The following is a 72,089-nucleotide window of genomic DNA, read 5'->3' as shown; positions in this document are numbered from 1 at the left end:
AAAGAGCCGATTGAGCGATAGTCTACTGTACACAGTGCCCGCTTCGTAATCCGGATGGATTTTTTGAATTTGTTCAACGTCTTGAAAATATAATACAAGGTTTTTTTTTCCCAAAAATTAGAATAAAAGTTTTAAATAAGTTTAAAAAGACAAAATTAGAGAATTCTATGCTATTGCACTTCATTTATTGAACAAAAAACATCACAGGATAATTCATTCTCATTGCTGAACACACATGCATACATAACCTCAAAATGATTTTAAAGGTAACCGTCAATAACTCGTCCGGATTACGGCGATCCGGATTAGAGAGCGGGCACTGTAGCGAAATGGCAAAGCATCTCGGCTTTGCAGAATGATCGAACTCACGAGATAGAGCTCGCTGTAAATTAATTTATATATGATCTTACTGATCTTATAAATAATATAATACACCTTCTAATGTTAAATCGGTAAGACCATATTATAACAAATCTAAGTAAATTGAATAAATAGTCGCACTGGCCGAGTTCACAAACCGGCCGACTACAGGGTACTTTACCTTAATAATAAAAATTACTTTCCTTTTTATCAAATTCGCTTCAGTTATCTAAATACATAATAATACATACAAATATGGCTTGTCCCGAAATAGCCACATTTACTTGTCCCGTAATACAAACATTGTCCAGAAATACACTACTTTTACTCTGTTACAATTTTTTACTATTTTCTATATAAAATGTTGCATTTTTCATTATTTTTCGATAAGAATCTTATTCTGGATAGAATAAGGAACATAAATATTTATATCAACAGAGGAAAAAATAATTTTTGAAGTCGTTAAGCTGTTTCAAACTTGAGTGTTCTAAAAAGTGTCCCGTAATACCACACATGACCCTATCCATTTCTATCTTTTATATACATACAATTTCTGTATAATATTGCGAAATTCTATTAAAAAATTTGTTTTATGCGCTCCAGGGACTTATTTTGATGTATTCTAATAAAATTTAAATAATATTGAGATGAAATATTAAATATCTAACAAAAATAATTTTAAATAAGTAACATTTTCTATCGCTATTTGATCAATTTCATTGAAAATCAACTGCAATAATGCCCAAAATGGCAAAAATCTATCTCCCTCGAGATAGCTTTTTGCTTCTGGAAAATTCCGAAAATTTTATTTGGGATGTTTTTGATCATGTAATATCTGAAAAAACTTGTAAAATCTACTATAAGTGACTATAGTGATCAAAAAAAAAGTTTATTTTGAAAGCAGATTTGAAAACGAATACTAGGGGAAAGTTCCCATGCTTGATACTGTAAAATGATTTCCAAGGTTTGTGATTATTTTCTGATTACCACACAAACCGAAGCGATTCTTCCACTATGATAAAAAAAAGTCTCACTTATTAGGTTCATAATTCCACCTCAAATAGTTCCTGAAAAATCTTAGATTTTCTTCAAGAAGAAAATGGAAATTCACTGGCGATTTTTATACAAGTTGGGTCCGGGGCCTTCCTGTATAATAATTGATTCGACAATTCGGAGGCTCATTTTCACTGTAAAAATTTCACCGGATACAAAAAATTGCACATCAATATTTAGACGAAACTCTAATCTATCTGCTTAAATCGTTTGTACGACTGGTTATTAGTTTTAAAATAACTTTTATGTAATTTTTTCTAAGCCATGTTTTTATGAGATTAGGGCACTAGCGAAAACCATTTTTTTTCACTTTGAGTCCATGAAAATGTCACTGTGCAACCTTAAAATTCAGGCAACAGGGTTGAAGGTTATGTCAATTGTCGATAAAATTAGAGATTTACAATAGGTGTAATTATGAAAGAATCACATCTAATGATAGAGTTGCTACATTTAAATTATCATTCATGAACCCTTTTTAAAATATAGGATGGACACAGGTAGAATTTATGAATTTTTCACCAACCACAAAAACAGTGTCCACCAAGTAAAAATATTTTTACATAAATATTAATACTGATGACTAGAGCTGGCCAAAATATGCAAAAAAAAATCTTCGAAATATGCGACATAAAAATGCACGAAAAATCATAAAATATGCAAGAAAAATATGCATTTATTTAATTTATTTTTTAGCCAAATAAGAGTGTTTTGTAGAACTTTGACATAAAAACCTTTTATCTATTGGAAATTTACTTTTTATTAGGATCTGACTCCAGTAATCATTTTACATATTTAATTTTTTAGAAAGAATTTTCGAGTTGCCTTATAGTAGTACCCTTTAAAAATGTACTATTTTATTGCTTAATGCAATATTTTTGAAAAATATACAAAATGACAACTGTAATAAACCGAACTCTCAGTATGGCAAGATAGCTATCAAGAAAACTTCAAACGCGTTTATCTCACAAATTGCTTTCTAGATTAAGATTTTGGATTTACTTAAATTAAACTTAGTATGTTTTTATTTTGAGCCAATAATAGATAAATATAAAACCAGTCAACGGATTGATTACGATTTAAAAAGAAATTAAACAATATCTGTTAATTTTGAAGTAGTTGAATACAACATTTAAAAACAACCAATCTTATTTCAGTATTTGAAATTTAAAAATATGTTCTCTTAATTTTTCACTTCCTTTGTAAAATGTGACAAATGATATTTTATATTTTATGACATTTTTATGATCCAAATCTTTCCAAAGTAATACTTAAAGCTATCTATAAGTGCTGCCTGGATTCCAGTACATTTGGGATTGATTTTAGAAATTGTACGATTGTTTATAAAAATTTTACAGAATAAAATCAAGAAACCTTCTGGATTGATTTTTGAAACTTAAGACTTAATTTTAGAAGCTTTACAGGATTAATTATATAAACTTTTTCGGTTAGTTTTGGACACAGAACCCTTAAGCTTATATTTTCACAGATCGTTTTTAGAAAACGCGCACACCTTAAGCATAAAGAAAAAGGTTAATATTATTATAACAAAAAATCCCAACTGCCTCAACATGAACGACATTAGTTGTGTGTAAAATACCACGCACAGCCCAATCACAAATCGGTTTAGATTGCGCTTAAAAACACGAACAGCCTAAACATAAAACGGTTCAGATTACGCTTAAAATCACGCACAGCTCTATCGTAAACGGATCAAAATTCGCTTAAAATCACGCACAGCTCAATGACAAAACGGTTAATGCGCTTAAAATTACGCAAAGTTCAATCATTAAACGGTTAATACGCTTAAAATCACGCACAGCTGAATGATAAAACAGTAAAAATTGCGCTTAAAATAGCACAAGCGTGATTTTAAGCGAATTGATCGTTTAATGATTGAACTGTGCGTGACTTTAAGCATATTAACATGGACCGTTTTACGTGTGTGCTGTTCGTGTTTTTAAGCACAATCTCAACCGTATAACGTAATGTGCTGTGCGTGATTTTAAGCGTAATTTTGAGCGTTTTATGTTTAGTCTGTGCATGTTTTTAAGCGCAATCTTAACCGTTTTACGTGTGTGCTGTGCGTGTTTTTAAGCATATTCTTAACCGATTTATAATTAAGCTGTGCGTATTTTCAAGCTCAATTTAAACCGTTTTATGAATGAGCTGTGCGTGTTTTTAAGCGATTTCCGAAAAACCGATCTAAGGATTTCTTATTCTTTTAGAATATGATATACAGACAATGTAATTGAACATCATTTCGTCCTTATACAATAACTTCAATTCATTCCTTCTATCAATTTTTTCAACGTCAAATGTTAAGGAAAAACATCTCAAATTATTTTACAAATATTATGTTTAAAAAAATGGAAATTAAAAAATCTTTAGTAAAATTAGCAATGAGTTCTATCTAGTAAAATCAAATATTAAGCAAGACTAGTAAGCTTTTCTAACTCCTTCAGCAGCTTTTTAAATAATTGGAAGGGTAAATGGTACTGTCCTTTCTGTGAGGTTCGAGCAGAAATAATTGAAAGAGTACGGGAAAGTGGTCTGCCTTTGAATGCGGCAGCCTTTGGACATTTATTTTTCTCCCTTATTTCCCAAACCAAAATTTCTATTTTATTAATCGAAGTTAATAGAAAATAATTAGTTGTATTGATTATAGTTTAGACTAGATTATAGGGTTTTTTCTTTGGAAAATAAGAGAAAAATTGAAATATTCAAAGGCTACTGCATTCAAAGAAAGGCCACTTTCCCCTAAAGAAAAGTTTACTTTTCAGTTGTTGAATATCAAAATTTTCTACATATACAGAAATTACGCTTTAGAAATAAAGTGCGTAAAACAGTACTTTTACATAATGCATTTTGCAGATGAACTAATACATTCTTAAGAAATATTTAAAGAAAAAAAAAAACGATTTTCGACCAAGAGTGTGGCCTTCGAATTTGTCAACATCAAGTAGTGTAAAGGGATATTTATATATAACTGGATTCCAAACTTTGAATGTTTTTTTTTACAGCTTTAGAAATTGTATTAGTTTTCATTTTGCAAGAAAAAAAAACATTTTTTTAAACAAAATTCGGAAATATGGAAAAAATATGCAAAAATGCAAATAAACATAAAATATGTCAAAATATGCATTTTTAAATAGGGTTTATTAGAACCATAAGAGACCAATTCGTGAAGATAAAGGGTCAAATATGGCCTGAGAATGCTTAATAAAAACATGCAAATACATATTTTGGCCAGGTCTACTGATGATCCCTCTATGTGCCTATGATAGTAGTTTTCCTGAACAGCGATATTAATTAAGAAAAAACTTATGAAATATCATGTATTGAAATTACAGTTTTGGACCCATTTTTAATTTTTGCTTCGTGAAACTAGGGAAAAAGAGCTGGGATCCTAATTTTTTTAAGGAAATGTGAGGCTTAGGACCAGCTATTAAAATATATTGCTGTAAGTCATAATTATTGATTAACGTAGGAAAAAAATAGTTGTTATCAAGCTTGGATCGTATCAAGCATGGTCACTTTCCCCTATTAGTGTTTCTGGATTGAATTAAATATTCATCAATAATATTTTAGAAGTGGTTTTAGTAATTGGGAAGGCAGATTCAAAACATATCCTTTTCACTAGATCCCATTATTAAAAAATGTAAAGAATATAATAATTTAGAGAAGGAACTTAAAGAATAGTAAGAGCTGTCGAAGTTCACTAATACTCAGAAAAAAAAAGATTTGTCAAAAGATTTGTAGATTTGGAGGTAAATTTGTAACCTTACAAACTTTGGAGTTAATAGTTTGTAGTTTTACAGCCGAGTTTGTAGTTGGGCACAATTACAAAATAAATTTGTTGAGCTACAAACTTTGGAGTTAAAAGTTTGTAACTCATTCATTTTACAAACAAAAGTTTGTTCAGCTACAAATTTTGGAGGTAAAGGGCTGTAACTATAAATATTTCATTTTTAATGTTTTTATTGGATTTGAACCGATAAGTAGTAGCATTGAAAACAGAATTAATTTTTTTTTAATATTAGTTATTATATACCTGTGATATTTCCCCTCAAGTGGATTCTTTTTTTTTTTACAATGAGCAAACATTCTTTTCTTTTTTGACAGATTTATTAACCAAAATATTTTATTTAATAAGGTTAATAAAAAAAGAATACAGTCGATTTAAAATGGGACTTTGCTGACTATTGACACGGGATTTCCATATATGTATATATCAAAATTCCCAAGATAACAAACACATGATATTCAAGTAAAATAAATATATTCATCTTTTATAAGAATAATTAACAAAAGTGTAATACATATTCTTTTTTTGACTAGTTACATATGTACATAACTATCTAATTAAACTAGGGATTTTTAAGCATGCTTTAACTGACTTTGAATTTTAATTGCTTTTTTAATTGTAAATAGAACCATTTACAAAATGGGATATATCTTTCAGGTGAATTATAAAGTAGGTTTCGATGTTGTCTGTTAGAATTTTCTAATTTCGATCAAAATTTGTAAGACCATGACGCTGGTGGAAGTCTTTTTCAATCTGAAAACATCAATTTATAAAGTCATTTTCTTCATAATTTTTTTTTTCAATTTTGCATCAAATTGGTTTCCACCTTTATGTCTGTATAGTGGCCAATTCCTTTGAGTTTCTGCGATATATCCTCTGCAATTTGGTTATTTGATCAACCAAGTTAGACTCCACGCTTGAAAGACTGTTTTTGAGAAATCTTCTTTATCGTAGATGAACAAATAATTTTTCAGCTCTCCTAAATTTGGAGGGTAATTTTCGCCTGACCTCTCTTGATTTTGTGTAACAACAAACTCTGCTTCTTCTTGCTGGCTCTGGATCTTAAACTTTGGAATTACGCGCCGAGTATTGTGGTACTTGTTAGTAAAGCTTATCACTTGAATTTCCTCACTTAAACTGTCCCATTGACTTGCAAGATAAGAACAATTTCCTTTCAGTGAAAAATTAGAAGATGAGATCTATTAGATCTTCACACCATTTGCAATCAAGAGCTTTCCGGTTGTAGAAGAATGTTCGCAGCAAGGAGCTCTCTCTACAATCTAGGATTTTCCAAGGTTGAAGAGATCGTGTCTCATCTGCTGCTTCCGAACTCGCATCTGCGACCTGGGACGTGGAAATTTCACGTGAAATTGAATTGGTCATCAAATCATGATTTGATTGCACTTGGGCTTGCCACCCCTTTCTAAAACGTCCTCGATCTCCGTCAGCTGGCAAGATCTTATCGATGACTCCACCCTATAGATAAATTAGAAGCATTACAGTAATACCTCTCACTGAAAACAACAAAATCAATGAGAAATTATTAGAGAAAGACAATATTTACAAAGTGAGGTTATGTTTTGGGAAAACAACTTCCGTACCGATTAAATGCGTGTACACTGCTTAACAATTCCACTCCACACACTTGGCATGAAGCACAGCATCACTTATTGTATTATTTTCACTCATAAAAATCATTTTTGCACTGTTTTTTAAAGAAAATTCAAAGAAATTTGCAATCGTGCGCACTATTACAAAAAAAAACAAGTTGCGGCCAGGCCATACTGTGAGACGTGAGAAGTACATGAAGTTGTATTTTGTGCGTTTACAATACGTACCTTGAAAATTACAATATTTAATTTTATGAGAATACAGTGTTACTTTAAATAAATTTTGAATTGTTTTGTCGTTTGTGTTCTCTAATTGTCCAATCCAAGGAATATAACATTTAAGCCTACATTTTTAGAAAAAAAAAATTGGGCAAATTCTGAAAGAAAAAAGGTACTCACAGTTGTAAACCCATCCAGTTCACCTTTTTTTTGGAATCCACTTCTCAAATATACATTTTGATTAAAAAATAACACAGGAATAGCCAGTTTTTTTAATGATGGAATATTAAAAATAAAAATTTAAATAATAAAATAATAATTAATTTATAATACCTACAGCTCTTTACAAATAAGTTTGTTCTGGAGCAAAAGATTTGTAAAAGAGGTGACCTACAAACCTTTAACTCCAAGGTTTGTAGCTGTACAAACCTATTTGTAATAATGCCGAAATACAAATACGGCTGTAAAACTACAAACCTTTTTACAAACTTTTGTATTGGAACCACATTCTACCTCCATTTGTAACTTTTTATATGGAAATTACAAAATTTGAACTCCTTTTCTACAAACTTTTTTTTTCTGAGTAGGAGTTATAGCCGGAAACCTTAGAAATTTAAATTTTCGGCTATAAAATATTACTTTGAAATAAAAGAAGAATATTCTTTTTATCGTTCAATTTATTGAAAATAGAGTTTTAAAATCTTTTACAGACGTCTTCCGCCAAATAACACGAAAAATCTATTTGCAGATCGTTATTTTAAATTATCAGGACTTTAGAACAATAAATCTAAAGCTACTTTGATGAATTATTCCAAAGATTTTGTCATAAATGAGTATAAAAGACAACACGTAATATTATATAATAGGGCCATTAATAAAATAAAGTACGGGAAATATCTTCTAAATACACATTCCGTTGTTTATATTCGGAAAAAACAAAATTTGAAATTCAAATCTTCTGAGCATTTTTGTGTTGCGCTTGAAGTCCACCAGAGGCGTATAGAGCAGATGGTAAAAACTTATTCAATATGGGAATTTCCATTCGGAATTCCCATCCGGAATGAAATACTTCGTGGGAATTCCGTCTGTTTGCACGGTTACGGATACTTAACCGATTGATTACCGATTGCGAGGGATGCAATCGGATTGGAAATTTCAAGACCTTTCCAAAAAAATCCAAATTTAACCAAATGGGTTGAAAAATAAGCCCACTAAAGTGATTTGAATTTTGACTTCCGAAAACCCAAGATGGCAACTTTTTAAGTAATAGGTATATTAAGACGAAATGTTCGCCTGGACCACCTCCGAAACATATTCAAAAATGGAAGAAATCGTAGGAGCCGTTTTCGAGAAAAACCGTTTTCGGCTCATCCAAAAGTCAATTTTGTAGTTGCTCTGTCTTTGAGTTCGGAGAAGAAAAGCTATTCAGTCCTTTACCCCAAAGTTTTCCCTCCCCCGCCCCCTTTTGTTTTTTTCTAGATAACTAATTAATTTATTTGCAGATCCTCACGTAGCTAAAATGATGCAGTCAACGTCCAAGAGGAGCAGTGACAAAGCACCATATCAACCATCGAAACGTATCAAAGGTCCACCTGTGTCCAAAAGTGAAGCTTAAAACTTAAACAGCAGCAAATGGATCTTATTAAAAAAAACAATTGGTCAAGTAGATTTTTGGGGCACTTTAGGGGCCTCTATTTTGACGATCAAATGCCTCCGGTACACCTTTTAGATCACAAATAATTTGTAAAAGTTTTAAGAGAGCAAAGGATGTGAATTTCGAACTCGTATGGACATTTTCGTGGATGTAGAAGGTGTGCAGGAGCCATTAGGTCTATCCCATTTAGATGGAATTTTGTGAAATTGTAAAAAAACGTGAACGAAAAGTTTTTACTTGACCTTATTAAAATCTAATTTCTCTATTTTTTTTTCTTTGTTCTAAAATTTCTTCTTTTCTAAAAACAACAAAAAAAAACAAAAACAAACAAAAAAACACATCTGAACAGAGAATTCGAGTGAAATATGAATAAATTGAATTAAAGTGAATTGAATTGACTCGGGTAATGTGAAGTAAATGCCCATGTTTATATTAAAAATTTTGTTTTTCTTCTCTTGGTAAAATGGATATCTATCTATATCCTAATATAGATCCTTCAGCTGGGGCTATCCTCTGTGGAGACTCGATTATTTGGTATCCACGAAAGAGGGTTCATCCAATTAGCCTGATCAAGAACTCCTGACCTTAGGCACTATGAGTCCCCGAACCCTGGCCGAACCCTCCCCCTCCTCTTTCACCCGAAAGAATCGAAAGATACTCAGGACACCCAAAATAAATATAAATACATTTCCCACAAGATTCACTTGGAAAGGACATCTGGAAGGCCAAGTAGAACTTCGCAGATCTTGGAGTTTATTGCTGAAAATTACACTTTGGATGTACTAAAAGACGTAATTAGACCTCTGGACCTCATTTGGAGCAGTAGTATGGTAACCTAGAGTCGAGATTAGTTTGTCTTGCAATTACAGGATCCATCCGGACAGCCTCTACCGTGGCGTTGTCCGGACGCAACCATTTTATGCAGATCAACCAGTGTCCTGAGTATTCCAATGATAACTCTGAGGCGTGTGCGAGACTTCACAAGGTTCTTTAGCGAACAAACAACCCTTTACAGTTTTTCAAGTATTTTCCATGATTTTCTTGTCCTGTATATTCCTTTTAGTGAATTCCGGTTCAATGCCAATAACCGGCTCTGGGCCAAAAAAAAATTGCACATACAGTAGATTCTCACTCAATCGGCTCTTTTTGAATCGGGCGTCAAATTGTTGTGTTACCAAATTAGGCACAACAATGTATGAGGTAATACAATAATTATTTTGCATATTGTATCCCAACCGGGCTCATCAGATCTGGGAATAATAAAGTACCGCACTCTAAAACCAAACCTGGAGCTGATTGCATCTTCTTTTCTTCTACAGTAGACTCTCTCTCAATCGTGAATATGGGGCAAAATGTCATCCGGTTTAGCGATAGAATTTAGCGTCAAAGCCTCTGTAAATTCAACAAAAAGTGCTCAATTATAGAGAATCACGATAAAATAGGAAGAACTACAGCGAATTTGAGCAAATTAGCTTCATAATTAAACGTGAAAACTGTCAACAAAATTTGACGCCCGATTGAAAAAGAGCCGATTGAGTGAGAGTCTACTGTACTCTCTCCCAAAAATCATCGCCTCATTTCCCATCAAAATTTTGTTGACAATTTCCACATTTAATTATGAAGGTAATTTGCTCAAATTCGCAGCAGTTCTTCCTATTTTATCGTGATTCTTTATATTTAAGCACTTTTTGTGGAATTTACAAAGGCTTTGACGCTAAATTCTATCGCTAAACCGGATGACATTTTGCCCCAAATGCCCAATTGAGAGAGAGTCTATTGTACACAGGTCTCTCCGATATCCGGTTGACAGCTACCAAATACTGACAGCTGACAATATCACTGACAGTATGCAACTTTTCCAGCATGAATAAAAAATGTTACTTTATCAAAGCTTTTGGTACTCAATTGTGGAACAAAATGGTACAAAAAAGCACCGCAAAGGAAATTCTCTTGTTTTTCGACAAAAAATAAATTGACACATCATCCGTTGAACAGAATCAAAAAGAACCTAAATGTCATTTTGTCCACACGTCAGCCGGATATCGGAGAGACTTGTGTACTAAAATCAGTACTAAAAGGTTCCTCTCCTCTGCTGTCAAAAAGTCGCGGGAAAAATTGTTACAGTACAGTGCTGTCTCGCTATACGCACAGTTTGGGTTTTTTTTTTGACAGTTCTCTCTCTGAATATGCACAACTTTTTTTGAAATTCCCAACAGGGGTCTCGGTAGCTCAATGGGCAAAGTGTTGGCTTTGTGACGCAGAGGCCCTCGGTTCGATCCTTGATCGAAGCGCGTCCGGTGAATAATTGGAAAACAGTTTTTCACCGTCCTTAAAAGCTACAAACTGAACGCAAAAATATCAAGAAGGAAGTATGATAAAAGATAAGGGAGCAAAAAAGGATTTGTGATGGAGCAAAAAGAAAAATGATAAGGAGAGATGAGTAAATAAGAGTGAGCGAAATGGCTATATGGACCTGATTGAGTCTGACAGCCAAAAAAAAACATAAAAAGAAGAGAGAGAGAGAGAAATTCCCAACGGTTTTTTTCTTCCTTTTAATAAATTATCATTTTTTTTATTGTTCTAGAATTTCCCGTGTTATTTTAAATATAATATGAGTCAGAAAAAATAAAATTAAGAAAATTAAAAACAAGAAAAATTAGTTACCGTCGTTGCGGGTGACTTTGCACTCGGGGGGTGACTTTGCACTCTGCTGTTCGTGAGAGTTTGAACAATTCTAGCACTTATTGATAGTCTTCGCCGATCCGGTCTACCATGTCAAAGTATATAGGGATATGTTAAGTACCAAGCAAGGTACAATGATCCTCAAAAGGATTCTTGTAGTTTCAGTAATAGTCAATGAAATGCTAATGTAGGAATTTTGTCAAAAAACGGCTCCGTGAAAAAGTTATCTGAAGGTGCAATTCCGAAATCGATTTCAGAATAGTAAATTGCCCAAATCCAATCTAAATTTACCTGGCTAGAATAATCCACTTCGATTTTGCTCATTATTTTTAGTAAATTCCTTTTTTTCACTATAGTCTTCCTAAGAACGCATGATTTATATTATAAAATTACATATAATGGACTTTCTTAAGCTTTATTATAGAAGTATTAGGCCAAAAATTATCCAATTATTTTATAACTTAATATAAAATGACCGAGATCTACAAGATGGTGTGGTCGCCATCTTGATTTGACGATTCTGTCCGCCATTTTGAATGACTGTCAAAACGAAAAACTTATCCGATTGAGCTGAAATTTTAGTATGTTCTGGCTGATGTCAAGACCTTTTCAGAACATATATAAAATCCGACCTAGGTCAAGCGATTGTCTGGATACTGGGGCTCTAAGTTCAAAATTTTGACATTTTCATTAATACAGAACTACGGAGAGCTTCTTTTATCGAAACCATCACAAAAAAGGCAGTATTATCGTTAGGCGATGAGATCTAAATAACAAACAAAAAGAAAAGTAATGTTTTTCTTTATAACAGCATATTATTTGAAGATCTGTAAAACTTTTGCAAAGATGAAAAAATAAAAAAAATAAATAAATGCACTTTTCATTAATTTTTTTTTAATTATGTCAGAGTAAATAAATATATAAAATAAAGCCTCAACCATTTCTAATGGTTACTGAGGCATTTCGTTTAGGTTTTAAAATTCAGGATTAGAAAATAAAGATCGCCAAAATATGAATATTTCAAATTTTTAAACTTTGAGCCTCTGTATCAAGGTAAATACTTGACGTAGACCGGAACATAGATACGTTCTGAAAAGGTCTTGATATCAGCTACAACATACTAAAATTTCAACCCAATCGAACCTGTTTTAGATTTTGACAGTTATTCAAAATGGCGGACAGAAACGTCAAATCAAGATGGCGATCATGTCATCTTGTAGATCTCGTGCATCTTACCCTTAGATGTGAAGATCTTCATTGTCGTTTATTATCAGAAATTGTTGATTTTTTAGTATTTATTAAAAAGTGCAAAGTCACCCGGATCTTATCCCAAGTGCAAGCCTTTTTTCTTGATTTTTTTAAACATAGTAAAATTTTTTAAAATTAATGCTAGTGGCACAAAATCCATTCATTAACAACTGAATACAAATAATTTTACTCAAAAACCCCCCTCCCTTCACTTTAACTATCCACTTTTAGAGGGCAAAGTTGAAAAACAGCGAAAAAACGTGCAAAGTCACCCGCAACGACGGTACCAAGAAAATAATTGTCTTTATTACTTTGTCAAAATGTAAACAAATTGATTTTGAATGCAACCGACACAAAAGCTGTGCATATAGAGAGTGTGCATATAGAGAGACAGCACTGTAGACTTTTTCAAATTCGGGCATATGGGACCGAAATGTCAACCGAATTAGACAGTACTGTCTGACACAGGGTAAGGATCCAGCGTTGAGCCAGAGGAACCAACCAGAGGAACCACTACTAAAGGAAAAAGTCGTTTTTGAATTCGAATCTGGCAACACTAATAAAAGTGGCTGAAGTTGCAGTTATTTTTTGATGTTTTTAGAATTTTTTCTTATTATTGAGGAATTCTTTTTACCAAATTTTGTTGAAAAAGGAATAATAAATATAAAAAAATGTGATAATTGTGATAAATTTGTGAGACTTGCAGGGTTTTTTGAGACCAAAAGACAGTTCGTTAACGAACACTGATAGAAAATTGCAAATTTTTTATGTTTCTTGTAAGTTTTTTATTCTTTTCTTCCTTTACAAATAAAAAGAAACTATTCTAGAATCCTTACATTGCAAAGGATGTAAAATTTTCTAATTCTTGATGGATAAAAAGGAATATCTTTCCAGTCAGTGACACTTAGGTGATGCAAAGGAATGAATTTTAGTGTCCGGAGGGCATCTTAATAGCCCACAAATTGTCTAGAAGTCTACCTAGAACTTCTGGGGCCTCCTCCAGAGCAAATAGAATGCCAGGATGACTAAAAAGAAGCCCTCAAGAGCCCCAAAACAGATGACAAATATGGTCTGCATGCTCTCTTTTCCAGGCCAATTTTCACACTAAAAAAAAAACACAAAAAAAAGCAATAAAGATCACAGAATTTTCCCACAAATCCTTTCACTGGTTACTTCTTTAATAATTTTTGATAAGTTTATTACGGAAATTTGCTTACCTTCGTACAAAATTACGTGAAAAATATTACAACAAATATCACAAAGGGCACCGTCCGCCATCTTCTATTTGACAACTGAACCGTATTGGGTGCATTTTTCGAGCAAAGCAAACACTTTTTCAAGGCAATTTTTAGAAGATTTTCCACGGAGAATTCAAAAAATAAATAGTTACAAATGCTTCCAAAACTCACCAATTTTCTTTTCCAATTTACAAATCATCGATTTTCCACGTGATTTTAATAATTTTCTACGAATAATGAAATGTTGCAAAAGTCGCTGCGTGATCCATATTTAGCCTATTTTTGCTATCAAATCACGCCTTTTAATCAATTCTGTGTCACTAAACTAATTCTAAAAATTATTTTCTTTATGTTTACACCAATTTTTAGTGAAATTTCATTAATTGAACTTCACAAATTGGCTTTAAAAAGCAATCTCGGCGACGTTTTTTTTCAAATCCTGGCGACTACCACTACAAAAGCAGAAAAACGACTTTTTCCTTATATGTTGGTTCCTCTGGTAAGCCACATACCTGACGCAATTATTAAAAGAAACGATCAGACGACAGATGGTGTCACTATCCCTCCGCTAAGAAATACATCTACTCCGTACGTAAAGAAAGGAAAAAGAAGTGCTCACGAGAGGATCAAGCGAGTGTCATAAGTTGTCATGTCCCGGAAATTTCCTGAGTTGTGTACAAGTAGTTAATTTTTTTTACCTCTTTGAATAAATTTGTTGCATAATCACGGCTGTTTTTGGTCCAAATTGAAATAGTTTTTTGTTCCTTTATGCAGCTTCCAAAATGGCGATTGTAACCGTTTAGAAGTTTTTTTTTGAGGTTATATTGCCCATGGCAGCGCCTCCAAACTTCAGTTGACACTACAAAAACTATACCAACAAAAAAACTGACTCCCTATTTGTGCGCGTGTGCCAGGAAATTGAGGCGCCAGCGCAAGTCAAACACACTGTCACTTCGGCGCTGGCTTTCGTTACTCTTTTTTTTTTGTCTGTGTTCCTTCCATCGAGTTGGCTTTGTGTTTTATTTGGGACGTCCGTGAAATCCTGCAAAGGCGCCATCTAGTTGGTGAATTTTGTGTGCACTTCACCTGGTGCAGTGGCCCACGTTGAAGGTGCAACACGACCTGTCAAATTGATTGGACATCCCCAATTTGCTGATAGCGCACACAGGCAGGTGAGTGTTTGTCAGGCTTGGGGGAGGGGGAATAGAGGCGCAGGTGTCTTGAATTGCGAGAGGGCGCATCAGTCGACGCGCCAGCGCAAAGTCAGAACGCCCTCGCGCGAATCTCTGTGGCGCGGTGTCTGTGTACGCGTGAAGTGTTGAGTGTCCTTTGACGCAGGAGGCTAGGCCCCATGAGCCTCACGGAATCAGTGTTGGGGGAATTAGTGAAGGATTTATCGGCATCCAGGTGGCGCCACTTACAGCATTGCCGTGGAAGAAAGAGAGAAGTGTGAGCCCAAAAAGGGAAATGGGAAAGCGCGAACGCATGCGCGAACGATGGTTGCTGACGCGCAAGACTTGGCGCTACATGACTGATGCCAGGCGTCTTCTGCCGATTCCCGTTGATACACAAGAATGTGAAAAACACTTCCAGGAAGCATGTCAGGCACAAACAAAATATCTTCTATGGCCAATTAAGTAGGCAAAACATAAAAAAGAAAAGAAAAATTTTTGGCGCCAAAATCAAAGCACACAGCAATAGAGATCGTTATGTCAATTCAAAAAAACAAATGTCAATTCCCTTATTTACTGTACACCCGGCTGACACCATTAGCTGAGTTCAGCGCTGAAAGCTGCTGATTACTGAGCTAAAATCTCAGCACGGTTGTATGAAATTAGTGCTGAGGCAACCCGTCAAATCATTATTCTACCTGCCGATTTTACTCTGAGGTTTTTTTGAATTTTAACGGTATATTCCAGTGTATTCAGAGAAAATCTGTAGATTTTCTGCTGAATTTCTGCAGAAAATCTACAGACTTTCGGTAGAATTTCTGCCGAGAAAATCGGCATAGTGTCCATTACTTCACAAAAATATTGTTGATTTATGTAGAAACTGTAGGAGTTATAAAGAAAATGGTATGCTCTGCTTAACAAGTATTACCGATTAAACATTTTAAATAAGTAAAAAGATGCGAGCAAAAATACTAATTTTTTAAAAATCGCCCATGGAATGATACAAAAACACGAAATTTAGGTCGATACTCTGCTTAAAGTTTTCACTTCACTTTTCTCTACTTGTAACACGGTGTCGCAGAATTCTTTATTTTATATAAACACCGTGATATCACAAAAAATAACTCTATTGAATTTTGCAAAGTTCAGTGAAAAATGTTTTCCATCTCTTCTGACACATCTTGTCTGGAAAGTCTGGAATGTAGAAAAAATCTACAGAAAATCGGCAGAATATCTACAGAAATTCGTCCAGAGATTCGTCAGAAAATCTGCCGAAATATTCTGACGAATTTTGTCCCAAGCCCAAATAAAATTCGTAAGAATATCTACAGAATTATCTGCAGATATTCTGTACAGGTGTAGATTTTCTCTACAGAAATCTTAAAGATATCTGCAGATATTATTTGACGGGAACTAAATTTGTGTCGTTTTTGGTCACAATTATTGTCAATTCCGCATCAAAATTCTCGTGAAAAATTTCAAAATTATTCAACTTACGCCCTCTATTGCAATAGAGGAAACTTAATTGAATGCCTTTTGAAAAATTTAAATTTCAAATTGTGATTTTCAGTTAGAAAGTTTTTGAGTGTAATGATGCAATAGTAGTCGATTCTTTGAAATGGTTTTTTCTACTGAAAACTATTGGGCAGGCCTGAGCTAAAAGAAAAGCCGAAGTGAATTTGGTGGTGCCTATTGGCATTCCTTGAAATGCGGCGAAAATTCACGTAGAGAAAATGAGAGGTTTTTTAATGTGATAATTGTTTAATTCCTTAGAGCTAAGTCAATTTCACACGAAAATCCTTTTATTAATTTAGTTGAATATAGTTATTTGGGTTAATTGTGAATAATTGTCGATATTAAAACAAAAACATTGGGATGAAATTTTAAGCTGGAAGACTCATATTCTTTTGAGCTGTCCCAAAATTCAGGAAAAGTTTGAGAAAAATCCTTTTGTACAACAATTATTTTGGTTAATAAGGAATGCAAAAGTACATATTACAAGAAGAGACACAACCTGCTAATAAGGATAAAATAGAGAAGAAAATATTTTGTCGCATTTCAGAGATTTTTTGCAACCGCAGCGCCGCCAGACGTTTGTAAAATGAGTTATTTGTGTCTCTATCTCTCTCTCACAGTTGCATTGCGCGCGATTTAAGAACTTTCCATTTGAAGTGATATTTGCATTTAATTTCTTTCTATTTCTGCAAGATTCAAGTAAAAGAATGTGTCGTGAACAACTATCCGTCTTCCGACAAAGATATCAAGAAGACAATTTCTTTCTATATGAGTTTTTATGTCTGCTAGGGTAAGTGTGCCAAATTTCGGCATAGTTGCATGTAAGCACCGAAGTCCTAAGTTTGAAATGCAATATTTTTAATTCATATTGATAATTTTTGTTACTTCCTTTTCGGGAGGGTTGTGTGGAACCTTCAAGACTAGTTTATCATTTTTGTTTTCTTTAAATCACTTCCTAAAATATTGAAAAATTAATAAAAATATGGACATTGCTTTGGGTAGTATTTCGGCCACTTTGTGTGAAATTTCGGCCACCTTTCTTCTGACCACATTTTGTGACGCAACGGATAGAAAATTTCAAAACGTCAAACGGAACAAGTTTAATATTTAATTTAATACGTTTATATGACCCACAAACCCTGAGATCTTCCGTGTAATTTGTCCTGAAGACCTGAAGAGTAGTATCTCAAATTTACGCGCAGATTCCCGTAGCAATTTGCACTTCCTGAACTCTTCCAATGACTTTTTCACATCATCTTTTTCATAGAAGCGATGGTTTTTTTCTCTGGACATTGTAGAATTCAGAAATTGAAAAAGAAAACATAAAATGAATAAGAAATTTAGGAAAGCAAAAGATGTGGCCGAAATAGGCAACACTACGCTCCCCGGAGAGACGCTCACAAAGTATCTCCTTTTTTTACGCGAAATACAGTATCCAGCTGGGAAATTTTACCCTAAATTTAAAGATTGATTCACTATTAACATAAACAGAAACAATCTTTAATGAAAACTAATCAATTTTCATGAAAAACACCGAAGGAAAACCTTCTGCACTTCACCACAAATCACAAGACTGCTAGAAACACAATCGATCTGTCACATATTTTGTGAGACTCTTTCCACACTGAGTTTTTACAACACAATTTAAATTCAAATTATACCTATAATTTAACTGTCTTTGTGTTAATACATCCTAAAATGAATAAATATTTGAAAGCAAAATGAATTCATTAACTATTCGAAGATTACATACATAATTTTAATTAATTTATTTGCATGGCCGAAATTACACTCAAAGTGGCCGAAATTAGAAGCTGGCCGAAATTTGGCACACTTACCCTATGTCTTTTTGGCTCAAAAATATTTATCATGGCACCGTGAATGAGCGGGATTAGTGTTACCAGTATGGCTATCTGTAATTTCCATTAAAATTATCAAAACAAAATTACAGGATATTAATATATCCTACTACTGTCCTGGAAACATTAGAAAATTAAAAGAAAAAAAAAGTATATATATATATACATAAATATTTAATATTTATGACTCAAGTCCTAAAATACTATTTTTGACACAACGACTAAAGTAGTGTAAATCCGAAATCTTCAATAATTAAAAATGTTTCTTTTTTTTTAAACTTTAATTCAACAATATATATATTTTTTTATTATGAACTTCTTTGTGTAAAAAATTTTTTTAACATAAAACGAATTGTTTTTTTCTTCTTTATAGAAAAGTGGCACTTTTATGATAAACTGGATTTTCGCATCTTTTAAGATCAAATATATCATGAATTCACAAACAAAATGCTTTTTTTTTACAATCATTTAAATATTTAATTTTTTTTTTCTAGACAATGATTTAAACAGAGAGATAAAAACTATTAAAAAAAACTGTTAATGCTCTTTGGTAGAATTTTGTATAATTTTTACAACTATACACATACACTCAGTTCCGGGATTATGCAAATTTTCGGGACTGAAGAAAACGTGCGAAATAATATTATGCATCATTTTGTTAAAAGTAACGTATAGCAAAACTTTAATCGTCCCAAATTATATACGTTAAATGTCATGAGTGTTTGTTTATGTATCATAAAAAAATTCTACACAGACTAAACTTTTTTTTATTATTTATCGGGTTTATTTGTAAATCTGGATATTTATGTTCATTGTTAATTACTGAAAACAGCTTATTTAAGATAAATCTTGAAATCAATTATTTTTTCTTAATATTGAGAATTAGATATATAAAAAAAATATGTGATTTCCATGAATTTGAGTAACTTGTCACCTGTAGCGAAGGTAGTTGTTCTACTGTGTTTGAATTATAAACACGTATCTAATAAAAATACAAAATTATATGAATTTCACTTATTTGTGAATTTCAATAAAATTAAAGAAACGAATATTATAAAAATGAACGGTTAGCGGATTTTTACACCATTTGAGTCGCACTGGAATATCAGAACTAACACACTAGTAATAAATATAATTTAAGATTAAAACAAAGTTGAACGAAAAAGCTTTGATTTGAATTAACAAATTGAATAATTGAATAAAATAAATGAGATTTAGAAAGTAGACATTTCAATTTTGTTTAATTAAAAAAATAGTTAAGTGATAATAAACTCCTTGTTTCTATGCGTATTTCATAATTCATATTTTCTTCTGAATACTATTTTTTATTTTGAATATTTTACCTTCGTGAAGAAAAAAAATAAATTTATCATAAGACTGACGTTTGCAGAATAATTCCGTATGAATAACTTTCCCAGATTAATATAAGAAATTTTGTCTGGATTTTCAGTATTACAGTGACGTATAATTTTGGCAATTTTGCCGCATAAGTGTAAAAGTGCCGGATCATTTTTTTTTTTAAATTTTTTAAATAACTGTATTTTTGGGTAATAAAAGTCCAACATTTCGAGTTCCACATATGTGCTCTATCCAGTGGAATAATATACAAACAATCTTTAAAATTTGTAAATGAAAATAAGAAAATATTATGAAATTTAGTTTTTATATGCCGTCTCCTGAAAAATGCTGAAATCTAACATCCGCCATTGTAATATTCAATGTGCGACATGTTCCGATTATTTATTATTTCCCTCTCAATTTTTCCATGCGAATTAAATATCTTAAAAGAATAACATTTAGAATTTTTTAGAATAACATTTTTTAGAAGAACATTTTAAAATAACAATTAGGGTAAGTGTGTCAAATTTCGGCATAGTTGCATGCAAGCACTAAGTTCTCAAGTTTTAAATGCAATATTATTAAAACAAATTGAATATTTTTATTACTTCTTCTTAAGGACTGTTACTTGGAACCTTGTAGAGAGTTTATCGTCTTTATTTACTCTAAAATTATTCTTAATACATTTTAAAATGAATAAAAATGTAGAGACATATCTTTGGTGGCCTATTTCGGCCACCTTCATTCTCATAGTTCCTTGCCCTTCGGGGATTCTTTCAATATCTTTTTCACGTCATCTCGTTTGTCGAAGCTACAATTTTTGTCATTCTTTTGCATTGTATAATCTCTAGATTATGTAAAAATTAAAAATTCATGAAAATTCGAAGAAGAAAAAATGTGGCCGAAATTGCAAGCTGGCCGGAATTTGGCACACTTACCCTCTTTCAAACCAATTTTTAAGCGACAAAATCTATTAAAAGTTAACAGGTTATGAGCAGGGTTGTGCTTTTACATAGTAAAAAATATTTTTTACATTTTACATGTAAAAAACATGTAAAAATGTAAAAAAAAATATGTAAAAATGTAAAAAATATGTAAAATGTAAAAAAAAGGAAGACTACACATTTTTAAATCTTTTAAATATTTCCTGTAAGCAATATCAATATTGATATTGTTTATAAGAAATATCAAAGAAACATTTTTGGGAAAACCATAAACTAAATTTTGTTTTGAAAACCCATAGATGTGAAGTAATTCAACGATTTCGTACGCACAAAATATACTCTCTGTGGTAAAGAAAAATGTTACTTTTTTCTAAATAAAAGGAATTTCGTCCTTCTTTTGCAGATAGATATTTCAGAATGTTTTCTATATTAAATCCTCAATATGTTGAATTTTTTGATCGTTAACGAAAAATCGAATTAAAATTAATAATATTAGTAAATATGTAAAGTAATGAGACATAAAAATATGATTTTTTTCACTATTCGTAAATAGGAAATGACATGATTTGATTAATCAATTTTTAAAATCTAATGGCTCCGGCACACCTTTTAGATCAGGAAAATTTCATGAAATCGAAATTCGAATTCCTTTCTTTCTCACATGCTTTGAATATCTCCATCTCATTCTCTCGCACTCTTCTTCTTCTTTTAAACATCACGCTAAATTCAATTTAGCTCAATCGAATTTGGTATGCGAAAGAATAAGATAGTCATATGCAAAATATGCGAAAAAGAAAGGTATGCGAATTTCGACTTCATGAAATTTTCCTGATCAAAAAGGTGTGCTGGAGCCATAAGAAAATCCTTTTTAATATTTTTTATAGTAATTATATAGATTATTTATAAGAGCCTTTAATATAATGGTACGTAAAAGAACCTGCTATTTGGTATCAATGCAAATGTAAATGCTATGCAAATATAATGCAATGATACCTATATTTTCTATATTTTTTTTATCACAATTTAACCAGAAATTAAAGTGTTTCACATAGAAGAGTTGATAAAGAATTATTTAGCTGTTTTTGTTTATAGAAAAAGCCAATAAAAACTCCAGAAGTGCAGGAAAAATTAAGGATTTTATGTTCTTAAAGGGGTGAAATACACTACGCAAAGTATAAAGTAAATTAATCTTCAGTAAAAACGATCATAATTGTGCATAAAACCCGCACAGCTTAAGTTAAAAAAGATTGTCACAGAACCGGCACTGGTTCAGCATAAAACGGTTAATATTATGTTCAAATCCTGCACAACTTAAGCTTCCCGTCAAATAATATCTGCAGATATCTTTAAGATTTCTGTAGAGAAAATCTACACCTCTACAGAATATCTGCAGATAATTCTGTAGATATTCTTACGAATTTTATTTGGGCTTGGGACAAAATTCGTCAGAATATTTCGGCAGATTTTCTGACGAATCTCTGGACGAATTTCTGTAGATATTCTGCCGATTTTCTGTAGATTTTTTCTACATTCCAGACTTTCCAGACAAGATGTGTCAGAAGAGATGGAAAACATTTTTCACTGAAGTTTGCAAAATTCAATAGAGTTATTTTTTTGTGATATCACGGTGTTTATATAAAATAAAGAATTCTGCGACGCCGTGTTACAAGTAGAGAAAAGTGAAGTGAAAACTTTAAGCAGAGTATCGACCTAAATTTCGTGTTTTTGTATCATTCCATGGGCGATTTTTAAGAAATTAGTATTTTTGCTCGCATCTTTTTACTTATTTAAAATGTTTAATCGGTAATGCTTTGTTAAGCAGAGCATATCATTTTCTTTATAACTCCTACAGTTTCTACATAAATCAACAATATTTTTGTGAAGTAATGGACACTATGCCGATTTTCTCGGCAGAAATTCTACCGAAAATCTGTAGATTTTCTGCAGAAATTCTGCCGAAAATCTACAGATTTTCTAGCAGAAATTCAGCAGAAAATCTACAGATTTTCTCTGAATACACTGGAATATACCGTTAAAATTCAAAAAACCTCAGAGTAAAATCGGCAGGTAGAATAATGATTTGACGGGTTAAAATGATTTCATTTGTATGTAATACACTCCATGAAATGGACAAATTACAAGTAAAAGGCGCACAGTTTCAGCACAAGACGATTAAAATTGAATATAAAATCGTCACAGCTTTCGAATTTTTAGCAATTTTGATCGTTTTATTCGGATTCTGTGCAGATTTTGTTAAAAATCGATACAATATCGTAATTTTTGTATGAATTTTTGTTTAATACTTTAGTTTCAGTTTAGTAACAAAACACGATGGTTTGAAGAACATTAAAAAAATATTTTTGTAAACATTCATTACTACAGAATCAGTGTTAGTAAGAAGAGACTGATCCTCTTCATGAACATTGTTTTCTGGAATGTGATGTCTTGGACAAGGTATATAGCAATATAAAAAAAAAATATTAAGAAGAAAAAAGGAAATAAATCTTAATTTGAAGGATTTTTCACAATATTGATGACTAACGGAAACCACAGAACAATTGGAAAACTCACTGAGCATGTTGGTTAAAAAATTATGCGTCATTTATATGGTTTGTTCAACCGGGTAGAGGAAAATTTGAACTACACAGTAAAAAAATTTACAACCACTATCGTTGGTAATTTTTGCACGAGCGCTATGGTTGTGAAGTTTGTGTATTGGAAATGTTGTGTATTGGCAAAATTGTGTATTGGCAAAATTGTGTATTGGCAAAATTGTGTATTGTCAATTTTATAAAATGGTTTCCTGTCTATAATTTTAATTGTAGAGCAATTTTGTTCGGTTTATGTGTATTATCTGTGAAAAGTCTCTGTAATAAACTAAAAAAAAAGAGAAAAAAGGAACAAAAAAAGAAAAATATGAAGAGAGGGTCTGAGAGTTGAACCCATAACCTTTGCGTTGATGGTCTCGTGTCTTCCGGCTGCGCCACGAACTTGCTTATTTCTCTTAAGCAAATGGCCAAGAGTTGCATCGTCAATTTTTCTAATTTACATGATGCTTCCTCTGTTTTCTATTATTACATAAATATTCCTCATTTTTTGCGACTGAGGCATATTATAAGAATCCAATGAATGATTCTAGAAGACAATTAGACAGTTAAAAATGCAAAATCTATCTGAAATCTTAGAAAAATTGCAATAGTAAACAATGGAATTTTGACAGTTCTCACACAAATTTTTCCAATACACAAATTTCATTACACAAACTTAATTTTACTAGCATTATGTTAGTATTGTACCACCACTATGATAGTAATTTTACAATTTACAACCATATTGCTTGTGAATTTACACAACTTTTCAAATACACAACTTTATTTCTCACACAATTTTTTACTGTGTATGGTTGCCTGTAAATTTCACCTTGCATTTTCGACGATAAGCTTTACGGTAAAAAAACCGCAAAATATGTTATTGATTACAGAGGAATCTTTGATTGAGTAAAAATAAAAAAAAATGAATTTGATATTTGATAGGTATCAATCAATTTTACATTTTTTTATATTTTAACTTTACATGTTAAAAATGTAGCACATGTTAAAGTTTTTTTTACTATGTAAAATATGATGTAAAATGTAAAATGTAAAAAATTAGCCCAACCCTGGTTATGAGCTCTCGCGCCAACGAGAAGTTTGCTGCATAATAAATTATCATTTTGTCGCTTTTATCCAGTTTTTGCAACACTTGCAATACTCGAAAACCTCAAAAAATATCAAGATATTATTAATATTTGATAAATAATTGCAATATTCGCAAAATTTATATTCTCTGGATTAAATCGTGAAATTTTCTTTGGTCTTTATACAGTAGACTCTTCGATATCCGGCACTTCGATATCCGGGTGACAGCTGCCAAACACTGGCGGTTGATATATTCAAAATTATTTTCACTAAACATGAAGTTTGTCCAGAGTGAATTAAAGTATTATTAACATTGTATCGAAGTTTTTAATACATAATTGTGATAAAAAATGAAACATAAGCACACCATGAAGAAAATTCTCTTTTTCTTTGTCAGACAGAAAATAAATTCACACTGCACAAAATAGAAAAACCGTTGATCATTCAAAAAACCTAAATGTCATTTTGTCCCCCAGTCAGCCGGATATCGAAGAGTCTACTGTAATAAAAGCCATTCAAATGTCCATTACAGCTGTCAAACTCAAGATAAAAAAAATGCTAGCATTTTACGCCTGTTTCATATTCAATTTCCACTTTTTAGTTTTTGATCCATTCTTTTTTTTTATTTTATAGAAGATTTATTAACTATTATTAACTATATTAGTTATTAACTAGTTATTACCAATTTGAAGACTATATACATATTTGCAGCCAAATAATAGCTTATCCTTATCTATTTTCGTGAAATCAGCCGGGATACTTTTGACAATCAAAATGATGACGTCACACGGTCGAGTTATGCGGCTCTTATCCTGACTGAATTGAAAAATGAGTGAGATTTTGCTTTTTTGTCAAGGAGTACCCGAAAAGCGAAAAAAAAACAACGAGTTTTGCAAAAAATCGAGTTGTTCGGGTCTTAGGGATCGAATTCATTTTCATTGCTGAACACACATGCGTACATAACCTCAAAAATATTTTAAATGTAACCGTTGATTACGCCGATCCGGATTAGAGAGTGGGAACTGTATTAATCAATTTCTACCCTCAATCCAGAAATATTTTTGAATTTTCTCCACGATCTCTACTTGCTTTTGTGCTTTACATTCCGAAAATATCGTTATTTGGATGCTTATAAAAAAAAGCGTGATTTCTTAAGGCGCAAAGTGAGTTTTCCGGGTGCAATTGGATGGGATAGGCTACCAGAGCGACTACAGCGTCAACTTAGTCTTCAGGTACTGCGAAAACGTTCTCAGGCAACACAAACGGAAGCCCAGGATTTCTCACCGGAACCCCAAAGTCCACCGACTCCGACTAAACCACGTCACGAGGATGTAAGTCAGTCCGTTGGTGAGACCATTAAGCGCTACCTTCGAATGGCCAGACGTAGGCCATCGGCAGCAAAGCGTTTCACCAGTTGCAACTATGATCGTGTAGTGACGCCCTCTCGTGCACAAGACACTGACAGGTGCCACATTTAATTAGATTAGATTTTTAGGTTATTTACTGTGTTTCCCGCAACTAACTTTTGAAATTCCTGCATTATTCGAATAATTAACAATTTGATTAGATTATGAATATGATAATCGGCTTCTTGAACCTCATTGGCAGCTCAATTGAGGAACACATGTCTTTTTTTTCTTGAAATTCTGATGAGATTCCTCTATAACTTAGGACCTATTCCTATGAAATACCGTTCACTTACATAAGTCTAATTTAATTAAAATCATTGGTATTCGTAAAGTTACGATTTAGTCAATTGAGAGAGCAATTTAAAAAAAAAAATGTTCCAATGAGCCTATGCCCAACTAGCATTTTCTTCTCTACAATGATTCTAAAAAATTCTCGAAGTACGACATATAGAACCACAATTTTCTGAAAGAATGCTTGTAGACTTAATGATGTAGTTGGCATTACTTATTGAATTGGTCGAAAATTGTTCAAAATCTGGTCAGATTACCAAAAACGTGCAAGTGCCTCCACCTCGTAATTAAGTAATGACGACGTAATTACGTGATGACAACTGTGGTCGTAATTCAATAATGCACTCTTAGAAAAAATAGAATACCACAACCCTAGATATGGTTATATGAACCATAAAAAATGGTTAATATAGGCCCATCCATTTTTTTTTGGCTTTGGTAACTATTTAAATAAGGTAAGGTATATCGGATGCAGTATCTATTACTCTTTTGGCAATGTTAAAATTTAAAATAACCGTCCCTGACGTAGCCATTTTGGGTGATTGCTCACATGCAATGTCACAGCTATTGTAATTGATCTCGAAACAGCAATTTGCTATTCTTTTTGCATATTTATGATAAATATGTTTTGAAAGCCATTAAAAAAAATATTCCATAAAGTTGTGGCATCTACACATCAACTTTTTAATTTTTTTTAATGCTTATAAAAATAAATAATAAAAAATATAATTGTCTAATAGTAAATATTATATTCAAAGAACCCTAAGTATTTTTCTAGATAAAATTTTTGAAATAAAATGAAACGTGCTAATATATTTTTTTACAAAAGGTAAATCCTTTTAAAATCACCCTTTATCAGATTCTTTGTCCATTTAGCCTATTATAAGATCTGTTTTTTTTTTTTTTTAAATTACGTGTCAAATGTTACAAAAAATCCTTTGGAAAACTTGAATATGATGTCAAATTTGAACCATCATTTTCTTTCAATTCCAAAAATACAGTGACCGGAAAAAGTGACCTAATATTTTGCTATTCTGTATAAGAAATTAAATATTTCAAGATTTAATTCCTATGTCACGTGCAACTTTTTTTGTTGTTGAAAGATCTATTCTAAAGCTACTAATTGTGTCCTATAAGGATTTTTCGAGAAAAGTTTACATTTTCTTTAAAGCTAATCCGGATATTTTGGCTCACTTTTGCCGGTACTGTTCAAACGCAACTTTTTGGTCATAAATTTTATTTGACGCTTAACTACCGTAAATTACGTTGGATTATAATGGCTCCCGGGTCATATGAGCTAGATTTGCATTATCACTTCGGGTACTTTTTCACTTATAACCCCAATAAAGAAAATTTTTAACAAAAAAGCTGCATATAGGGTAAAGTGTATAATTTGGAATCAGTGTTAAAAGTTGGACAATTCGCCGGTACAAGTTGGACATGGCTTTTTTCTTGATAAATACAGTGCAAAATTTGTTTCTAAGCACAAGAAACCAAATTATAAAACTAAAGCATTAAAAATATACAAATAAAAATGAAGTACTAAATTTATCAAGACGAAAAGCCCTGTCCAAATTGTACCATTGTCCAACTTATACCAGTGTCCAACTTGTACCACTTAACCCTATAGAGAAATTCAAATAAAAAATACATTTTGCTTTTTAAAATGTCTAGCAAATATGTATAATATATGCCATATGTATAAGCCGTAAATAGACTACACATCCGTGCACAACCTCTAAGTTTTATGACCATATTTTCCTAAATTTATATTTAAATAATTAAAGAATTTTCTCAAAATTCAATTTATTGATTGTGTGCATATGTATCTTCAATAATAATAATTGAATATTTATTGTTCTTTAATTTTGGATTTATTGAAAAAAAAAAAAGGTTCTACATGTAAAGTGTAATTTTTGTTCGGTATAAATGTAAGTGTTTTTATAACATAACAAAAATTTATCTTCATAAGATTAACCCATTCAGTCAATGTACCAGAAATACTTGAGATAGAATGATCATATTTTGGGATTAGTTTCCTACAGGTTAATAGATGACTTTTTTTGAAAAGATATAATTTTTATCCATTATGGGGGCGCAGGGAGCCGCCCTCAAACACGCGTCTTAACGGTCACTGAATTTAAATTCTGTTCATTAATTCATTACAAACTCTATTGCTTTAGATAGAGTAACTATCCAAGAAAACACATTGGCAACCAGAATTCAAATCAGGAAAGAGGATGAAGGTCAATTTTAACAAATTCGACGGGATGTCGCATTTTCCGTCCGCCATTTTGAGCAAAATTTTTGCATGACTTCACGTAAAGCGAGAAAAGAACAACAAAATATATTCCCATCTCTGTTGGGCTATTTTTTCCAAGTAATTGAAGGACTAAAGTAACTAAAAATCTATTTCCGACAGAAATTCGAATATCAATTGCCTTGTAATAAATCATCTAAAATCACTCAATTTGCGTATGATGTATAATACCATGGTAAGGAATGGGTTAAACACGATTTCTTTTATTATTTGAGCAGTTTATAGTCAAAGTGATGTTTCGGTAATAGAGAATATTATTTTCACACGAAATATAATATTTTTTTTTTCATTTTCAAAATTATATTAAATTTTCTACAGTTGAATGGTTACTGTAAAAATCATAAAATTGTGATATGCGAAAGGTATATTTTGAGTTTGGGCTTGTCCCATTTTTTCACCACTCACGAAGAAGGTTGATCCGAGAATGTGCCACGACGCTAAGTACGACACGATCGAGCACGAAAACGAAATGACTTATTCCCAGTAACGCAAATTCGGTGTTTGTACAGTAGTACGACAAGTAGTACTCTGTATAGTACTTACCTTATGGAAATTTTAATGACCGTGACACAAGACGTTCCAGGAACTATGTTCGGGGTTGAGTGGTGAAAATGTTGTGGGGAATTCGCAATTTTTGAATTTTAAAATAACGACCTTTTTTTAATTTCAACTGACCAACGGTTTTTTACCGGTTTTAACCGTATTTTTAATAATAAATCTAAAATATATACTAAAATTAAATTTATTTGCATTTCAATTTACAAAATACATAATTAATTAATTTTATTATAAATTTAACAAATTCTTATGTTATTATATCGTACTTTCGCGATTTTAGTGGCATTTTGAACATTTTTGGGTTTTTTTTCAATTTTTTATTACATAATTAGATAGAGAATTGTGTGCATTTTAAATCCGGTTTTATCTTAAAAAGTTTGTGCTGAAGATTTTCCTTAATTTTAAATTTTCATAAATGTTTTTTGCCGATTTTCTTAAAAAGATTAGTAAAGAGTGGCATTTCATTCATCCTAATAATTAAAATAAGATGATAATTAGGCACAAAAAACATTTTCTTTCAATAATAATTAACTATTGATTAATATTTTATCAAAAAAAAGTGTTCTTGTATTAATCCATGCAATGTGTCACATTTGTGAAAAATCTTAGTCAAATCTCCAAAAATATTAAGTGTAATTACTAGTATTTTCTAAAAGAATGGCGAATCGCGCTAAAATGACATGTTTTGCATCAAAGATGTTTTTTTCTCAAATCTTTAAACTATTTTTTGTTAAGTTTTATAAAGTTGTATATAATATAAAATTATTTACGAACGCAAAAATAACGCAGGGAAAGACAGAAAATATGTTCAGGAAATGACATTTCTATATCTCAATAAGTGACGGAAATTAGGTTACTTATATTTAGATATAAAATCAGAAAAACAAATATCTGTAAACGAAAGTTATGTTAAATATGATCAGTCCAATCTAACTCCAACATCATAGATTACTTGTGAAAAGTTCCACTTGAAATATTAATTATTAAAATACGAAAAAATTTAATGTTTTAGGGTTGCCATCTCAATATACCCAAATACAAAATGTGCTACTCAAATCGTAAAAGTGCGAATACCATACAAAACGGAGAACATTTGAAAAATTTATTTAAATCAGTGCAATTAATGTACGAATCGCTGCCGAGAACATATTTTTAGTTACTTTAGTTCTTCATAACATTTAGCTATTTCAGCACATTTTCGGTAACATACGGTGTTAGGAAATATATTTCCGAAAAGATTGCTCCGAACCTGAAGCAGCAGACCTTTGCAAAATTACATGTGTCCGTCTTTCTCGTCAATTAACAGATTATCGTCTGCTGGCTCCAGTTTTATCTGTAATGATGATACAAAATAGTTTTAAAAATCACATATAAAAATATTTTCTTATTAAAAGTAAATACCTGAACTATATTTGAGTACGTGGAGTTCCAGGGTGTTCTTTCATCTTCCAATCACGTTGTTAACAACAATGTCCAGTTTCGAAGATTTGAATCAGTTGTGAAATACTTTTAGAAAAGAGAAAACTATATCATTTTTTAACCTAACACACAGATCCAGAAATTGAGGCAATACAATTATTTCATTTTCATTCGAATCTGGAACCCCGGGAACGCTACTTCCGGACTGAAAGTATTTAAAAAGTGCAGACATTTTCCCTAAATTACTCTAAAAATTAAAGAAAAAACTCTACCAAAGAAATCCTTTTCAACCCTAAAGGCGATTGGGCCATCCGTGTTACGCGTAGAGAAAATAATTTTTCCTGACTACCTTAAATTTATTTCTTTTTAATATTTGTACCATCTTTTCGCTATTTTTCTCTACTTAAAATGAAAGGAGGGAAGTGAATGGATAAAATTTTTTGTAATCAGTTGTTAGTGAATGGATTTTGTATCACTAGCATTTATTTTATAAAATTTTACTACTTAAAAAAAATGAAGAAAAAAGGCTTACATTTGAGATAAGGTGCAGGTGACTTTGCACTTTTAGATAAATATTAAAAAGTCAACAATTTTTAATAATAAACAATAATGAAGGTCTTCACATCTAAGGGTAAGATCCACGAGATCTATAAGATCGCACGGTCACCATTTTGATTTGACATTACTGTCCGCCATTTTGAATTACTGTCAAAACCTGGAACTCATTCGATTGAGCTGAATTTTTTTTAAACCTAACACGCAGATCCACAGAGATTGAAGAAATACAATTATTTTTCATTCTTAATTACGATCTGAAACCCTAGGAAAGACATTTCCGGACAAAAAGTGTTTGAGAAATGAAAACATGTTCCCCTAAATTAGTCTAAAAAAATAAAGAAAAAATTCTATCAAAGATATCCTTTCTAAACATAATACACGTATCCACGGAGATTGAGGAAATTCTCACACTTAAATTGAATGTGGGGCCCAAAAAAAGGCTTCCGGGTGGAAAATGAATCAGAGTGAGGTTAGAACTTTCTAATGCAACTTTTTTCATCTACTGCCCCTATATATTTTTTACTTATTAAACAACACTATTAACTTGAATTTGGCACTCTTCAAGAATATTAAAAAAAAAAAGATTTGCCTTGCGAGCCCCAAAAACCAAAGGACGCTCACTAAGCGTCATTTTTATATTTCAGTGTTTTTAAGACCTAAAAAATGAAAAACTCTACAGAACTGCAATCAAATTATCACGTACCTGTACTGTTCTCTGGAATCCTGCTGGTCAATTGCTTGAAAAAACACTAATTTAACATTTTTCACTAATAAGAAAATTCACAAAACTCTGAGGAATCAGCCATCTGACAGGCGAATCCGGAACAAAGTTCCAGGAACGTCTTGTGTCACGCTGTACAAATTTTCCATAAGACAAGTACTATACAGAGTCCTACACGTCGTACTACTGTACAAACACCGAACTTTTGGTGGTGAATGTGGGGAAAATACCGTAGCGCCGCCGCATTGGTGGCCACCGCAGAGAATTAAATTAGTTTTTGATGGTGACCACCACGCTCTGAAGAAATTGGGGGGTCGCCACCGTCAAAATTTTTCGAACCCAAAACTCTTTCGTTACTGGGTTCTTTCCGTACAGAAGTAGATCTTGAAAAATTCGAAAATCTATTTGAAGATCCAAAAAAGACACTTTCTTAATTCTTAATACTTTCGCAAGGTGGCGGAAGTTACATCCTGTTCGAATTTCGAAGTGCTTAAGTGTCAAAAAGTGACGGTCTTCACATTATTGTGAGGAAAAAAACAGAACAACGACGTTTACTATTCTTGTCCCAGTATTTAATCATTCCATAATCACTGAGTAACTCTTTTGCCAGCTTTTTACTGTGATATTTGATAAATTTTCCCCACCTTGTTCGAAAAATTAGTATGAAAATTCGAAATTGAATTTGAATTCTTCGAACTTCAACGACTTTTTGTGCAATTAGAGTTCCATTTTCCTTTTATACAAGACACTATTGGAGAATCAAAATCTACTTGTGATCGGGCTCATTGAGCCTAAACAGAAGTAGATTTTGATTCTCCAATAGTGTCTTGGATGAAAGGTAAATGGAACTGTATTTGCACAAAAAGTCGTTGATGTTCGAAGAATTCAAATCCAATTTCGAATTTTCTCACTAAATTTTCGAACAAGGTGGAGAAAATTTATCAAATATCACATTAAAAAGCTGGCAAAAGAGTTTCTCAGTGATTACGGAATGTTTTTTTCCTCACAACAATAATGTGAATACCGAAACATTTTGACACTTGAGCACTTCGAAATTCGAACAGGATGTATCTCAGCCACCTTGCGAAAGTGTTACACTGAGAAAAAAAAGAGGGTGCGATTAACTTTTTTTGCTCATTTAACACTTTTTAGGTGTAAAAATATATCAACATTTTTTAATGTTAATTTTACACCTTTTTTAAGGGTAAAATTAACATGAAAAAGGGTTAATTTAGCCCCTAATACATCTAAAAAAAGGTAATATTTACACCAATTTCGGATAAATACTGCACAGGGTAAAATTAACATTTCTGGAATGTTATTTTAACTTTTTCGATCTTCAAATAGATTTTCGAATTTTTCAAGATCTACTTCTGTACGGAAAGATTGCGAAAAAGTACCATAATACAGTAGACTCTCTCTGAATCGGGCATTTTGGGCAAAATATCATCCAAATTATCGAGTGATTTGGACATCAAAATCATTGTAAATTCCACAAAAAGTGCTCAATTATAAAGAATCACGATAGAGCAAGGGGAATTACTACGAATCTGAATAAATTTGTTTTAAAATCGACCGTGAAAATTGTCAACAAAATTTTGAGCTCGATTCAAAAACAGCCGATTGAGCGAGAGTCTACTGTATCATAATATGGTTCTCATTACAATACATTTTTTGACATAATTTTTTTTTGTAAAGTTAAAATATCGTGGCGCAAAAATTATTTTAACTTCAACTAAGTAACTAGTTATTACAACTAAATACATATAAATAAATGATTTAGTTCTTACACTAAACAGGATTTTTCTGAAAGGTGTATTTTATATTTGACGCTACCATATTCTCTTTGTCTAGTAAATATTTTCTTTCCAATTATTTGGCAATAGTGAAGAGTACTAAACTTTTCTAAGAGTGTAGAATCTTACGAGTGATTCCATGGATTCTATGGATTCGAACGGAAAAATGTGTCGGTATTCCAAGTTTGAGTAAACCTGTTGTTGTCAAAATTCTCCATCGGAAATATTTTCTTTATTTAAACAAAAATCCGTATCAAACTGATTCGTGAAAAATGTCTATGTGATTAAAGATCTGAAAAGAGGGAGTCAGCCATGATTATCTATTTTATTGTATCCCTAACCTTTCATACCTGAGCAGTCGATTTGCCCTCTTTAATGGCCTCTACACATTGGGAGCAATTTTTGTCAAAAAATGGCCTTTTTGAAGGAAATTCCCTGCAGCGTTGTAGGGGGAAACGTCAAATTTCTGTCAAAAACGAATTTTTTGATGAAAATTGCTCCCAATGTGTAGACGCCTTAAATCGCTATAAATCCTTTCTTTCCTTTCAATATAAATTTTCCCTATAAATAGAACATTCTATAAGCTTGCATAATCCCTATTTTCCTTGTTTCCTACTTACAGGTTTTCAATGGATTTCACAGATTCTAGTTTCGTGTGTTCGTCCTCGGAATCTCTTTCACAAAATGACATTTCATTTCTGCTATGGCAACACTAAACTAAACAATGGCTGACCCAGAGGAACCACTACTAAAGGAAAAAGTCGTTTTTGCATTCGAATCTGGTAACACTAAAAAAAAGCAGCTGATATTGCATTTATTTTTTGATGTTTTTAGGAATTTTTATTATTCTGGAGGAATTCTTCTTGCCTAATTTTGTTGAAAGAGTACTCATAAATATAAAAAATGCGATAATTGTGATGAATTTGTAAAACTTGAAGGTTTTTTCGAGACCAAAAGACAATGGGTTAACGAACACTGATAGAAAATTGGAAAATTTTTATGTTTCTTGTAAGTTTTTTATTCTTTTCTTCCTTTACGAAGAAAAAGAAACTATTCTAGAATTCTTACAGAATAAAGGATGTGAGATTTATCCGTTTCTAGAAGGATAAAAAGGAATTTCTTTCCAGTGAGTGACACCTATGGTGATCTAATGGAGTGAATTTCTGTGTCCGGAAGGTTTTTTAAAGTTCGCAGATTGTCTGGAAGTCTACCTAGAACTTCTAGGGCCTCTTTCTGAGAAGACAGAATGCCAGGATTCCCCAAAAAGCCCTCAAGATCCCCAAAATAAAAGAAAAATGTAGTTTGCATGCTCTTTTTGCAGGACAATTTTCACACTAAAAATACACAAGAAAAAACAGGAAAAATCACAGAATTTTCTCACAAATCTCTTCACTGGCCAATTCTTTAATAATTTGTAGCGGAAATTCACTTATTTCCGTGCAAAATTACGTGAAAAACATCAAGAGAAATGTCGCAAGAGGCACCGTCCGCCATCTTCTTTTTGACAACTGAACCGTCTTGGTGCATTTTTTCGAGCAAAGCAAGCACTTTTTCAAGGCAATTTTTAGAAGATTTTCCACGGATAATTCAAAAAATAAATAGTCAGAAGTGCTTCCAAAACTCTCCAATTTTCTATTCCAATTCATAAATCACCGATTTTCCACATAATTTTCATATTTTTCCACGAATTATGAAATGTTGCAAAAGTCGCTGGGCGACCCATATTTAGCCTATTTTTACTATCAAATCACGCTTTTTTACCAATTCTATGTCACTAAACTAACTCTAAACACTATTTTCTTTATGTTAATACCAATTTTTATTGAAATTTCATTAATTAAACTTCACAAATCGACTTTAAAAAGCAATCTCGGCGACGTTTTTTTCAAATGCTGGCGACTACCACTACAAAAGCAGAAAAACGACTTTTTCCTTCAATGTTGGTTCCTCTGGCTGACCCCTCACATTTAGTACATTCTCATTTCAAATTCAAATCTGCAACAAACCCCTTGCCTAAAGGGGATTCGAATCCGGGACACTTGCATCATAGACCAAGTGATTTACTTAATCTACTTTAATCTTATGAAGATAAACAGACGTGTATAGGGTTAATATTAAAATCCTTTATTGAAAAAAAAAGAGTTAAAATTGTTGAAATCCGTTGAAATCCGTGACTAACCCTTTTTATAGTCGATTTAAACCTTACCTCAAATAAGCTCTTTTTTTTTTGAGTAAAGGCTCCTTCTACGTCTTAGAATGCTACGTGTGCCATTTACTTGTCGCTAATTGATTTCTCCAACTGATGGAAAGCCGACTCGGGTAGATTTACCTTTCTGATATGCGTATTGCGTAGTACACAGAGTGGTTCCTTGACAAGAACTTGATTCCTGATGTATCTATCGTAAAACTTTTCCGGGTATTTAAGTAAGAATGATGATAGGGGTTAATTCAAGCTACAATCCACGCTTATCTGATCTCTGCTTGACTGCTACTACTCCTTTGCGAATCCCTCCATTGTCCATCGTGAACTCTCCAGGAAAATTGCATGAAGATGACTAGAGCCTAGCTTCCTTTATCTCTTACGATTGTCCAGGATGTTGTTGTCCTGTTACATTTGCCAGAACCGAAAGTACATTGATTAATTTCAGCTCGTTTTAGGATACTTGGCACATTCCCTATCAATTGACAATTTGTGTACTAATTTTTGTACTAAATCTCGTTTTTGTTTTAAGAGACAAAGGGACTCAGACTGAGCAATTTGTGGAATCAGTTGGAGACAGAGAAAGGGAAATTGGGAAGGCTAAGGAGAAGGAAAAGGTCGTTAGAGAAATGGAGAATTCTGTTCAGATGGTTCAGAAATCCAAGTCATCCGGGAACGTTGGACCACTGCTCAGTCGAAGGATTTGGCGTGGAAGATCCAAAAGTCAAACTCGTCCATGTGCCGAAGTACAACCGACAAAGGCACAATGGACGCCACAGGTGAGCCATTAGGTCCTTTATTTTTTCTTTTTTAAATCTCTAGTCGCCATTATTTGTGTGATTTTGCAGGGAAAAGGTGTTTGGTCATCGAATGAAGGTCGAATAATTGAATTGAAGGAGATTGATCTGCAAGAATTGACGCCAATTGAGAGGAAAATACTGCAGAGAGTTGCAAGTGCAAAGTTGCAAGAATTGAATTTTGGTGCAATTGTTGTACCGCCCGAAGATGGCGGTGCATCAGTTGAAGTTAAGCCCAAACGACGTGCTCTACTGCTCAAACGAAAAGCCCTCACAACTGGCTTTTTTGATGCGACCAAGAAGGATGATAGGGGAAGTTCTGGTGGTAGTTTTGGACAATCATTGGAACAGTGTCTGGCCAATGAGATGCGTGCCATTTCACGGTGTACAGTGACACATGTGAGAGCTGGCAGTTGCGAAAGTCTACCACAGAGGGCACAGGAATCAACACCACCTATTGGTGAATCACTGAGTCAGCAGGATCTACGAACAGATTCAACAGCACCAACAGTTCCTGCCATTGTGCGTCAGTGTATTGCCCACCTAACGGCACATGGACTAAGTACCGTTGGTATTTTTCGTGTTAGTCCAGCCCGGAGACGTGTACGCCATTTGCGTGAGGAGTGGGAACGTGCAGGACCAACTGGTATCAATTTCGATACAACTCACTGCCCCCATGACGTTGCTACACTCCTAAAGGTAAAGGATTTTTTTCTCCCTGGATCTACCCAAAGTACCATGTCCGTGGCATAACTCTAATTTGGATATCCTAATGACCGCCACAAAAAGACCCAATTACGACTAAAGTGAATACGACCTAAATGACTTACATTTTTCACGAAAAAATTTAAAAAAAAAATACATTATCGGAAAAGTTGTCCATTTGATGACTCCAGCAAATTCCAAATTTGAACTTTGAAAGAACAATCGCGATCGTAGCGGCGATTAGTCGAAGTTAGGCCTCTTTTAATTTTTCAATACAGGGAGACACTTCATGGATATAATTTTTGTCATCGAGGAAACCCAGCTATACCATCCCATTCTGGGTTAGAATAGAAGATAAACGTAATCTTTTTCATTCTATAATTTTTTGATTCTTATAATAGCCACGAAACGTTAAAAAAATGAAGCAAAAAAATAGAATACGGAGAGGAGAAATGAAGAAATTGATGTAAATTTTCAAAATGATGTATTCTTCAGTCTCTAAACACCAATTTCATTTCATATTGTTCAATTTTATTAAGAAAAAAAAGACTATTGAATATTATGAGATCAACATCAACTCTAATGACAAAAAGATTAAGAGTGCAGCTGAAGAAGTCTCTAATACACTTATAAAAGAGGGGTTTATTTTGTGTAATAGTGGTCCGGCAACTAGACTTCAAACGAATGCTCTACTGGATCATTATCTACACCAATGAAATAAATTTAGAAATGGATCTTTCCTATATTGAAATGGACATTTCTGATCATATGGTGATAGTAGGAGCGTTCGGAATAGGGAACAGTGAAAACGCTAGTGAAGATAATAATAGAACTTGTCAAATTAAAATAATAAATTCATTCATTCATTCATTTTCAACCGCTTATCCCTATTGGGGTCGCGGGCCCATGACATCCAAATTAGCAGCCCACGCTTGTCGATCCTCCGCCACTTCAGGAAGATGTTCGGGTTCGATCCCGAGGCGCTCCCACGCAAGATCCTGAATTTGATTCAGCCACCTTGTCCTAGGTCTGCCTCGAGGCCGAGGTCTCCTCACAATGGCTTGCATAGCTTTTTAAAATAATAAATTATAGTAAAATTGTAAATAGTCTAATAAAATATCCTATAAAAATCGGTGATAGTGACCTAGAAGGAAAAGCTACTCAATTTTTAAAATCTATTCGAAACCTACAAATAAATAATACAAAAGTGATTGAAACTAAAAAAACGGATAATGAAACATGGATTGATAATAAATACAAAGATCTAGTTTTAAGAAAACAAGTGTGGTACGGGAAGTGGAGAAAAGATAAACAAAACACTGCCTTAAAAATCGAATACCAGTATTGGAAAAAAGTGGCTAAAAGGTATAAAGAAATATGTAAGTCAAACTATTATAATAATAAATTTCAGAAACATAAATATGACATTAAATAATCCTGGTCTACTCTAAATGAATTAGTAAATAACCAAAAGAAATCAAAAAACGTGATTAAAGTTATAGAACATGCAAAAACAAATTCTAATAAAATTGAAATACTAAATAATATAAATAAATATTTTGCAAATATGGGAAATAATCTTATAAAATCATATAATACTATTACAATAATAAAATATGTGGCTCCAGTTTGCAATGTGTTTAGATTCCAAACAATTACTGTTAGGGAAGTCGACAAAATAATTTCAAATCTAAAAAATACTCAATCAATGGGTCCTGATGAGATAAAGACGACAACATTTAAAAAGTGTGTAAAAATATTGTCAAGAGACATCCCGTCAAATCATTATTCTACCTGCCGATTTTACTCTGAGGTTTTTTGAATTTTAACGGTATATTCCAGTGTATTCAGAGAAAATCTGTAGATTTTCGGCAGAATTTCTGCTAGAAAATCTGTAGATTTTCGGCAGAATTTCTGCAGAAAATCTGTAGATTTTCTGCTGAATTTCTGCCGAGAAAATCGGCATAGTGTCCATTACTTCACAAAAATATTGTTGATTTATGTAGAAACTGTAGGAGTTATAAAGAAAATGGTATGCTCTGCTTAACAAAGCATTACCGATTAAACATTTTAAATAAGTAAAAAGATGCGAGCAAAAATACTAATTTTTTTTAAAAATCGCCCATGGAATGATACAAAAACACGAAATTTAGGTCGATACTCTGCTTAAAGTTTTCACTTCACTTTTCTCTACTTGTAACACGGCGTCGCAGAATTCTTTATTTTATATAAACACCGTGATATCACAAAAAAATAACTCTATTGAATTTTGCAAACTTCAGTGAAAAATGTTTTCCATCTCTTCTGACACATCTTGTCTGGAAAGTCTGGAATGTAGAAAAAATCTACAGAAAATCGGCAGAATATCTACAGAAATTCGTCAGAGATTCGTCAGAAAATCTGCCGAAATATTCTGACGAATTTTGTCCCAAGCCCAAATAAAATTCGTAAGAATATCTACAGATATTATCTGCAGATATTCTGTAGAGGTGTAGATTTTCTCTACAGAAATCTTAAAGATATCTGCAGATATTATTTGACGGGATATGTACAATTGTAAATGACAGTTTACATGCTGGAAAGGTGCCTTTAATGCTAAAAAGTTCGGTGATAACGCCAATTTACAAGGATGGTGATGAAAATGACTGGTCTAACTATAGACCAATAAATGTCATCTCAGTTATGGCAAAAATTCTTGAAGCAGTAGTAGCGGAACAACTGCGTCACCACATGGATGTACAGCAGATCCTTTCCAGACACCAGTATGGCTTTCGCCCTAACTCATCTACGAATGCGGCACTGTATGATCTAGTGAGTGAGCTACAGGGAGCTAGGGACTTAGGAATGGAGACTCTTGCAATATTCGTTGATCAGGCAATCCTATTGCGTAAGCTGCACAGATATGGCTGTATAGGTGTCACGAAGGACTGGCTACGAGACTACTTGTCAGAAAGGAAACAGCGAGTGCAATATGGAGATCTGGTGTCTGCAGAAGTCGTTTGTCCGGCAGGTGTACCACAAGGAAGTCGGCTTGGCCCCATACTCTTCACACTTTTTTATAAACGATATAGAGGGAGCTGGGTTCCATGGAAAACTATTTGCTTTCGCAGACGATATATGCATATTAAATATAGGAAGAAGCAAAGAAACTATATTCGAAAAATCGCAAAGTGATCTAAATAAACTCAATGCATGGGCAAGTGCAAATAAAATGACAATTAACGAACAAAAAACTAAGTACACTCAACTCTTCGTTATCCGGCACTTCGTTATCCGGGTGACAGCTGCCAAACACTGGCGGTTGATATATTCAAAATTATTTTCACTAAACATGAAGTTTGTCCAGAGTGAATTAAAGTATTATTAACATTGTATCGAAGTTTTTAATACATAATTGTGATAAAAAGATGAAACATAAGCACACCATGAAGAAAATTCTCTTTTTCTTTGTCAGACAGAAAATAAATTCACACAGCACAAAATAGAAAAACCGTTGATCATTCAAAAAACCTAAATGTCATTTTGTCCCCCAGTCAGCCGGATATCGAAGAGTCTACTGTACATTTTACCGTACACGATGACTTGATTAATTTTAAAATAAAAAATTGTTATATTTCGGAAGTAAAAATTCCCCATTCACCCTAATATGGGCCTGTTTTATGCGGTTATATACAGTAGACTCTCACTCAATCGGCTCTTTTTCAATCGGGCGACAAATTTTGTTGACGATTTTCACGTTTAATTATGAAGGTAATTTGCTCAAATTCGCTGTAGTTCTTCCTATTTTATCGTGATTCTTTAGAATTGAGCACTTTTCGTGAAATTTACAAAGGCTTTGACGCTAAATTCTATCGCTAAACCGGCTGACATTTTGCCCCATATTCACGATTGAGAGAGAGTCTACTGTAGAAGAAATTTGTAAAGTTTTCGCCATCGTTTTCGTATAGATGTCAGACATCTCTACTCATTTATGGAGATAAATGCTCCTTGGGAACAGATAAAAAGTGGAACGTTCATGTGGCACCATCTATCGACTGTTATAAAGCGTCATCTATTATTGACATTTGGAACTTCTAGCCAAATTGCTTGAGTCATGAGTTGGTCAGGATTTCCAAAATTGAGCCGCTACTACCCGAAATTTGTCGTCACATTTTTCCCAATTGTAATGTCGGACGACCACTTTCTGACATAGTTTTTGTACAGTAGCCTCTCACTCAATCGGCTCTTTTTCAATCGGGCGACAAATTTTGTTGACAATTTTCACGTTTAATTATGAAGGTAATTTGCTCAAATTCGCTGTAGTTCTTCCTATTTTATCGTGATTCTTTAGAATTGAGCACTTTTCGTGAAATTTACAAAGGCTTTGACGCTAAATTCTATCGCTAAACCGGCTGACATTTTGCCCCATATTCACGATTGAGAGAGAGTCTACTGTAGAAGAAATTTGTAAAGTTTTCGCCATCGTTTTCGTATAGATGTCAGACATCTCTACTCATTTATGGAGATAAATGCTCCTTGGGAACAGATAAAAAGTGGAACGTTCATGTGGCACCATCTATCGACTGTTATAAAGCGTCATCTATTATTGACATTTGGAACTTCTAGCCAAATTGCTTGAGTCATGAGTTGGTCAGGATTTCCAAAATTGAGCCGCTACTACCCGAAATTTGTCGTCACATTTTTCCCAATTGTAATGTCGGACGACCACTTTCTGACATAGTTTTTGTACAGTAGCCTCTCACTCAATCGGCTCTTTTTCAATCGGGCGACAAATTTTGTTGACAATTTTCACGTTTAATTATGAAGGTAATTTGCTCAAATTCGCTGTAGTTCTTCCTATTTTATCGTGATTCTTTATAATTGAGCACTTTTTGTGGAATTTACAAAGGCTTTGACGCTCAATTCTATCGCTAAACCGGATGACATTTTGCCCCATATTCCCGATTGAGAGAGAGTCTACTATACTACACATCACGTACTTATAGACGATCAAAATTGTATTACATTACGACTCATCTGTGTTACTTGGGATACCTTGGTAATCCATCTACCTTGATTTTCATTTTGCTTTGCTTTATACTTTGTGTATCAAAAGGAATTTCTACGTGATCTTCCGGAGCCATTGCTGTGCAGTGCCCTGTATGGTACATTTCTGGGTACACAGCGTATTCGCAATCGACGCCTTCAGCTCGAAGCAATTGCCCATCTGTTGCGCCTTCTGCCACCCGCCCACCGAGATACCCTACGCATCCTCCTGCAGTTCCTGGCTGACGTAGCCCGGGCCGCCAATGATGCCCCAAATGGACGATCAGGCAATCGTATGGACAGCACCAATTTAGCCACAGTTTTTGCCCCAAATATTCTGCGTAGCAGTGAGGATCGAGTTGAGGAACGCCTGGATGCAATAAATGTGATAAGGACGATGATTGATCACCATGAGGAGCTCTTTAGGGTGCCAGCGGCCATTTTGGATGAGGTATATGCCGAAATGATGGATCAACATGGGCAGGCCCTCGATAGACTCTGTGAACGCCGTGCAACTGAAGGGGCAGCAAGTCGGACGGACGATGAACGTCGAAGGATGTCAAGTCCGTTGGTGTTGCACGGTACGGGTGTTCTATCGGCTACACTGAGTATCCCAGTAACTGTTGCACCACTCCATGTTGGGGATCATCTCGAGGGTATTCCCTTCATTGAGGAACAGACGCCACAGGAGGCACGAGGTAACCACAATTTCTACCATTTCTTTTTTCTTTCTTTATCTTCACCGATCACTTAACATTTGCCAATGTCCTTTTTTCAGGTCCTCAGAGACCTCTAGCAACTGTCACGGGTACTTTGTCACTGGCACCATCTCCCAGTGCCCCCAATACCGATCCTGTCTTCTTTCCCAATAATCGTGTCATGCGCTCCAAGACAGAAGACTTCGAGCGTCCCCAGCGACCACGAGTGCCGCCATCTGATGGTCGTCGCAGTCAAATGGTCTACAAACGACGGGAAATTATCTCAAGTGCCCAAAGTGGCAGGAAGTGACAGAAAGAACGTGAGAGGGACAATAAAGAGAGGAGTCAGTGTCTTTGTCTTTCAATTTTTCTTCCAGCCAAAAACCTTTCTGATTTCAGGAGCTCAATCCTGTTGAGGTTTTCCCTTTACCCAGCAACTAAAAGATTCGCGGTCTAATAGGCTGCGACGGTGGCGACCTCCTAATTTGTTCGGAGCGCAGTGGCTACCATGATAAACTTCTTCTAGTTCAGAGCGGTGTCCACCGCTCCAGCGCCACTGAATGTGCATTGACTAGTAGTCACAAAAGGTCACGCTATGTTAAATTCCCATAAGGTGACTGGTAGTTGTTCAGGTATTCTTGTACTGTGGTACCAATCGCGAACTTTCGTTCCCAGTAACGCAAATTCGGTGTTTGTACAGTAGTACGACAAGTAGTACTCTGTATAGTACTTACCTTATGGAAATTTTAATGACCGTGACACAAGACGTTCCAGGAACTTTGTTCGGGGTTGAGTGGTGAAAATGCTGTGGGGAATTCGCAATTTTTGAATTTTAAAATAACGACCTTTTTTTAATTTCAACTGACCAACGGTTTTTTACCGGTTTTAACCGTATTTTTAATAATAAATCTAAAATATTTACTAAAATTAAATTTATTTGCATTTCAATTTACAAAATACATAATTAATTAATTTTATTATAAATTTAACAAATTCTTATGTTATTATATCGTACTTTCGCGATTTTAGTGGCATTTTGAGCATTTTTGGGTTTTTTTCAATTTTTCATTACATAACTAGATAGAGAATTGTGTGCATTTTAAATCCGGTTTTATCTTAAAAAGTTTGTGCTGAAGATTTTCCTTAATTTTAAATTTTCATAAATGTTTTTTGCCGATTTTCTTAAAAAGATTAGTAAAGAGTGGCATTTCATTCATCCTAATAATTAAAATAAGATGATAATTAGGCACAAAAAACATTTTCTTTCAATAATAATTAACTATTGATTAATATTTTATCAAAAAAAAGTGTTCTTGTATTAATCCATGCAATGTGTCACATTTGTGAAAAATCTTAGTCAAATCTCCAAAAATATTAAGTGTAATTACTAGTATTTTCTAAAAGAATGGCGAATCGCGCTAAAATGACATGTTTTGCATCAAAGATGTTTTTTTCTCAAATCTTTAAACTATTTTTTGTTAAGTTTTATAAAGTTGTATATAATATAAAATTATTTACGAACGCAAAAATAACGCAGGGAAAGACAGAAAATATGTTCAGGAAATGACATTTCTATATCTCAATAAGTGACGGAAATTAGGTTACTTATATTTAGATATAAAATCAGAAAAACAAATATCTGTAAACGAAAGTTATGTTAAATATGATCAGTCCAATCTAACTCCAACATCATAGATTACTTGTGAAAAGTTCCACTTGAAATATTAATTATTAAAATACGAAAAAATTTAATGTTTTAGGGTTGCCATCTCAATATACCCAAATACAAAATGTGCTACTCAAATCGTAAAAGTGCGAATACCATACAAAACGGAGAACATTTGAAAAATTTATTTAAATCAGTGCAATTAATGTACGAATCGCTGCCGAGAACATATTTTTAGTTACTTTAGTTCTTCATAACATTTAGCTATTTCAGCACATTTTCGGTAACATACGGTGTTAGGAAATATATTTCCGAAAAGATTGCTCCGAACCTGAAGCAGCAGACCTTTGCAAAATTACATGTGTCCGTCTTTCTCGTCAATTAACAGATTATCGTCTGCTGGCTCCAGTTTTATCTGTAATGATGATACAAAATAGTTTTAAAAATCACATATAAAAATATTTTCTTATTAAAAGTAAATACCTGAACTATATTTGAGTACGTGGAGTTCCAGGGTGTTCTTTCATCTTCCAATCACGTTGTTAACAACAATGTCCAGTTTCGAAGATTTGAATCAGTTGTGAAATACTTTTAGAAAAGAGGAAACTATATCATTTTTTAACCTAACACACAGATCCAGAAATTGAGGCAATACAATTATTTCATTTTCATTCGGATCTGGAACCCCGGGAACGCTACTTCCGGACTGAAAGTATTTAAAAAGTGCAGACATTTTCCCTAAATTACTCTAAAAATTTAAAAAAAAAAAACTCTACCAAAGAAATCCTTTTTAACCCTAAAGGCGATTGGGCCATTCGTGTTACGCGTAGAGAAAATAATTTTTCCTGACTACCTTAAATTTATTTCTTTTTAATATTTGTACCATTTTTTCGCTATTTTTCGCTACTTAAAATGAAAGGAGGGAAGTGAATGAATAAAATTTTTTGTAATCAGTTGTTAGTGAATGGATTTTGTATCACTAGCATTTATTTTATAAAATTTTACTACTTAAAAAAAATGAAGAAAAAAGGCTTACATTTGAGATAAGGTGCAGGTGACTTTGCACTTTTAGATAAATATTAAAAAATCAACAATTTTTAATAATAAACAATAATGAAGGTCTTCACATCTAAGGGTAAGATCCACGAGATCTATAAGATCGCACGGTCACCATTTTGATTTGACGTTACTGTCCGCCATTTTGAATAACTGTCAAAACCTGTAACTCATTCGACTGAGCTGAATTTTTTTTAAACCTAACACGCAGATCCACAGAGATTGAAGAAATACAATTATTTTTCATTCTTAATTACGATCTGAAACCCTAGGAAAGACATTTCCGGACAAAAAGTGTTTGAGAAATGAAAACATGTTCCCCTAAATTACTCTAAAAAAATAAAGAAAAAATTCTATCAAAGATATCCTTTCTAAACATAATACACGTATCCACGGAGATTGAGGAAATTCTCACACTTAAATTGAATGTGGGGCCCAAAAAAAGGCTTCCGGGTGGAAAATGAATCAGAGTGAGGTTAGAACTTTCTAATGCAACTTTTTTCATCTACTGCCCCTATATATTTTTTACTTATTAAACAACACTATTAACTTGAATTTGGCACTCTTCAAGAATATTAAAAAAAAAAAGATTTGCCTTGCGAGCCCCAAAAACCAAAGGACGCTCACTAAGCGTCATTTTTATATTTCAGTGTTTTTAAGACCTAAAAAATGAAAAACTCTACAGAACTGCAATCAAATTATCACGTACCTGTACTGTTCTCTGGAATCCTGCTGGTCAATTGCTTGAAAAAACACTAATTTAACATTTTTCACTAATAAGAAAATTCACAAAACTCTGAGGAATCAGCCATCTGACAGGCGAATCCGGAACAAAGTTCCAGGAACGTCTTGTGTCACGCTGTACAAATTTTCCATAAGACAAGTACTATACAGAGTCCTACACGTCGTACTACTGTACAAACACCGAACTTTTGGTGGTGAATGTGGGGAAAATACCGTAGCGCCGCCGCATTGGTGGCCACCGCAGAGAATTAAATTAGTTTTTGATGGTGACCACCACGCTCTGAAGAAATTGGGGGGTCGCCACCGTCAAAATTTTTCGAACCCAAAACTCTTTCGTTACTGGGTTGCTGGGTACCGGTTCGACGGTATCCAGAGCCCAGCAACGAAAGTTCCCTATTTGAACATGGTTTAACAAACGCGTTCTAGAGTGCGGTCTCTTCAATGTAAATCTTTATGGAGTGACACAGGTCGAACGGGGATCGATGTTCGCAGTTGAGGGGAAAATTGACGTGGGGAATATGCGATTTTTGAATTCTTAACTGCCAGTTTGAATTTCAAACCTAACCGCTTATTTCCAACGACTATTTTTGTAATAAAATCCTATAAATATATTAAATTCAAATTTATTCTGAAAAATATATAAATAACATGGTAACATCATATAAAAGAACTATTACATTTTTTAAATATATTTGTTTTACATTTAGTAATTAATTATTAATATTTAATGATCGCCTGAATTTGAAATACATTTTCTCCCAACTAAACTTAAAGAAAATGTTGAAATTGTTAAGGTTAACTTCTTAAAGCTGGGTTTATTGTTTTAACAACTTTAACTCTCTAAAATTATTCATCTGTTGTGATATATAAGCCATCATTAAGATTTCACTTTCAATACATATAGAATCATAAATTTTTACTCTACAGATTTAACTGATATGTTTAATGTTCATAAAAGAATTAAGAGGTAAATTTCAAAATTACTTTATTAAAAAAAATTGTAGTACTTCCTTGAATTCAGAAATAAAGAAAGCCTAATTTTAAGTTAACTTTTTAAAATCAAAACTTCATTTTCAGTCTTTAAAGATTTTGGAACAATCTCCCGACCGGGTTCAAAATTAAAGAACATTTTAAGTCACGTTTCTATGTGTATCGGTGTCTTTTAAAAATTTTAAAATTAAGGATTTACCTCAGAATTGGGAGGAATAAGGCTATTAGGATTAAAAAGTGATTTTGTTTTAAATTTACTAAGATATGAAAAAAATAAACTAAAAAGAAAGAGAAAACTAGAAAAGAGCACTCGACAGTGGAAGTTGAAACTTTAGAGAGATCGAAAGAGATTATAAAAATTAAGATTTATACATTGGAAAAACTTGACGGAGGTATAATGGTCGCCGGAAATTCGTAAAATGTAGTGTTTGCGGTAGACAGTGCATGTGTGGCAGGTACAGGTTCCTCCGAAAAGAAATTGTTGTTCGTGACCGCGTCTGTAAGAGCCACTTCCTGAACGACTTCCAGGGTTGGGATCGATGTAGTCTTTTGTGCTGCCCTCCTCTGTCTCGATCGGATTATGGATTGTTGGCGTTCCACATGAACCCTGAGCTGCTTCATATTCAGCTGCATTATCTCTGAAATAATTGTATAAAATTGTGATGCAAATAAAAAAGCAACATATCAAATTCAAAGAAATACCTGAACTGTATTTAAAAATATGATAGTCCAGTAAATTTTTTCTTGATCCTCTTCCTGTCACGTTGAACTTAGCTATCAAATCCGGAGCAGCAATTTTAGACAGGAAGTTGTCATCGCCTTTTTTCACCATTCGCAGAAGTTCTGTCTCCTTTTGAAAAATGTAATGTTAAAGAATTTTAAATGTACAATGTATGGAATTGTGGAATAAGTTTTTTAAAAATATTTTTTGGCAATAATAAATTTATAATATACATTTCAATGGTTCAATTTGACTCTTTTAGCATATATGATATAAATTTAAAACTTTAAAATAAAGATATATGTACTGAACATTTTGATCCAATGTTGGAATAGATTAAGCGGCACTAGTATTTAATTTAAAATAGCAAATATTTCACATTGTTACTAAGTTTTTTTTTACTTAAATCTTAAGGCTTTCTTTATTTGAGAATATTGAGGAAAAATCGTAGACTATGATTCAAACTTTAAAGTGGTTTTAATTTGAAATATTGAGGTTATTCAAAATCTCAAATAATGCAAGTCTTGAACTTTATAAACTTTTAAACAACTTTATAAACTTGCAACTTTTCAACCGGTCTATAGAAAAAAAGTCAAATTAATTTAAAAAAAAATATGCTTTTAATCTATTTGATGAAAGTATTCTGTTATTGTATTGCAAATATCAATAATCTAATAGAAAAATAAAATAATAGACTCTTTTCTCGAAATTACCCCACTTTGGATTTTTCTGCCCCCGATAGTTTCAACAGGACAAGTAATTATTGTTTGACCCATTGGAGTCGAACTGTACGTTTAATTTGTCACAATTACCAGATTGGAACCATAAAAATACACTTCCGGACAAACTGTGTATAACGGCGTTATCACACTTGCACATTAAAATTTTAATGTGATTCACATTAATTGTCGCTTGTGAGCGTCCAAATATGTTATTTGTCTCTGAGTCACTTAATATTTGGGGTTTTTCTATTTATTAATAAAGAAGTGGACTTGGCCTGCAAAAATAAGTTTAAATTTACCTAAAGCATAAATATTTTTCACATTAAAAAATTAAAGAGAAAATCGGATTAATTTTTCGCATTAATGCTATAAATCAATTTATATCAAATTTTGCGGGCCAAGTCTACCTTTTTATCAACAAATAGATCAAATTTTGAATATAAAATGATTCAAACACACAAATTACACATTTGGACTCTCACCAGCGACAATTAATGTGAATCATATTAAAATTTTAATGTGCAAGTCTGATAACAGAGTAAGACAAAGAAACTTGCTTCTTTTTGATTCATTCCTAAAATACAATAAAAATTTCAAATCGAAAATCCCACTTAACACTACACTAATACACACTACTGTAATAGAGGAAATACGTGTATCATTAAAAACTGCATTTTGGAGTCCCAAAAAGGTGCTCCCGGACAAACTGTAATTGAGTCATTGTGAATGTTTAAATTACCCAGAGTTAAATATAAGATTTTCAATTAAGAAATTATTTTTGAATCGAATATACGCTTTATTTGTGGGAGAGGAAATACTTTTATTAATATTTAAAAGCTACTTGGGGGCTCACGCAGTCTTTTCCGGAGAGGGCCACAGAGCTTGATTCAGATTTTTTTAAATGCATTTAAATGTAACAAAAATTAAAAATCCCTTTTCATCCTAATACGTGTTTTAATTATGTGAAAGGAAATATTTTTCTAAATCCCCAATTGCTACATGGGGGCCCACTCAGTCTTTTTCGCCCTGAATGTGTATCACAACGTTTGCGAACATTTTTTTTTCCACAAAGCCTTAGTACAACTATATAATTATTACATGCATTACGATCACTATTTCAACTTGAGGTTATTCACTACATTTCCGGGCAAAAATATTTCTTGAATACCCCAAAAACGGAGACGACGCCACCAAAACATCATTTTTTCCCACACAACCATTTCATTTCAATTTCCTCACACAAATTGCAGAAAAAACACTTTTAAACTACTTCCACATATTATTTAGACTTACCTTGACGATTTAGTCGATATATGTTGCGGAATTTCACGTAAAATTCACTGAGAAAAGCACTTTTTCAACTCACGAAAATTTTTCACTGAAAATCGCCATTATACTCAACTACGAACTGAACGCGAACTACGAACCTCGTTTCTTGTACAATAGTACAAACAGGGAACTTTTGTGGGGAAAGACTGTAGCGCTACAGAAATTGGTGGCCACCGCTCTGAACTAAAAGAAGTTTATCATGGTGGCCACCGCGCTCCGAACAAATTGGGAGGCCGCCACCGTCACGGCCTTTCGAACCCCAAACTCTTTCGTTGCTGGGAGACAACTCTTGACATTGGTTGACGTAGAAGTGTCAAAAATATCGAATTTCGAAATGGCAGAACAATCAACGCTAGAGCGGAGAGCATATGAACTTCCACTTTAGGTTTCCGGTACATTTTTCGAATAGGCCCATCAACTCATTGATTCTCATCGAAAATTTTAGCAGAATCGCATCGATTTTTCGATTTATTTTTGCCGCACTTTAATGGATTTTCTCAATGAACTGTTGACAGGAAAGCAAAGTGGAGAGTGGAAATCGCGAGAGCGCGTTAGTTTCTCTTGACATTTCGACCTGTACCGTGGAAACAGACGGAATTCCCACGGGAATTTCCACGAGCAAGTGGTAAATTTGCTATACTGACGCCCTCTGCAAAAATGCAATGCCCGAACGCGTCCAAATATTTTGAATTTCAAATGGTGATTTTCCGTTGGAGGGTGATATGTTCAATTTTGTGAAGTGGTTTTTCATCTCTAAATCATTGAAAACCACTGGAATTATTCATCAAGGATATAAAACAAGAAATATAAAAAATTGTAGCCCAGAAGCTGTAATTGAAACTAGAATCACAATCATTATTATAGAACAGAGATGTGCAAGAAACCGTTGAAATCGAATTAACGTCAAAATTTAAACCTCTTTCCTGTAAAGCTTACATTTTGGACTTACAATAGTCTTCTTCAGAACCGACGATATTCCTCTCGTTGAGTAATAACCTTCCCGATTTGAGAGCTCTCTCCGGTTGAGGTTTTTCCTTTACCGATTCGAAGATAAACCAGAGACCCAGCAAAACTTCGTTCTGCAATTCCGCAATTTTTCTTCTTCTTCTTTTTTTTTTAACTGACATCATTCAAAAACCGCACTAGCGATCGTAACGGCAAATAACCAAAGCTATCAAAATGTGTCTCGAGTAAGCGATGTCTCACACCCATTACCTAATGGCTGCCCCATAGCAAAATTCCGCAAAAATTCCAATGGAAAACTTGCGTCCAAATGGCTAAATTCGCTGGAATTTGACGCTAAAATTCCACTAAGTTTTCCTATGGAATTTAAAGCTGGAAATTCCATGGAAATCATAGTGCTCCATGGAATTTACTAGTACGACATGCTGGAATTCCACCGTTAAATTCCGCGGTATTCCGCGGAAGATTTATATGGAAACTCACACGTGAAACGTCCGCGGGATAAGCTGGAAAAAACATATGGAAATTTCCACTATCTTTCCATAGTGTTTTATATGGATTTTTCCACTAGTTTTCTGAAATGTCAAACAAATAAAAGGGTGTTGCGACAACTTTTAGAATTTGTTTCCAAACCTTTCCGTAAACATTTCTAGTGATTCAAGTGGCAATTATAATATAATTAATTATGCGATGCTGCGTTTCGTGTAGATAATAATGAAGTGATTACATTAAATAGGTCGCCAACCTAAAATAATGCTCTTTTTATGTTAATTAATAGATATTTTAGGAAAAAAAATTTTTTTTTAATAAAATATTTTTTTATTGCTCAAAGTGTCAATTCGTTATTGCTGGTTCATAAAAACATATTATAATCCTCGTAATCTTTGCCGTTTCTATAAAATTCGGAAGTAAAATCACGAGGTACATGTGACAGCTTCATTTTTTCTCCATTTTATTTTGGTGGAAAAATCCACATAAATTCCACGAGCATTTCCATGGATGTATTCTATAGAAAAAATCCAGCATAAATCCATTAAATTTTCCTTGGAACCTATTATGGAAAATTCCTATGGAATTTTTTAAGGAAAAATAGTGGAAAATTCCAAGGAATTTTTCGCTTGTTATTCCTATTCCACTTTCTTTTGCAATGGGGTGCTTCAGAGACGGTTATTTCAAATCAATAGATTTTATTGGAAAAATTGACGAAAATATAAGGGAAGAGCACCCCGGATCGGAATGTTAAGACACATGCTCGATATTTAGTTGCAAAAATAAGCCTTGAAATACTAATTTCGTACTTTTGTTTTTGCTAATCGCTTTGTTAGCGATCCATTTAACTATATCTGTGCATTTGAATCTTAAATTTTTGCAACAAATTAATAAAAAATAGGTGTAATTTCAACCATGTAGTCTGTACCTCGGATCGTCACGAATTTAATCAGGTGTTTCATGGAAAATCGGTTTTATAAATTAAATCTGAGGTAATGCAGTGCATTCTTGTGGGAATTAAATGGTAAAAAGTGATTAATAATTTTTAAAAAATCATTTGATTTGGAACAACGATACCGTAATAACCTGACGATCCGAGGAACACTGCCGATCGCTGGTGCTCTTCCCTTACTTAATGAAATGAAAAGAGTATTTTTTCATAAATAATAAATAATTTTAAAGGCCTCTACTGAAAATCACATCGTAATTTCTTTTTGTTCTCAAGAAAATTCTTGTACAATTTATCAAAAAATGCAGAATTTTCAGTCGGGAGTATGTTTATTACTGCTATTTAATCCTTCTCCATAGACAGCATACCCTCGCAGTATTTATATATATAAAAAATATCATGAAAATCGTGATTATAAATTCTACCAAATTGATAAATAATTTCAGAGAAAATATTCCAATCCAAGTTCATTTTGACAGAACGACATTTTGAGGAAAGTGCCGAAAATTCATAAAATTTTCTGTTGAAATTCTACAGAAAATTCTGCAGAATTTTCGGCAGTTACATTTTCAAATCTGACGAATTTCTGCAGAATTCTACAGAATTTGCCGGGTGGGTAGATATTGAGTATTTATAACGTAAATTGCATGAAAACCCCTCAATAATGCAAAACCACATCAAAAGTAAGACAAATCATGCCAAATTTGATCATATTTGATTCATTTGATAATCACAATCAAACTTGAAAAATGACAACAAACTTTTTTCAAATGTAACCGTTGCCCGAATTAACCCATTCAGTCAATGTACTAGAAATACTTGGGATAGAATGTTCATAATTTGGAATTCATTCCTTACAGATTAATAGATGATTGTTTTGAAAAGAAAAAAATTTTATCTATCATGGGGGCGCGGGGAGACAGTGTATGATAAAACATACACTGCGAGGTTCAGTTTATTTTTTTTTTCAAATTCGGTAACCGTTGGATAACGAACGGAAAAAGTACAAAACTTGTAATATATATTCAAATTTTCCAAATTTTCAAATTTAATTGATGAAAACCTAGGTCAACAAAATTTCGCTTGTACAGTAGACTCTCGCTTATCCGTGGACTCTTTTTCCGGGTGACATAAAAAAATCCGTGAGACAGTTGAATTTTAAAAATTTTGTTGACATATTTTCCCCGTTTTGGGTTTTTTTGTTAAAGCAAATGTGCTCTATCTACTGTTAATTCTTTCTCATTGTAACTTTTTTGGACAGTACGCATGTTTAGAGAGAATGTTGATTCAGTCAGATCAGAATTCACTCCATAAATTTGCAATGCAAACGAAAAAATCGTTAGATTTCAAACATTTTGATGTGTATCACTCTCAAAATCCGTGTGACATTTCGGTCCCGTTCCACGGATAAACGAGAGTCTACTGTAATAATTCATTTATTTTTAATTAGGGGTACATAAACCTCCTGCGTTTCAAAGCACATTTTTTATTCCGGGAGTTTCACATAGCCGGAAACTAAGAGAATTCCAAGGTATTGATATATTTCTTCTCAGGACACTGTAAATACCATATTTCCAGGCTGTCTGGCATACTCGATCATCACAGATTTTATCCACAATTTCGTTGTTCATTGTCATTTTAAACAGCATCAATGGATTTACATCCTTTTCCTGCATTTTTTTCGCATTACACTTGTGAGACACTCTGATTCTCGGGTGCATCTTCTTTCTACTCCAAACCTTCGGTGCACTACACTGCTGCTGGTCAAAAGCTTCAAATGGATCGTTTGGTTTATTTGGTTGAAGCTGAATTTTGCTCTGACCGGTTGCAAAGTATTCTCCGCTTTGTTTCAGGAATCCACGGCCCAATGAACCAATATGTCCCTCTTCGTCGCTCATTGCTGTGTCTTTGTCACAGTCCATTACCATCATCAACCGGAAGAAGGACAATATCAAGATGTGAAGCACTGCGCAAGGTTTCTGTATCAGCTGAAGAAATCTTATCCTCAGCAGATTCCCATTCAGGCAACAGCGAGTAGAGTAGAACCCTGCATGTCACTGAATCTGAAAGAAAACTCGCTTATTTCACCAAGAATTATAATGAATTATGATTAAATTTTTAATACATACCCATCACTAGACATATTGTAGTCTTTTCACATGTCTCACTTTCACTTTTTTGAGTTTCTTGAGAAATTTAATCAAAAATTTATTAGAAAATTCGCAGCTTGTTTACACTTCTTTCGGAACTTGACGTCTGCATTCATAACCTCAAAATGGATGTTCCGGGAACTCAAAATTAAATTAATTTATGGATCGTATGATATATCATACACGCTTGTTTTTCGTGAGTTTATTTAAATTCTTTACATTAACTTGTTACAAATACCATTGATTTATGCAGTCTAACTATCTAAGAAAAGGATTAGTTACCCAAAATTTAAATTAGGAAAGAAAATAAAGGCAAAAATTATCATAAACGACGCGATGTCAAAATAGTACTTGCAAACCTTTCCGAAAAGCTAAAATAAAACATTAAAATGTATTTCTGCTTCTGTCGGGCTATTTTTTCTGCGTTATTGAAGGACTATTGCAACTAAAATTCCTTCCTCGGCAGCAATTCGAATTTGAATTACGCAGAAATAAATCATGCAAAATCGCCTAATTTACGTATGATGTGTAATCCTATCGTAAGGAATGGGTTAACTCTTTCCGGACCACAACATATCCAGCGAACGATTTTCAGTAAAACTCACTTTATTGTAAGTCTTAGTGGTCAAATATGATACTTTTGTAGAGAAAGAATTTTTTCCTCCTCTGGGAAATTGGAAAACTCATGGGTACTCTCGTCCCCAAAAGAACGCAAAGGATACAAACTTGGACAGACTTCAATGTTCCAAAAGCCAATAATATCAATTTTGTGAATTATTTTTGCGTGTCAAATGACTCCTTTACAATGTTGATCACTAAAACAAGGTGAATTATTGACCAGTATCTTGATGGATGTCCAGGAAGTGATCAAGAAGACACCAAATTCCTCCTTTCCAACAGATTCCTCAAAATATTTCACACAAAAACACTTTAAAACACATTTCTCTCAACACGATGGTATTGTAGACAAATTAAAAACTTTTCCAAGAGCCCAAAAGACACTTCCTGGACAATCAGAATTCACCAAAATCTTGAAGAATAGGAAAAACTTCCCCGAAAGCAATCTCCTTCGCTGCCAAATGTCAAAATTATCGGCCATATTGGCAAAAATGTCGCTCCCGCTTGGAATTTTCTTGCAAGGTTGGTGTCAAAAAGCAAATGACGGGCATTGGCGGGATAACCTTACACTTGACCTCTAGATTTTTACGGATGAGAGTTCCCATCAACTTTGAACAAGTTTTTTGAAAATTTGAAAAAGAATTGTTTTTCGAATTTATGTAATCTGTAATTGTTAGTTATCATACTTATTGGCCCCGAGAGGTTTTTCCTTATTCGGGTCTAGAAATATCAAAAAAGTTACAATATCTGCAAGGAAGCAGAAAAACGAAAATTCACGATTTTTGACCAAGAATATCTTAGCTCAGGAGTTAATTGGGATCCTGCAAAAAATATCCCAGATTTGGACATCCTTATACTTTGTAATCATCCAGAAGAATCGGATTTTTATCGATTCTAAATATTCTAAAAAAAAATATTTTTTCCATGGGTACCCAGAGTCCCAAAGGAGACGAAAGAGTTAAATGGCCACAACTGTTTTCTTATTCACGAGAGTTGAAACAAAATAAAACTAAAATAATAAATAATTTGGAAAATGATTGGTATCAAACTCAAAAAAAAATTAGACAAATAATAACAGAAAATAAAAAAAGTTCGAAATGCCTGCCCAGTTTATTAAGAAAAAAAAAAGTTAATTGAAATTTATTATAAATATACGGAAATTGTATTTATTAAATGAAATAATTATTTAAAAACCATTTAAAACTTTAAAAAACGCGATATTTAAATTTATTTGCTTATTTTCTATGTCAATTAATCAAACTCTCATCGGGAATACCACTCGAGAATTCTCCCTAGTTTTTTTCATGAGAAAATTTCCAATCGAAACTTTCGTGGATACCAAATAGACGAGTTCCACACGGACAGTTGGCTTTTTCCACAAAATCAAACTCTCACATCTGGAGGATATGGCCCCTGTCGATCAATTTTCCCGCCAAATACATTGATCTGCATTTGACACTCTTGACAGTTCATTTGGCGCGCAAACTGCCGTCATTTCTTGTCACTAGTGTCATGCTGAAATCCAACGACGGAAGTTGCTTAGTAAAAAGAGCGCGGGGAAGGTGGAGATGATTAGGCAAATGAAGGGCTGGGAGTTGTATTATTTCTTTTTGTTCATTTGTTTTTTTTTTTCTTCTTTCCCGTTGGAAGAGAAGGAAGATGCGCATCGCAGAATAATTGTCACATTGCGATTGATCAAACATTTTACGTATGGTATGGTTTGTGATGCTCCTCTAGAACTCCGCCCAATTGACACAATTTCCATCTCTTTCTACCATTGTCCATCAGAGCAAGACAGCATTACCATGAAGACCGCCCGGCATCATGAACCAATCACAGCTATTGTACATTAAGACCAAATGAATATTTTGAGGTTGGAAAAATTAGTCTTCGGTCACCGCTCACTTGGAGCGCATGCATCTACGACCGCGACAGACAAAACACACAATTTTCAAGAAATCTCTATTTAAACAAGATAAATTAATAATAATAATTAATTAAAAAAAGAATAAGAAGTAACTGAAATAATTGAGATACAAGACAAAGTACTATTGACAAAAAGAGAAAAAAAAACTATTTCAATAGACGGGAAAAATAATTGAGAACGGTTTTTTTTTCTGGAGAAAAAAGTTGCTAAAATTTTCAATGTAAATAGGATTTTTTTTTCGTGTGTGTGTGAGTGTGTGGGAAATCTGAAAATAAGGAAAATCTCAAGTAGTTTATTCTGTTTCCAAGTTCTCTTAAGCTGTGAAAAGATTAATATTTCAGTTTAACGTCCTCTTTTGTGTTTGTTTCCCGCCAAAAAAAGAGAAATTGAGTTCCTTCTGTTTGTTTTTTTTTTGTTTAAATTTTGATTTAAAAATCAATCTGTTCTCAAAGATTTAAAAAAGAAATCTGTTTCTAAAAGTGGATTAAGTGAAAAAAAAATTGAAGTGGATTGAGTGACACAAAACAAGAAAAAAAAGCCTCTTAGAGTAGCCGGTTCAGCAAAGTTCCTATTAACAAAAGATTTAAAAAAAATAAATAAATAAATCATCAACAAAATAATAATAATAAAGTATTTAGAAAGATTAAGTGTGCAAAGTAGGAAGAGAAAAAAAGAGAAGAAAAAAAGATGGCTCAAGCCCCTTTAAAAAAGTGTTCCTACTAGGGAAAGTTTCTGTTTTTTTGTTTTTAATAATAATTTCCTAAAACAGAAAGTGAAGAAAATGTATTTGGAAATACTTGTGATTTGATCCCAAAATCCTTGTTTTTTTTGTGATCTTTGGGACAGAACACAAAGTGAGAAAGAAGGAAAAAGAAAGAAAAAAAACCCGGAGAAACCAAACTGTTCCTAAAAAAAAACAACAGCCTAAGTGTGATGGCACAGGAAGCCTGGCAACTGTTCCCAAGTCCCCAAATGATGCCCTAAAGGAGAGAGGGAGTCATGACTTTAATTTCGGAAGAAATGTAGCTAAATCAACCTATAAATGGCGTAAAATAAACCTCGCATTTTAATCCTAAACCTAGAAAAGAAAAATAAATAAAAAAAAGAAAACAAGTCTAAGTCTAAGTTTTAGCCGTTTAGTGTAAGAGTTCTAAGAAAAGCTATAGCAAAAAGAAAAGAAAAAAACAATTGATATTAGTGAAACAAAAAGAAATATCTGATAAAGTATCTAAACAAAAAAAGAAAAAGAAAAAAAAGGAAAAAGCACACCCAAGATATTGCATTCAGAACAGAAAACAAAAGAAACATAACCTAAATAACTAACATTTAAAAATAAAAAGTGAGAACAGTCCTCGTTGCAACAAAATCAACTAATTAAAAAGAAGAAAAAAATATTATATTAAAAAAAAAATCAACAAAGTTCCTCGTGAGTTTTTTCACAGTGATCCTCTTAAGAAAAGAAAAAAAAGAAAAAAAAGAATAAACAAAATTTTTTCAAAACTTATTTTTATATCGACTAATCATAGGAGTTATACAAGAAAAAAAAATCCATTTAAAAAAGAAAATTACATAAAATAACAATTTAAGGAAAGCAAAAACAAAAAAACAAAACAAATAAAACTGTTCCCAAATGGCATGTGACAAAGTGATTATCTAACCGTCGGATTAAAATATAACCTAAAAGAAAAAAACAAAAAAAAAGCAAAAAATAATAAACTCTGTGCCAGGATTCCCAAAATCGACTGACTCTATCTATCTCACGCCAAATCATCCACAAGCATACAACTACTCTATGTTCCTAACCCATCGACTGACGAAATTGTGGATTTTGGCATGAGATTGGATTAAAAACATTGATAAATAATTGAATGAGAACGATCAACAATGGACTGCATATGCAACTAAAACACAATTTACAGGTTAGTCTCAGACAAACACAAAAAAAAACCCCATTAGAAAAATTACAACCAAAAAATCACTTAGATTTGGGAACACTGACTAAACTGTTCCCAAAATGCATCTAATTTGTGGAAACTCCCACGAAGATTTACTCTAAAAAACTTTTAGCAAAGGTTTTCACATGAGAAAATCCAATGGTACGATTACAGAGGATATTTAAGAATTTCTAAAAGGTTTCCAAAACGTTCCTGATCATCAAAATCGGTCAAGAAATACCTGAGAAATAAAAGTTTTAGTAAACCTTTAAACTCTATAGAGACAAGAACACATTTCATGACATTTTGATAGCATTTATGAAGCTTTTCTTCAAAGAAGTCCTATCTTGAGAATTGCTAGATCTTTTCACAAATCTTCCCAGCTTTCCAAAATATCCCTGATCATCAAAATCGGTTAAGAAATGACTGAGCTATCAAAGTTTTAGTAAACCCGTACATTATGACAAGACAAAGAAACTTTGTGTAAATTCCGGAAGGTTCTCTGAAGGTTTTCTTTAAAGAAATCCTACCTTGAAGTTTACAGAAACTCTTAAAGGGTTTTCTGAGCTTTCTAAAATGTCCCTGATCATCAAAATCGGTCAAGAAATACCTGAGAAATAAAAGTTTTAGTAAATCTTTGCACTTTATTGACGAATGATGTTTCAGAAAGACTTAGAAGCTTTCCCGAGGCTTTCCTTTAAGGAAATCCAAAGAAATACCACCTTGAAGTTCACAGAAATACTTAAAGGGTTTTATAAGGATTCCAAAACACTCTTGATCATCAAAATCGGTTAAGAAATGACTGAATTGTAAAAGTTTTTAGTAAATCTTTGCACTGAAACCTTTTTCCAAGGGTTTACATATAAGAAAATCCAGGTATGATTATGGAGGCAATTTAGGAATTTTCTAAGCTTTCCAAAACATCCCTGATCATCAAAATCGGTTGAGAAATGACTGAGCAATCGAAGTTTTAGTAAACCCGTACATTATGACAAGACAAAGAAACTTTGTGTAAATTCCGGAAGGTTCTCTGAAGGTTTTCTTTAAAGAAATCCTACCTTGAAGTTAACAGAAACTCTTAAAGGGTTTTCTGAGCTTTCTAAAATGTCCCTGATCATCAAAATCGGTTGAAAAATGCCTGATCAATGAAGGTTTCAATACACTTCTGTACCTTGCTGACTGAGGACATTTGAGGAGGTTTTGGAAGCTTTTCCCATACTGTTTTCTTTTTTGCAAAATTGAAATATTTTCCTTAGAGCTGTTAGACAATTTTCTTAGCTTTTCAAAACGCCCCTGATCAACAAAATCGATTAAAAATTGGCAAAGTTATGAAGGTTTTCCTAAACCTTTGCACTGTATAATAATAAACACACATTTTTTGAAGTTTTGGTAGCATTAATGAGGCTTTTTTTTAAAAAAAAAAATACTACCTTGACAATTACTACATCATCTCGCACATTTTCCCGGCTTTCCAAAATGTCCTCGATCATCAAAATCGGTTAAAAAATGGCTTGGTAATAGAGGTTTTTGGTAAACCTTTTCATTTAGCTAAGACAGAAGACATTTCTTGAGACTTTGAAAGCTTTTGTGAGCTTTTGGAGTTTATTTAGCTTTCTTAAAAGAAATTGGATCATCAAAATCGGTTTAAAGATCAGTCAGCCGAGAGGATTTATGTCAAACCTTTACAATCTCATGATTGAGGTCATTTAAGCAGATTTTAAAGGCTTTTCCGAGGCTTTTCTTCCAAGAAACTCTTGCCGAATATTTACACAGGGCATTGAGGAATTTTCTCAGCTTTCCAAAATGTCCATGATCATCAAAATCGGTTGGGAAGTGACGCTGTAGTAAGGCCGTAAATGAACCCTTGCACTTTGCTAAAAGCAGATTTTTGAAGAAAGTTTGAGTGCTTTTCCGAGGCTTTTCTTCCAAAAAAAAACTCTAAGAAAATCTTTCAACAGGGCTTTAGGGAATTTCCTGCGCTTTCCAAAATGTCCATTATCATCAAAATCGGTGGGAAAACGACTAGGCAGTAAAGGTATAAGTGAACTTTTGTACAATGCTTAAACTAGAAAAAATTTGATGAAAGTTTGAGTGTTTTTCTCAGGCTTTTCTTCTAAAGAACTCTAAGAAAATCCTTCCATAACACTTTAGGGAATATTCTCAGCTTTCCCAAACGTTCATTGTTATCAAAATCGTTTGGAAAATAAATCAGTAGTAAAGGTATAAGTGAACCTTTCCACAGTGCTAAAAAACAGAAGACGTTTCAGGAAAGTTTGAGTACTTTTCCGAGGGTATTTTCCAAACAATCTTAATCTGACGTACATGCAGTCTTTTAGAGATTTTTTTTTAGCTTTCCAAAATGTTCCCAATCATCAAAATCGGTTGGAAAATGACTCAGTAGTAAAGCTTTAAGTGAACCTCTGCATTTTGATAGAATTAGAGTACATTCGAAGAAAGTTTGAGTGCTTTCCCGAAGCTTTTCTTGTAGGAAACTCTAGCTAAATCTTTACACAGGTCTTTTTGTAATTTCCTCAGCTTTCCAAAACATCTCTGATCATCAAAATCGGTTGGGAAATGACGCAGTAGTTAGGCCATAAGTGAACCTTTGCATTTTGCTTACTAGAAGGCATTTAAAGAAAATTTGAGTGCTTTTCCCGGGCCTTTCTTCTAGGAAACTCCAACTAAATCGTTACACAGGGGTGTAGGGAATTTTCTCAGCTTTCCGAAATGCCCTTGGTCATCAAAATCGGTTAAGAAATACCTCAGCAATAAAGGTTTTAGTAAACCTTTGCACTTTTATGATTGATAACCTGTTTTGAAGTTTAAAAAGGCTTTTTCGAGGCTTTTCATTAAAGGAATCCAACCCTAAAGTCTACGAAATTGTTCGGGGAATTTCCCAAGTTTTTCAAAAAGTCCTCGATCATCAAAATCGATTAAGGAATGTCTGGGTTATGAAGGTGTTTACAAAAGCTTTACACCTTGCAGACAGAACACATCTTTCGGAAAGTTTAAATGCTTCTCAGAGGATTTTTTTCCCAAGAAACCTTACCATAAGATTTTCAGAATCTCTTAGAAAATTTTATCACCTTTCCAAAATGTCCTTGATCATCAAAATCGGTTGGGAAATGATCAAGAAATGGACGTTTTAGAAAATACTTTGTATATACCTCAGGCAGAGTACATTTCGTGAAATTTGAAAGCTTTTCCGAGGCTTTTCCCAACCAGAAAGCCTACTGTAACATTTGCAGAGCTTTTAGACAAATCTCTGGGCTTTTGAAAATGTTCTTGATCATCAAAATCGGTTGAGAAATGCCTGAGCAATTAAGCTTTTACTAAACCTTTGCTCTTCATAAAGATAAACACATATTTTATGAAGATTAAATAGCATTTATGAGGCTTTTCTTCAAATAAATCCTACACTATCAAATACAGGGTCTTTTCACAAATTTTCCCACCTTTCCAAAATGTTCCCAATCATCAAAATCGGGTTGGGAAATGACTCAGTAGTAAAGCTTTAAGTGAACCTTTGCATTTTGATAGAATTAGAAGACATTTGAAGAATCTTTGAAGTGCTTTTCCCGGGCTTTTCTTCTAGGAAGCTCTAACCAAATCTCTACACAGGTCTATAGGGAATTTCCTCAGCTTTCCAAAATGTTCATTATCATCAAAATCGGTTAAGAAATCATCCAACAAAGTGAGGACTTTTGATTTGGTTTCTCAGTTTGCTTTAAATGCCACCTGAATCATCAAAATCGGGGCTCAATAGAATCAAAACGGTAAAGTCTTGAGCAACAAATCCATTTCCTTCCCTCAGATTTCTTGGAAAATCGCGATTTTGGCGCTTCTGGCGGCTTTTCTGTGAAGTTCCCATGTAGTTTTGGGCAGTTAATTGGGCAAATGGCTAATTTTACCGAGACACGAAGTTCTCTTCCAGCTGGAAAACGAGATATTTTGTGCCCTTCTTTTCAATATGCCCCTTTTTTTTTCTTCTTGTTACTGATGTGTCTTTTGTTTTGGGGGCACCTAAGAAACAACAACAAAGACCAAAAAGAAAAAAAAAAGGTTCCTTTCAGTAACACCTCTGAAATCCCAGGTATTTCTTCTCATTTAGTCGTTGTTGTTTTCTTTTTGTCTACTCTTGTCTCTTTATGAGTTCAGAAAAATTTTTTTTTTACCTGGGGAAAGAGAGAGAGATCAGATAGAAATCTCAGGTAAGAAAAAGAAAAATTTTTACATGATATTTTGTGGCGAAAAATTTTCTTTCTTTTTTTTTTGGAAGAGCAGAAAAAAAAAGAAGAAGAAATCACCCTCAAACCGTCGGTTTATCTTGAATTTGTGGCAATTTTTCCTAGCGGAAAAGTCACCCTTCTCCCAATTTTCAGACTGTTTTTCCATCGAGCAAACAGGGATTTTCTCACCCTCAGAAAAAGGCGTGGTCTAGCCAAAGTCACCCGAATACAAGCCGAAACTTTTCCTCAAATTTTCATCTCTTCCCCCTGCCACCCACCACCCTCCCCCTTCCCCTTTTTCTGTGGTCCCCTTTGGGAAAAAGTCAAACCGTGGGAAAAACACGGAGTTTCCATGTTAAACTCACTGGATTAGATAATTATCCAGGAAATTAATCTCACCTCTTGTGCGATAATTAATTCAGGGAGTCTGACTTAATTATCAACCCCTTTCCTTTCTCCTTTACATCCCCCTTAACACGGTACAATTTTCTCAGGGAAGATTTTCCTTCAATGAAAATATATCGTTTGATTGGACAGATACAGATTTTTGTTGAAAAGAAACCAAAAACCTCTATATTGAAGGATTTTTCTAGAATTTTATCAGCTTTCCAAAAAGTCCTCAATCATCAAAATCGGTTAAGAAATGCCTGAGTTATGAAGGTTTTAGTAAACCTTTGCATTTACCTCAGATAGAGTACATTTCATGAAACTTTGAATGCTTTTCCGAGGCTTTTCTTCAAGAAAATCCAACTTTGAAATTTACAGAATTTTTAAGGGAATTTTCTCAGGTTTCCAAAATGTCCCTGATCATCAAAATCGGTCAAGAAATGCCTCAGCAATGAACGTTTTACTAAACCTTTGCACTTTGACTAATGACGTTGCATGAAGCTTTTATAACCTCTTCCGAGGCTTTTCATTAAAGAAATGCAACCCTAAAATTCGCGAAATCTTTAAGAGAGTCTTCCAAACCTCTTTAAAATGCCCTGATCATCAAAATCGGTTAAGAAATACCTCAGCAATAAAGGTTTTAGTAAATCTTTGCACTTTTATGATTGATAACCTGTTTTGAAGTTTAAAAAGCTTTTTCGAGGCTTTTCATTAAAGGAATCCAACCCTAAAGTCTACGAAATTGTTCGGGGAATTTCCCAAGTTTTCCAAAAAGTCCTCGATCACCAAAATCGATTAAGGAATGTCTGAGTTAATGAAGGTGTTTACAAAGGCTTTGCACCTTGCTGACAGAAGACATCTTTCGGAAAGTTTAAATGCTTCTCAGAGGATTTTTTTCACAAGAAACCTTACCATAAGATTTTCAAAATCTCTTAGAAAATTTTATCACCTTTCCAAAATGTCCTTGATCATCAAAATCGGTTGGGAAATGATCAAGAAATGGACGTTTTAGAAAATACTTTGCATATACCTCAGGCAGAGTATATTTCGTGAAATTTTGAAAGCTTTTCCGATGCTTTTCCCAACCAGAAAGCCTACTGTAACATTTGCAGAGCTTTTAGACAAATCTCTGGGCTTTTGAAAATGTTCTTGATCATCAAAATCGGTTGGGAAATGCCTGAGCAATTAAGCTTTTACTAAACCTTTGCTCTTCATAAAGATAAACACATATTTTATGAAGATTAAATAGCATTTATGAGGCTTTTCTTCAAATAAATCCTACACTATCAAATACTGGGTCTTTTCACAAATTTTCCCAGCTTTCCAAAATGTTCCCAATCATCAAAATCGATTGGGAAATGACTCAGTAGTAAAGCTTTAAGTGAACCTTTGCATTTTGATAGAATTAGAAAACATTTGAAGAAAGTTTGACTGCTTTTCCGAGGCTTTTCCTCCAAGAAACCCCAGCTAAATCTTTACACAAGGCTTTAGGGAATTTCTTTAGCTTTTCAAAATGTCCATGATCATCAAAATCGGTTGGAAAATGACTCAGTAGTAAGGCCGTAAGTGAACCTTTACACTTTGGTACAACTAGAAGACATTTGAAGAAGGTTTGAGTGCTTTTCCGGGGCTTTTCTTCCAAGAAACTCTAACCAAATCTCTACACAGGGCTATAGGGAATTTCCTCAGCTTTCCAAAATGTTCATTATCATCAATATAGGTTGGGAAATGACGGAGTAGAAAAGCTGTAAGTGAACCTCTGCATTTTGATAGAATTAGAGTACATTCGAAGAAAGTTTGAGTGCTTTCCCGAAGCTTTTCTTGCAGGAAACTCCAGCTAAATCTTTACACAGGTCTTTGGGTAATTTCCTCAGCTTTCCAAAACATCCCTGATCATCAAAATCGGTTGGGAAATGACTCAGTAGTAAAGCTTTAAGTGAACCTTTGCACTTTGCTAAAAGGAGATATTTGGAGAAAGTTTGAGTACATTTCCGAGGCTTTTCCTCCAAGAAACTCAAAGAAAATCCTTCCATATGGCTTTTGGGGAATTTTTTCAGCTTTCCCAAACGTTCATTATCATTAAAAAATCAGTTTTGAAATGACTCTGTAGTTAGGCCATGAGTGAACCTTTGCACTTTGATAAAACCAGGAGAAATTTGAAGAAAGCTTGAGTGGTTTCCTGAGACTTTTCTTCCAAAAAATCCTAATATGATGTTTACAGGGTCCTTTAGAGAATTTTCTTAGCTTTCCAAAATGTTGCTGATCATCAAAATCGGTTGAGAAATGACAGAGTAATCAAAGTTTAAGCTGCTCCTTGTATTTTGCTAAAGACAAAGTAGATTTGGGAAAATTCCGGAAGCTTTCCGATTCTTTTCCCTATAAGAAGGTTACACTGGCATTTGAAGAACGTTTTTGGTAATTTTCTTTGCTTTCCAAAAAGTCCTTGATCATCAAAATCGATCAAGAAATGCCTGAGCAATAGAGGTTTTAGTAAACCTCTGCACTTTATTGACTAATAACGTTTCATGAAGCTTTCAAAGCTTTTCCGAGGGTTTTCCTCAAAGATAATCTAACTTGATGGTTACAGAGGCTATTAGAGCATTAAAAATGTCCTTTACGGTTTCGGCACGCCTTTTAGATCAACAGAATTTCATGAAATCAAAATTCACGTCAATTTTCTTTCTCAAAAAAGAAAAAAAAAGATTTTGCATAAGTCTGTCATGTTCAAAAGAAGATGAAGAGTACGAATTTTTCTTTACATTGACAAATCTCTGGGCTTTTGAAAATGTCCCTGATCATCAAAATCGGTTTAGAAATGGCTCAGTAATGCAGGTTTTTTGTGAAAAGGACATTACATGAAATCTTCAACGATTTAGCTGTTTCTGAAACTTCTATTTCTAAAGAATAATACTTTGTCATGTTTAGACCTCTATGGGGAATTTTGACAGCTTTCCAAAACGTCTCTGATCATCAAAATCGGTTGAGAAATGCCTGAACAATCAAGTTATTAGTAAACCTTTGCATTTTTCTCCTACAGAGAAACTTTGGGTGAATTCCGGAAGCTTCTCCGGAGCTTTTATTCCAATAAATTTTAATCTAGTGTATGCAGGGACTATTGGAGAATTTTCTGAGCTTTTCCAAATGTTCTAAATCATCAAAATCGGTAAAGGAATGGCTCAGTAAGGAAGGTTTTTGGTGATAGGTACACATTTTTCGAAAAGAGACGACATTTGGGTGAAGTTCCAAGCTCTCCCGAAGTTTTTCTTTCAAGAAACTCTAACCAGATCTTTTCACTGGGATTTAGGAAATTTTCTTAGCTTTACAAAACGTCCCTGATTACCAAAATCGATTGGAAAATGACTGAGCAATCGAGGTTTTAGTAAACCCTTACATTTTGCCAAAACTTATTAGTTTTGGCAAAACTTTTACTAAATTCCGGAAGGTTCTGCGCAGGTTTTCTCTCAAGAAAACCTACCTTGAGGTTTACAGAAACTCCCAAGAGGTTTTCTTAGCTTTCTAAAATGTCCATGATCATCAAAATCGGTTGGGAAGTGACGCTGTAGTAAGGCCGTAAATGAACCCTTGCACTTTGCTAAAAGCAGATTTTTGAAGAAAGTTTGAGTGCTTTTCCGAGGCTTTTCTTCCAAAGAACTCTAAGAAAATCTTTCAACAGGGCTTTAGTGAATTTCCTCAGCTTTCCAAAACGTCTATAGTCATCAAAATTGGTTGGAAAATGACTAAGTAGTAAAGCTTTAAGTGAACCCTTGCACTTTGCTAAGACTTGGAGACATTTGAAGGAATTTCAGAACATTTGACTGCTTTTCCGGGGCTTTTCTTCCAAGAAACTCCAACCTAATCTTTAGACAGGGCTTTGGGGAATTTTTTCAGCCTTCTTAAAAATACCCTGGATCATCAAAATTGGTTTAAAAATCAGTCAGCGAAGAGACTTTATGTCAAACTTTTACAATCTCATGATTGAGGTCATTTAAGCAAACTTTTAAGGCTTTTCCGAGGCTTTTCTTTTAAAAGCTCTAACCAAATCTGCACATAGAGCTTTGGGGAATTTCCTCTGCTTTCCAAAACGTCCCTGATAATCAAAATCGGTTAAGAAATGGTTCAGTAATGAAGGTTTTCAGTAAATCTTTGCACTTTGGAGCTATTTGGGAAATTTTCAGTGTTTTTCCCAGGCTTTTAGGAAATTTTCTCAGCTTTCCACAATGTGATCATCAAAATCGGTCAAGAACTTGCTCAGAATCGAAGGTTTTGGTGAATTTTCTGCACTTTCCTTTACTAGGGAGATTCAGGAAGCTTTTTCAGAGGCTTTTCTTCAAGAAAAGTCCGCTTTCACTCTATTATATAATGGATTTAGATAATTTTCCTAGGGTTTTCACAGTGTTCCTGATTATCAAAATCAGTTTAGTAGCGTATTTAGGTGACTGAGGATCCCTTTCTTTAAATTCTCAACATTTTTTCTGAGGCTTTTCCTCCAAGAAATGCTACCTTGAAATTTGGGGAATCTTTTCAGGAGGCTTTCTGAGCTTTCGGAAAGGTTCCTGGTGATCAGAATCGATTTAGTAGTGTACTTGGCTGCCTCAGGACCTCTGGATGAAAATTCTCAAAGTTTTTCCAAGGCTTTTCCTCGAAGAAATGCTACCTTGAAGGCAATCTTTTCTCAGAAAGTTTTTCAGAGCTCTCCAGAACGTTCCTGGTGCAATCAAAATCAAAATCAATCAAAATCGGTCTAGTAGTGTACTTGGCTGCTTCAGGACCTTTTCCTGAAAATTCTCATCGGTTTTCTGAGGCTCTTTCTCCAAGAAATTCTACGTTGAAATTTGAGGAATCTTTTCAGGAATCTTTCCGAGCTCTCCAGAATGTTCCTAATCATCAAAATAGGTCTAGTAGCATATTTGGCTGCTTCAGGACCTCTTTATGGAAATTCTCATCGGATTCTTCAAGCTCTTTTTCGGAGCTTTCCAGAACGTTCCTGAACATCAAAATTAGGTCTAGTAGCGTACTTGACTGCCTAAGGACCTCTTCATGAAAGTTCTCAATGTTTTTCTAAGGCTTTTCCTCGCAGAAATTCTACCTTGAAATTTAGGGAATCTTTTCAGGAGGCCTTCTGAGCTTTAGAAAATGTTTTCGGTATTCAAAATCGGTCTAGAAGTGTACTTGACTGACTGAAAACCCCTTCATGAAAGTTCTAAACGTTTTTCCGAGGTTTTTCCTCTAAGAAATGTTATACCTTGAAGGCAATCTTTTCTCAGGAAGTTTCCCTGAGCTTTCCAGAACGTTTCTGATTATCAAAATCGGTCTAGTAGTGTATTTGACTACCTCAGGACCCCTTTATGAATATTTTCAACGTTTTTTCTGAGGCTGTTTCTCCAAGAAATTCTATCTTGAGATTTAGGGAATCTTTGCAGGAAGTTTTTAAGCTTTCCAGAGCGTTCTTGATGATCAAAATCGGTTTAGTAGCGTACTTGGCTGTCTCAAGACCTCTTGATGACAGTTCTCAAAGTTTTTGCAAGGCTTTTCCTCCAAGAAGTTCTACCTTGAAGGGAATCTCTTCTCAGGAAGTTTCCCTGAGCTTTCTAAAACGATTCTGATGATCAAAATCGGTTTAGTAGCGTACTTGGCTACCTCAAGACTTCATCGTGAAAATTCTCAATCTTTTTCCGAGGCTCTTTCTGCAAAAAATGCTACTTTTATGGGAATCTTTTTTCAGGAAGTTTTCCTGAGTTTTCCAGAACGTTCCTGATGATCAAAATCGGTTTAGTAGCGTACTTTGCTTCCTCAGAACCTCTTTATAAAAGTTCTCATGTGTTTTTTGAGGCTCCTTCTCCAAGAAATGCTACCTTGAAATTTAGGGAATCTTTTCAGGAGGCTTTCTGAGCTTTCCAGAACGTTCTTGATGATCAAAATCGGTCTAGTAACGTACTTGGCTGCTTCAGGACTTCTTCATGAAAATTCTCATCATTTTTTTTAAGGCTCTTTCTGCAAGAAATGCTACTTTTAAGGGAATCTGTTCTCAGGAAGTTTTTCTGAGCCTTTCAAAACGTTCCTGATGATCAAAATCGGTTTAGTAGTGTACTTGGCTTCCTCAAGACTTCATCGTGAAAATTCTCAATCTTTTTCCGAGGCTCTTTCTGCAAAAAATGCTACTTTTAAGGGAATCTTTTTTCAGGAAGTTTTCCTGAGTTTTCCAGAACGTTCCTGATGATCAAAATCGGTTTAGTAGTGTACTTTGCTTCCTCAGAACCTCTTTATAAAAGTTCTCATGTGTTTTTTCGAGGCTCCTTCTCCAAGAAATGCTACCTTGAAATTTAGGGAACCTTCCAGGAGGCTTTCTGAGCTTCCCAGAACGTTCTTGATGATCAAAATCGGTTTAGTAACGTACTTGGCTGCTTTAGGACTTCTTCATGAAAATTCTCATCATTTTTTTTAAGGTTTTTCCTTCAATAAATGCTACTTTTAAGGGAATCTGTTCTCAGGAAGTTTTTCTGAGCCTTTCAGAACGTTCCTGATGATCAAAATCGGTTTAGTAGTGTACTTTGCTTCCTCAGAACCTCTTTATAAAAGTTCTCATGTGTTTTTTGAGGCTCCTTCTCCAGGAAATGCTACCTTGAAATTTAGGGAATCTTTTCAGGAGGCTTTCTGAGCTTTCCAGAACGTTCCTGATGATCAAAATCGGTTTAGTAACGTACTTGGCTGCTTCAGGACTTCTTCATGAAAATTCTCATCATTTTTTTTTAAGGCTTTTCCTTCAAGAAATGCTACTTTTAAGGGAATCTGTTCTCAGGAAGTTTTTCTGAGCCTTTCAGAACGTTCCTGATGATCAAAATCGGTTTAGTAGCATGTTTGTTTGACTGAGGACCCCTCCATGGAAATTCTCATCGGCTTTTTCAAAGCTCTTTTTCGGAGTTCTCCAGAACGTTCCTGGTAATTAAAATTGGTTTAGTAGTGTACTTTGCTTCCTCAGAACCTCTTTATAAAAGTTCTCATGTGTTTTTTGAGGCTCCTTCTCCAAGAAATGCTACCTTGAAATTTAGGGAATCTTTTTATGAGACTTTCTGAGCTTTCTAAAACGTTCCTGGTGATCAAAATCGGTTTAGTAGCGTATTTGGCTGACTAAGGACCCCTTTATGAGTTCTCAACGTTTTTCCGAGGCTCTTTTTGCAAGTAATGTTACCTTGAAGGGAATCTTTGCTCAGAAAGTTTTTCGGAGCTCTTCAGAATGTTCCTAATCATCAAAATCGGTTTAGTAGCATACTTGGCTACCTCAAGACTTCTTCTTGAAAGTTCTCATCGGTTTTTTTAAGGCTCTTTTTCGGAGCCTTCCAGAACGTTCCTGATCATCAAAATCGGTAGAGAAATGGCAGAGTAATGCGATGTTTTAGAGGAAATACATGTGCATTAATTGGATTTATTGTCAAAGTGTCCCCTCGCGAAGGAAGTTCCCCTTTGGTGTGGTAATTGTATGGTTGCTCGATAGTCTGAACCGTTTTGGTAATTTGTGCGATTGGGCGCCAATGAGTTGGATGTCGTAAAAGGGAGGAGCTCCCCTTTTTTTTTGTGCGAAGGGTTGGGGGATGCTGCACTCGAAACGCCCAGATCTATGCAATTTGGGGCAGGATTTTGCGTGGGAAAGTGCTTTGACAGAGAGAGAGAGAGAGAGTGCGAAGGGTGGATTTTTTGGGGGGATTACTGATGCCTTTTGGTAGACTTTTTGGGGAGATTCTTCTCTGACCAGCAAAAAGGTTACTGACCCTATATATTTCTCTCTCGTTCTCTCATTCGTGCCTCTCTGTCTGACATAGAGAACGATCTATCGGCATTTTATCGGCTGTGATTGCGGGTGTTTCAAAAGTGGCTCCCCCGTCTCTCTCTCTCTCTCTCTCTTACTCTTGCATTTTCTTTGTGATAATGATTCCCCAATTATATTGGCATCTTCTCGGGCTCCTTTCTTGTCTTCTTTCTCTTTCTCTTTCTCTCTCGATCGAAGAGACCTCTTGTTCCAGGCTCATTTTCTTCAAAAACGCTGTTTTTTTTTTCTATAAAAAGGTTCTTTTTGGCCACCTTCTTCACTCTTTTCTCTCTCTCACTGATCTTCTCTTTATTATTATTTAGTATTAAAGGTACGTTGTTTTTTTTTACTTTGCCTGATACCTCGTTGTTACTGCTTCGTAATACTTGGGGATTCTCTCCAACAAAAACACAAAACAGACACTTTGAAGAAGAGACAATCCCGTGTGGCTACATGGAACTCCGCCCCAACATCGCTCAAGGGACATAACAGAGAGACTGCAACTAAAATCGAGCGCTTGCGCGATAGATAAGACATGCTTCG

The 72,089-nt window shown here is 33.8% G+C and overlaps 4 protein-coding genes across 5 annotated transcripts in view; 3 read left to right on the top strand and 1 right to left on the bottom strand.

The window, feature by feature from the left end:
* Nucleotides 1-8,702, top strand: part of LOC129808784 (host cell factor 2) — a 32,060-nt gene extending 23,358 nt beyond the window's left edge. Inside the window, exon 11 of the mRNA XM_055858638.1 lies at nt 8,550-8,702. Coding sequence (XP_055714613.1) covers nt 8,550-8,662 — 113 coding nt within the window. The 3' untranslated portion in view covers nt 8,663-8,702. The remainder of the gene's footprint in view (nt 1-8,549) is intronic.
* A 6,331-nt stretch (nt 8,703-15,033) lies between these two features.
* LOC129808783 (rho GTPase-activating protein 36) lies at nt 15,034-43,224 on the top strand. Its single transcript, XM_055858637.1, has 6 exons — nt 15,034-15,506; nt 25,531-25,839; nt 36,179-36,425; nt 36,495-37,142; nt 42,244-42,871; nt 42,952-43,224. The coding sequence occupies exons 1-6, from the start codon at nt 15,337-15,339 to the stop codon at nt 43,179-43,181; spliced, it is 2,232 nt and encodes a 743-aa protein (XP_055714612.1). The 5' UTR covers nt 15,034-15,336; the 3' UTR covers nt 43,182-43,224.
* Nucleotides 43,225-47,075: 3,851 nt separating this feature from the next.
* On the bottom strand, nt 47,076-54,398 carry LOC129808664 (uncharacterized). The gene is made up of 4 exons (XM_055858437.1): nt 54,240-54,398; nt 54,093-54,170; nt 48,030-48,177; nt 47,076-47,965 (listed from the first exon to the last, which is right to left on the bottom strand). The coding sequence occupies exons 1-4, from the start codon at nt 54,396-54,398 to the stop codon at nt 47,694-47,696; spliced, it is 657 nt and encodes a 218-aa protein (XP_055714412.1). The 3' UTR covers nt 47,076-47,693.
* A 2,416-nt stretch (nt 54,399-56,814) lies between these two features.
* Nucleotides 56,815-72,089, top strand: part of LOC129808780 (zinc finger protein 2) — a 113,052-nt gene continuing 97,777 nt past the window's right edge. For both annotated transcript variants that reach the window (XM_055858633.1, XM_055858634.1), the window contains exon 1: nt 56,815-59,114. The gene's annotated coding sequence lies outside the window, so the exon portion shown is untranslated. The remainder of the gene's footprint in view (nt 59,115-72,089) is intronic.

Source organism: Phlebotomus papatasi, chromosome 5 (genome assembly GCF_024763615.1).
Source record: "Phlebotomus papatasi isolate M1 chromosome 5, Ppap_2.1, whole genome shotgun sequence".
Lineage (NCBI taxonomy): Eukaryota > Metazoa > Arthropoda > Insecta > Diptera > Psychodidae > Phlebotomus > Phlebotomus papatasi.
The sequence above is the reverse complement of the archived record's forward strand: the minus strand, read 5'-3'. Positions and strand labels throughout refer to the sequence as shown.

Coding starts and splice junctions, on each gene's coding strand:
- LOC129808664 (XM_055858437.1), bottom strand. CDS start 54,398: ATGAGCGACGAAGAGGGACATATTGGTTCATTGGGCCGTGGATTCCTG. Junction 48,178..54,092: donor ATAAAATCTGTGATGATCGA/GTATGCCAGACA, acceptor ATTTTTCAAAAG/GAGACAGAACTTCTGCGAAT. Junction 47,966..48,029: donor TATTTTTAAATACAGTTCAG/GTATTTCTTTGA, acceptor CAATTATTTCAG/AGATAATGCAGCTGAATATG.
- LOC129808783 (XM_055858637.1), top strand. CDS start 15,337: ATGGGAAAGCGCGAACGCATGCGCGAACGATGGTTGCTGACGCGCAAG. Junction 36,426..36,494: donor AGGCACAATGGACGCCACAG/GTGAGCCATTAG, acceptor GTGATTTTGCAG/GGAAAAGGTGTTTGGTCATC. Junction 42,872..42,951: donor GACGCCACAGGAGGCACGAG/GTAACCACAATT, acceptor TCCTTTTTTCAG/GTCCTCAGAGACCTCTAGCA.